Here is a 72089-nt window from a genome sequence, read left to right as displayed (position 1 = left end):
TAAATAAATTTCTTTATTTGGTATATTTATATTAAATATGGAATTTATTTCAAATGAAATGAATTTCGTGTTTAGAAAAAATAAAATAAAATAAAATAATCTATAATAAGAGGATAATTTTGTCACTTAAAGTATATATGATTTTAAATTTGAAATTCATTTACAAATTTGATTAATTTTGATGAAATTTGATTTAGTTATAATAAATTCTATGGAATTGATTATTAAGAATTCCAAATAAATTTTCATTTAAATCAAACAATTAAATTTTATATTTACAAATGAATTCTGTAAAATTTTATGAAATTCATATATTCAAACACTGCCTTAATTATCATTAATTTTTATGAATTTAATTACAAGACTAATTGATTAATTTGTAATTTTATGTCCATTTAATTTGTAGATTTTTTTGTTTGATTTACAAGCTCTAAATTTACTATATAAACTTTTTTTAATTATGATTTTAAGAATGGATATTATTAAATGATACATGCATTACTAATACTATTTATAAAACAATATAACTTGTGCATTGCTAATAATAGTATAAGGGGATGGTATATAAAAAAAAAAAAAGTTAATAAGAGATACTAAATAGTTCATAGACTAAATAATGAGTTTATTTTTTAAATAAAGACACTAAATTTAATATAAATATAGTAAAATAAAAAATTACTATTTAGTCTTTGCATTTAACAAACTTACTTATTGTAATTTAAAAAATGTATTATTTTAATCCTTGTATTTTGCTTATGTTAAACTCTTTAATCTTTTTATTAAATTTTCTGTTAGCCATTAATTTTAATGCTCATAAAACTATTATTTAGTCACTCTATTTTAGTGAAACTAATTAGTTAGTATTAATATTTTGAAAAAAAAAACTAATATTTAATTATTTTTATTTAATAAAATTAATTAATTAATTTATATATTCTTAAAAATACAATATTTTGAAAATATATTCCTGAATATAAACGAAAATTTTGCTGTATGTTAACTAAATCTGAATTTGAAATTTTTTTTAGCATTTTAAGTTTTTTTAGTCAATTCAATAAGTATCATTTTTTGTATTTTTTCTATTGAATAATAATTTTTTATATTATCATCTTAATTACTTGAAAATAGGAGAATTAACTACCCTTTCTGTATAAACAACTTGTACTCCATTTTTCTATCAAAAGAAGCAAATAAGGGAAAATGGTGTAGGTTGGAAAGAAAAGAAATATGAGTAAAGAGAAAAAAAAGTAAGAGGAACAGACAAATGAGATGAGAGGGTCAAGATATTTTAAGTATATAAATAATTAGATAGATTAAAAAGTTAATAAAATTAAATTATAAAAATTAATTAATTAATTTTTTATAATTTATATACCAATTAATTAATTAATTTCACTAAACAAAGAAAGTTAATATTAAAATTTGTTAATAAATTAAAAATAGAAATAATTAATAATTTATTTTTTAAAATAAAAAATTAAATAATTAATTTTATTAAAATATATAAATTAAATAATAATTTTTTTATAAATTTTTTAAAATAAAAAGTTAATTATTTACTTCTAAAAAAATATTTTAAATAATAATTAATTAACAATAATTTTTTATTACCATAGAGATAAACTACGCCTTCAAATCAGAAATTGTATGATCAACAATTTTAAAACTGGATAAGAATTTCTCTCCTTATCGCTTATCAGCCAAAGCCAAACTGCCATTTCACTGCACAGTGCCAAGAACAAGCCATGGCTGGGTTAACCAGCGCCCGCACCAGTGGGTACCCCTTCGACCCTATCCTTACCCCAACGACCACCAAAACGACGTCGTCTCTTCTTCCTCTCTCCTCCAACTTCTTCGGACTCCGCTTGAATATCTCCAAACCCGACTCTTTCATCTCTCTCTCATGCGCCTTCCCCACCTCTGTAGTCACCGCACGTTACGGTGGCTCACGTTCTTACAGCGGTTCTCGGCGGTCAAGGCAGAGTGATTCCGACGAAGAGCAGGCTCTTGATATATCTAGCATTCGGTAATTACTAGTTGGTATATTTTGTGCCATGTCGAGAAGTAATGAATTGAATATAATTTTTGTGAATTTGCTTTGTCTTTTAGGTCATCTACTGTGAGGCTCATTGATCAGCAGCAAAACATGGTTAGTGGTGACTCTTTTTTCGGTTTTTTCCTTTCTATTTGGTAGCTTAAAATGTGAAATTATGTGTAGAAAGAAGAATTGGAACTTATTGGAGTCCTAATTTATCAGTTCTATCAGCAATTAATCAGATGGGAAGAGTTTGATTGGCTTTTGTTGTGTATGTGATTAGTTGGTAATTTAGTGTATGGGTCTGTGTAGGTTGGAGTGGTGCCTAAAAGTGAGGCAATTCAAATGGCTGAAGATGCTGAACTTGATTTGGTATGTATTGTTCACTTCTCAGTTATGTAAAGGAGTGAGCTTTTCAAACTTGGTATGTTTATGTAAGATTGTGGTTGCTTTATGTGCTTATATCGCATTATATGGAGTGTCCACTTTATATCAACCAATCCACCCAAAACAGTTTGCTCTTTGCTTTCACTTTTGCATGAGGCATTAGTAACTCGAGACAATTACAAAAAGCATTTTTTTTTTCTAGTTTGGGAAAAGTTTAGAAAAGTAAAGGAATTTTTGAAGAAATGGTTTTCCTGAGTAAACAGTGCCCTTTGGTTCATAAATTGGGATCACTCATATTTGCAACTGCATTCAAGAGAGGACAGATGTTCTGTTCTTTTTTTTTTCTTTTTTTTTTTAAAAAAAGAAAACCTTTTGAGCCTCTGTTGTGTGAATATTTTGTTCTGTTACTTTTGCAGGTGATATTATCCCCAGATGCAGATCCTCCAGTTGTTAGAATAATGGATTACAAGTATGAAGTTCTTTACACCTCTTTTTATATAATACATGAAAGCAAATTGTTTGTTTGTCTATTTAGTCAATTATTTTATATCTTTTATGTTTTGCTGCTGCTGCTACCGTAGAAGACAGTCATGGTGGCAATTTGTATTAATCAGCCAAAAATATACTTTTTTCCATAATTGTGTAAAATCTATAGAATCGATGTATTATAGCAACTGTAAATGGCTGAGCTGGTATAGCATGTCACGTTTTACAGATCAAGGCAACATTTTACTTTTCCAACTAGAAAGTGCAATAATACTTGCTTTACTTCTTTATCAGCAAATATAGATATGAATTGCAAAAGAAGAAGAGAGTACAGCAGAAGAAAAGTGCTGGTAAATATGCAATATGTTGTAGAGCTTGATGTAATCGTGATGTATGTTAAGTCTGTATACTGACAAAAGTGTGCTCTTACATGTCAGCAAGTCGCATGGATCTGAAGGAACTTAAAATGGGGTAAGTAACAGTGTCTGTCATTTCTTGTACTATTTATCCACGATCTCATTGATGATTCCTCAATCTGTATGTTTCTTTAAATTCTGTTTTATGGTAGTGCATTAATTGAGGCTTTCCATTGATTGCTAAAAAACACGACATCCTTGTCATGCATAATCTTATCAAATGGATGTTTTCACGTTGATTAGCATGCTGTTAAATATCCATCTGAAAACTGATGTATCAAAGTGACTAAATGCCTGAAGCTTGATGATAGTAGAGAGAAAGCTGAAAAGTTTGTTCAATTTTCCAAGGCATGTAGAGTTTATGCCTGCTATTATCCAAGGCATGCAACTTACCCCTGTGGTAATCTGAAAGATAATGGGGCAGATATGGATGATTGTCAATCAATGGCATGTTTTACATATGCCTTATATCATTGGAGTGGTGAATAGCTCAATATTGGAAAACGTTTCATGAAGGTTATCTAGACTGGGTTCTTGGGTTTGCAAATACATCGTCCTTCATCTTCACCGGTTGTAATTCCTGTTTTTCTTTTTTCTCGTAACATTGATTTCTCATTCCTGATGATAGAGCTACAAGACATTGAGTATCTTGTGCAACTTTAGCCTTTGTATTGTGGATTGGCCCTTTATGCATGCGTTGTTGGTGTGCTTATGTTGGAAACATGATTGGTATGATAACCAAGGATTTTTGTATGAGTTTCAAATTGTTTGATCATGTGGTTTGAAAGCTATGGTATTAAAATATCTCAGACTAGCTTTTGTAGCCATTTTTCAATTGTTTCTTTAAAAATGTGTTTTTTTTTTTTATTAATTTTTGTTAACAGTTACAACATTGATCAACATGATTATGATGTACGTTTGAGAGCTGCTCGGAAGTTTTTAAAAGATGGCGATAAGGTTGTTAAATTTTTTCTTTTAATTGCTAGTATATGTTTGCTTGCTCAAATGCTGAATCTAGGATGAATTTTTCTTTTGTTTGATATACTGTACTCCTTTCAGGTTAAGGTCATAGTGAACTTGAAAGGTCGTGAAAATGATTTCAGAAATATTGCTATTGAGCTTATCAGACGTTTCCAGAATGATGTTGGGGAGGTACTCTTGACTTGTATTTATGCTTGTGTATGACTGAATGGCCTATAAAATTTAGGAAGAAAGAATGATATGCAGCATATTTTGAAAATCTGATATGATGATACTTGTTTTGAGAGCAAACGAAAGGAAAAATGATAAAAAAAAAAAGAACCATATAAAAATTATGGCATTTCTTAGAGGTTTCTGAAGTGGGCTGGGCTGGGTCTAGTGTTGCAAAGTGAGAGAATTCTCATTCCATCATATCAAGCTACAGCAGATACATGTCTGTTAGAGTCCAAGTTTAATTGAAATTAGGATTGAAAATTAAATAGGAAGTTTTAGATTAAAAATAAAAAAAAAATGGAGAAATTTGGTGATGGAAACTCAAATTGTGAAGGCATTAGACTTTTGTCCATAAAAGGAAGAATATGCCAAATCCAATTAAAATTGGACTTGTAGTGGCTGACTTAATTTCTCCTATAAAAGGTGAAGCTTGTGGCCATATGGAAGGTGGTACCGGTGCACCGAATTTGCAATGATATTTGAAAGAATTGGTAGAACGTGCAAAGTAAGGCCATCGAAAATCTGTGTTTTTGTGTGGCTGTGTGAGGCATTTGTGAGTGATTGTAGGTTAGAAAAATAATTAGTGATTGTAATTATTTTTCCTTTTACTAGTGGAATTGTTGGTGGAGTAGGCTTACATTGAATCATGTAAATTTTGTGTTTTTTAATTTTTGTGTGTGTGATTCATAACAATGTCTTATATACATCAAAGAAAAGGAAAAGTAGAATAGGTGGGAAATAACTGCTCCGTCAGCTGGAGTCGAAAAATATTGACTACTACAATAAACTCAAATGATTAAAATTCGCTAACTAAATCTTTTAGCTATAAATAAATAGCTCTACCAAAGTTGCTGCACTTCACCCTCTCTCCTGCTCTGTTTGATATCTACTCATATCAAGCTAACTTAATTCAAATAGAAACCATGGTAAATGTAAAGTCTGTTAGGCTAACAGGAAGGGCTTTTTTGTTTAGGCCATAGTTTCAAATAGACTGAACTGTTGTACAGCAAATAAGTTATATGCAAGGCAAGCTGAAAACCATTTGGTATAACATTGATTTTCATTTTCCCTCATTACTTGGTCTTTCTTTATTAAATTGGCTACGAATTTTATTTTAAGTATTCTAGTCTTCATTTCTGACTTTCGGTTGATGGTGCAATTTGTAGCTTGCAACCGAGGAGAGCAAGAACTTCAGGGATAGGAATATATTTATTGCTTTGGTGCCAAATAAGGCTGTTCTACAGAAAACGCAGGAGCTGCCAAAGAAAAGAGACAAGTCAGCCATAAATGAAGTGTCAGCTGGTGTGTGAGTACTTTGGGAGGTTTTATGAGGGGAATGGTTGGCAGGTACTCCATTTTTTTTTTTTCTGTCAAATAGGTTTGGTATCTGAGCTTATGTACAGCTTACTAGCCTGGAGTAATACAACATGCTTACCAGATTTTTACAACATAAGCAACTTTTCGTAGTTTTAATAATTCTGAGATTGGACTTGATTTGTTTATTTGTTTTCGTATGTTTCTAGTCTTCAGCCAGATTAGGGTGCTTTATAATGTTAGGACTGAGACCTTATAGTAAATTTATGAATGCTATGAGGCTGCAATTCCAAGAATAGTGCTCTTCATTCTCGACAGGTTGATGTTACTAAAGGTCGAGTGTATGAACTTGAGGAAAAAATGCACAAAAAGGTCAGTCATGCATTGAAGGAGTTCTGTAAACCAATATGAGAAAAGTATAAAGCTTCCTCCTGCGATTGGCATACATGGATTGGACCGACACAATCAATCAGCGTATGGGAACCAACAAAGCAGGAAAGTAAATCTGAAATGAGAATCTTCTTTGCTTTATGGTTATTTTTCTGTAACTCGGAAGTTGATGGATTTATATACATTTTCTTGATTTGTGTCCCATGGTCAACGAGAAATCCGGAGAGGAGAAGCTATTAGGAGGCTGTAAAAGGAATCAATCTGTGTCTTTGATTTTAAAATAAGTTACTACTACTCATTACCAAAAATGAAAGAGAGAGGGAGAGAGGGAGAGAGAGAGAGAGAGAGAGAGAGAGAGAGGCTCCTAATGAATGCAAAACTGGAAGGCTAGTATGGTTTGGTGTGGCATGGCTTTTTCTATATATCGGGCTATAAAATTGACAGAGGAGAGGAGGTGGTGTAATGAAGTAGGAGGGGTTACTCTGTCTGGATGTAGAGGCTTCAACTCACCCAACTAACGATTTGAAGTTGGCTTTGATGTTAAGTTCTTGCTGCTCAAGCATTGCACTTTCACATTTTTTTCAGCTTTCGTAACCTGCTAACGGACACCTCTATTTTTGAAAATAATGGATTTTTTTTTCAACTTATATGGCTGTAGAAATATTGGAAATTTGGTAAATACGTGTCAGGTGGGCCATTTATGGTAGATGGTTCTGAAATGGCAAAATGTTCAATTTCGCGTATATTTTATTTTTTTTTTATAAATTATTTTAAAATTTTTAATTTAAATTTAATTGAGTTTAAAAATTAAAATTTATAGTTTAACTTTTTTATTTTCTAATTTAAATAAAAATTAAAAAGTTTAATTTCTTAATTTTAAGTTATTTTTTTTATTTAAACTAAAAATTAAGAAATTAAATTTTTTAACTTTTGAATTAAATTAAAAAATTTAAATTAATTTAAATTAAAATTTAAAAATAAATTAAATTGAACGAGAAAGGTGAAATTGAGTTCTAAGCTATTTCACAATTGAGTTTTAAGCTTTTGTGAAATGGTATTTCACTTTTAAAGAAGTTGAAGAAAAACCAAGGAAAAGTATGAAAAGAAGAGTAAAAAGTCACCCACGGCCTGGCTACGATTTGGATTAGGCTTAGGACCTACCGGAACCGGTCGGAGCCCCTGAATTGGACTAAATCAGAATCGACGGGTTAGTTCATCAATTTGATTCAATATAATTTATTATCATTTAAAAAAAAAAAAGTAGATGACACTGTATGAGAGTGCTAAGTGGCGTGCCAAGTAATCACGGCCTTTTTTTTTTTTTATGTTGCTGGCAAAAAAATAAAAAAGAATTTTGCCTTTAAATACTTAACAAATTTCATTTCCAAACAATTCATAATTTTTATACATTTTTTTTTTTAATTCTTTCAACTCTCTTAACATCTTTCAATTCTCTTAAATAATTTTTTATTTAGTTGATTTTATTTTTTGTAATACAAAAAAAGTGAAGTGGAGGTCCAATAAAACGTTCAAAACATATAAGATAAAGAGTTTAGTGGAATTATTTAAGAGCCAGCTCTCGTTTCTTTATCTAACCAATGAAAAGTGAGTACATCGACTTGGTTGAGGGTGAAGGCGAAAGCTCCAATTCCAACTTAATCGGATCACAATGAAAAATCCCTAAAATCTGATATATTCCTTGCGCATTTTATTGAATTGCATGTAAAATTGAATAAATGTGGGTATATTTTCAAATTCAAGAAAGGAAACAGCTATGAGACTTTTTAGACGGCACCCAAATCAGTCAATTTGAGTTTTTACGATTAGAGATGGCAATATCCTCAAAACTCGAATCCATTTCAAATCTGATTGTTATTATTATTCGAAAAATACTCGAATTTATTTAATTATATATATTTTAATTAAAAATCTTCATAAAAAAATTATTTTTATTAATAATTTATATTTTAAAAATTTAATAATTTCATAAAACATTTTAATTTTATTTTATATAAAATAAAATATATAAAAATTTATAAATATTATTATAAAAATATATATTTTATATTTATTTAAATATTTATATACATGAATTCGAGTAACGGATATTCAACATGTAAAGTCCAAATCTAATCTGAACTCATCACGGATATCAAATTTCAAACTTGAATTCGTCTCAAATTTCGATTATATATTATTCAAATTTATTATATTAGGGTTTGATCAAATCAGATACCTGTAAAAATTTGGCCCATTGCCATTCCTATTTAGGACAACCACGAGTTATTGAACATTTTCAAAAGTGTTATATATATATAAAAAAAAAAAGAAAATTTGATAGGTTAATTAGCAGTTGAGCACTTATTTTTTTCATTCGGTGAAAAGTTATAATTTAAAATTTTTTCAAAATATCTTAAACTTTAACTTGAGAAGGTTCTAAGAAATACTTTAACAAAATAATAATTATTTCAATTTTTTTCTTTAAAAAAATGAGTTGGTAAAATTAAGTATTTAATAGGTTGGGCCATCGGATTTTGTTTGTTTCGATATTTGCAGTGATACTAACAAATTAATTTCTATATGAGAATTATTTAATTTGTCATTGAAAAATAATTAGTATATGTAAATATTTTTATGAAAATTATTTTCTAAAGAAAGGTTTATCATAAAAATATTTTTAATTATTTGATTATAACGTTACATTAATTATATATGTTTATGTTACTTATGTATAATTATTTTTATATTTTAATAAAATTATCAAATTTTAAAATATTTCTCTTTTGAAACAGAAAATTATTTTTCTTAAAAATGATTTAATTTTTCCTTTAACTATAAAAGTTTTCCATTGATTTATTTTCTTGAATACTAAAAATACTAAAAAATATAAAAAATATTTTACAATAAAATATTTTCTATAAAACAAATTGCATCATATTATTCAAGAAAAACTTAGCTTCTTAGAGTTTATAATGAAGATATATAGCTCAATATATTACAAGGTTAATAAAAAAACATTTTAGATAAATTTTTTTTATTAAAAAATTTTCCTACTGGTTTTGATAATCCTAGTGCAAATATCGCATCTATTACGTTAGATGGTAATTTTTTTTTATGTTAAATATACATATTTGCACATTCATATATATAACACTTAAAATTTCTCTATAGAACTGATGTGAAATATATTTTTCTCAACCTCTTTAGACTGAACTTTCTCGTAAAGCAACCAGGATTATGATTCATTCACCCCAACCTCTTTTGAAGAACATCAGAAAACTTTTGTACATGGTCCACTAATCTGTGCAAAGTGAGACTTTAATACAAAATGATATGAATCCGCGTAATCCTTAGCTCCCAAGGAAAAGTTTGAGCTTGCTTAGCTTTAGTCCAGTGGCAAGGGCATAATGAACCTGAGATAACATCCCCGGTTTGATCCCCTCTCCCCCAGACAAAAAAAGAAAAAGGAAAGGTTTGCAAATTCATATATATATAATACCTAATATCTCCCTGTAAAATTGATGTGATACGTATCAAATTTTATTAATCTATTAAAAATGTTATTAATTTATTTTAATGCATCGTAGCGTAAATGAAAGAGTGAAGACATTTTATGATTCAAATGAGGGATAAATTTCAACTACTGTCCCTGAACTTATATGGTTGTAACAATACAGCCCTTTAACTTCAAAATGTAATATAAAACCCCCCGAACTTTCAAATTTTACACAGTAAAATTTCTCTAATTTTCAATTATTGATTTTCCAGTTAGAAATTAACCTCAACAGTTCCCACATGGTGCTTAATCAATATTTCTCTCTCATCTCTTATGCAAAGTGTAAAATTATTTTCTCTACACGTAAAAAATTTTCTTGTCTATAAAGAAGAGAATGATTCAATTTACACATGACTTGAGAGAGAAAAGAGAAATACTGACAAACTCTATGTTAGAACTGTTCAAGTCAATATTTACCTGAAAAACTAGTAATTATAGTAATTATAGGTTAGATGAATTTTATTGTGCAAAATTTAAAAGTTCATAAGGTTTTATGTTACATTTTTAAGTTGAGAGACCGTAATGTTGCAATTAAATAAGTTTAGGGACGGTTGTCAAAACTTATCCTTCAAGTGAGATATGTTATATAAAATTTGCCAAAAATGTCCCCGCAAATTAAAATTTCATCTAGTAAATCAAACTCATCATTATAGAAATTAATATTGCTCACATTTTTTTTATTGAAATTGTAAATATTATAATTATTTTTAAAGAGCATGGGAATGATCCAAAATTGAAGGAATCAATTAGTTTCATAAAACAAAACGCCTCAATTATTATACAGAAATTCCTTCAATTTTTCTTATTCTATTGTTTTTATGTGAAATGTTAATAAAATATTATGCATGTTTAGAAGGAATTCCACATTGACAAGTCATCAGTCCGTGCAAGGCCGATGACAGTATGCAATGATATAAGAAGCTAACTAATCCAAGTTGTATAATTGAAATAGATTTATATCTCTCATCTTCTTTAAATTTGATGATAATTTTACTTATGTTATTTTTAACTTTTAATTAGAGGTGGCAAGTATAGATATATATTTTTTCTCATCGAAAAATTCATCTATTTTTTTACTCGTTATATTTAATATATCATTCTTGTGTAATAATTTCTATATTTAATAAAATACATTCTCCAATTTTTTGGTCCAAAACTATATATATATATATTTTTTTTTTCTTTATTTTTTTTTTAAATTCATCAGTTCCAAAAATCAAACTTGTAACCATTCAGAATTAGAATCGAAATGCCTTTAGTTCAGACTGGAATTAGAACCAGAATCACAGCCATTAGGAATTGGATTTTTGTTTCTTTAAATGATAAATTTTATAATATAAAATTATATTATAATCAAAATTATAATTATCGAATACTTATATTTATTATAAAAATTTTGTTAATAATTTTTTAAATTGATAAAAAAAATTCTTATAATTTGATATTTGGTATTATATATGTATGTTTTGTTGTTAGATTATGATTAGTCTCTCAATAATTTTTTTTTTTTTTTTGACTTTGTCATTACTCTTACCCAAAAAAATAAAAATAAAAACTCCATTCTCATTTTATCCATGAAAAAAAAAAATAATTATTTGACTATCTTCTTATTTCGTTTGTCTGAGTAACATTGACCTTTAGCACTAGAGGAGAGATGATATCTCCCAACCAAGAAAGAATTGAAGCTTCGATAACATTAACTTTTAGCACAGGCGTTTATTAGGGAATTTTATTTTATTTTTATTTTATTTTTTGTATAAAAATTTTAATGAATCTAATAATAATATGTAACTTATATTATAAAAGATAATCTTCTTATTTGAATAATTTTTATTATAAAAATGTTAATATCAAATGATTAAGGAGATTTCAACTTAAAAATATTGAAATCTCTATTCTCTTAGTTTTGAAGATGAAAAATGATTGATTAAACTGCCTAATTAACTTGTAGTTTTTTATCATTACATGTAAAGAAAAAAATTTACTTGTTTTGTCATAAATTTAAATTACAAATATATGAATTTCTCTTATTTTATATTGGTTTCATTATATATATCATGTTTCGGATCTACGATAATTTAGATTTAGACATGATTTCCTTACATATGAAATAAAAGAAAAGAAAAAAAATTAAAAGAAAATATTAATGATTTAGGACAAATCTTATGGAAAAAAACTTACCGAAATTTTATTTATCATGAATTTAAAATACAAATATGTGTGTCTTATCATTCTTGAGTTCACGATGAATCGTGATGTCGAAAAAAATTTTATGAGCCGTTTACAATTGATGGGCTATACATCATTTTCTCATATATTTGTGAATAATTTTAAAATTGATAGATGGGATACTCAAATTTGAGATCTCTCTACTCTCTACATCTTTAAGACGAGAGATTATTAGGTGCATCCGGTACACATATGTCATTTCTCTATAATTATGAATCTCACCTCTTTATAAATAAGGAAAATTTATTTTATTATATCTAAAGAAACACTATTTTTTAGTGTTTAGAGCGTATTCAATAATTAGCCCTTTAAGATAGTGCAGGAAGATCAATTATGCTGCGATTATTGGCCTCCCAATGTTATATTAGATCAAGGAAGCAAGCAAATATTATTGCAAAAAATTGTTGCACTAATTACACGCGCATGATTCAGTTGCTGAAAGTTCTCAGAAGTTTCCCAACATATATAATTTAAAATGTTGGTTTAAATGGTAATTTTATTTTACTTTTTTTTAATAAGTATTTATATAAACTTTGTGATCAGATTATGAAAAGTATGAAAAAAAAAATTTTTAGACTCGATTTATTATAAATTTAATATATAAATATGTTAATCTCATTTATTTAATAAATACGTTTTATTATATATAATTTATTTTGAATTTTGATCACAATAAATTAAATTTAAATAAAAAAATTACTCATAAAATCTTCGTTGATAATAAAAAATTATTACCTTTAAAAAAAATGATTAGAGAGGGATTGCAGGGATTTAAAATTCTAACTTCTTATTAAACATATATTTTATAAGTTAATTTTATTGACTTAATTTATAAACAACCTAATATGTTATATTTGGACCGAGGGATTTGATACTCTAAATTTGAACTAAATATATTATTTAAATATTTTAAATGAAAATAAATTTAAATTTCATGATAAGCTTAAAAATTAAAAATTTGAAATAATTACTTTTACTTTATATAATGTCACAACTTCTAAGTAATTTTAAGTAAGAAATTCTTTTTAATAGCTAAATAAAAAATTTTTAAATTTATGAATTCTAAATTTTAAATTAAATATTTAAAATTTAAATCTTAAAATTCAAATCCAATCTAAATTTATTTAAAAAACATTTAATTGTACCATGATTATAGCTAAGTGTGACAAGGTTACATGGCCAAGTGTCTAAATAATTAATTATACAGAAATCTTCTCAAAAATATTAAAAAAGAGTGTATAGCAAATTAATAACGCAACCTTGAAAAGAAAGGGACAAAAAAAAAAAAAAAGTCGTCACCATATTTTCTTTTTCAACACACTTTCTTAATTTGTAAAAATAAAACAAAAATTAAAGTACGTGAAAAATAAAGGCATGAGAGAAGTAGCAGACGAAGGGCACAAGGTAGTTGAAAAATATACGAAGCTTAGCTTTAGGGCAATGGCGACTCTGCAACCAACGCCCACCACCATCACCTCCCCCACCCCACCTCCCTTACCTGGACACACATTAGGTGAGAGAGACAGATCCCATATCCTACCCTTTTCATTCATTAAAAAGAAAGTCCCCCTTCTCTTCTCACCCTTAACCCATCGCTCTATTCCCTCCGTTCACCATGGAAGCCAGCGCTGGTCTTGTCGCTGGCTCTCACAACCGCAATGAGCTCGTCGTCATTCATGGCCATGAAGAGGTAACAAATAACCATGTGCATGCATGCATGTTTATGCTAAAATGTATGCGTTTTCTGTTTTTTCTTATTGATTCAACACCGAATGAGGTTGGAATTCATAACCTCACAGTCCTCTGGACATGATCATTGATTAATAGATAAATGGAGAGATTGTGTTTTGTGCTTTTGAAGGGAATAGACAAATCCAATGCCATTGAAGCGGAGCTCATTGGTTTTGTGTTTTCTTCTTTTTGTGCAGCCCAAGCCTTTGAAGAACTTGGATGGTCAAGTTTGTGAGATATGTGGGGATCAGATTGGCTTAACGGTGGATGGAGATCTGTTTGTGGCTTGCAATGAGTGTGGTTTTCCAGTTTGTAAGCCTTGCTATGAGTATGAAAGAAGAGAAGGAACTCAAGTTTGTCCTCAGTGCAAAACCAGATACAAGCGTCTCAAGGGTATGTGATTATACATACATATATTTGCTGCAAATTAACAGTATCATTCTTCTTGTTCTTGATCATTTTCCAATCTATTTTTCGTACGAAATTTGCACAGGCAGCGCCAGGGTTGCAGGAGACGATGATGAAGAGGACGTAGATGATATTGAACATGAGTTCAATATTGAAGATGGGCAAGAGAAGAACAAGCATCTCACAGAGGCTATGCTTCATGGGAAGATGGCCTATGGAAGAGGCCATGACGATGAGGAAAATAGCCAATTCCCACCAGTTATAGCCGCTGGAGTCAGATCCAGACCAGTAAGCAACTCTTCTTCGCTTTGGTTTTCCAATCTTTTCTCTACAATTTTCTTTAGCCAACTGAGTTCCACTAATCAAAATATTTCTACGGTTTTTAATAAAAATTAAGATTGGAAATTCATGCAGGTGAGTGGAGAGTTTCCTATGGGATCTTATGGAGATCAGATGTTGGCTTCTTCACTTCATAAACGAGTGCATCCGTATCCAGTTTCTGAGCCTGGTAGTATATACATCTATCATTGGTTGAAAGGATTGATTACTACCCTTTTTTTTTCTTCTCATAGTTTTGTAACAACGTTAGGAAGTGCAAGATGGGATGAGAAGAAGGAGGGAGGGTGGAAAGAGAGGATGGATGACTGGAAAATGCAGCAAGGCAATCTGGGACCTGAGCCTGATGATGATCCTGACGCAGTCATGTGAGTAACATCCACTTCTATTTTTATTTAGAAACATGATGTTTCTTATTTGCATGTGTACTACTTCAATTTAAAAAACAAAAAATGATTCAATGAGGTTGTGCATGCACAAGGATAATACTATTGAATTAAAAAAAAAAAAATCTCTTTCTAAGATGCAATTAAAATGTATTATTACTAAAAAAAACTTAATTAGCATTATTCATCGAAAACATAAATATGTGACTCCTACTTATTTTACAGATAGATCCCACCATAAATATTAGAAATTAGATTTAAATAATAATTTCTTTCTGGAATTAAGATGATTTAGCATACTTATACATGTATTAATTAGCTAATTTTTTTAAGAGTCATGTAATAAATGATGAGTAATTATCTATCCTTCACAATTCAAGAATAAGGGTATTTAAACTCAAAACCTTCCACTCTATGCTCTTTTAAAAATAAAACATGAATCCTAAATTAGAGTCGACTCTTTTATTTCAACGGATAAATTTTAATAACTGTCCCTGAATTTATATAGTTGTAACAATACAGTCCTTTAACTTTAAAATGTAACATAAAATCTCATAAACTTTCAAATTTTGCACAGTAAAATTCTTCTGACTTTCAATTATTGATTTTTCAGTTAGAAACTGATATAAATAGCTCCAACATGGCACTTAGTCAACATTTCTCTCTTCTCTCTTATGCAAAGTGTAAAATTATTCTTTTTACATATGAAAAATTATTATGTCTATAGAGAGAAAAATGATTCAATTTACACATGACTTGAGAGAAAAAAGAAAAATACTGACTAAGTCAATGCTGAAACTGTAGAGGTCAGCGTCTAACTGAAAAACTAGTAATTATAAGTTAGAGGGATTTTACTGTGCAAAATTTGAAAGTTAATGGGGTTTTATGTTACATTTTTAAGTTGAGGGACTGTAATGTTACAATTAGATAAGTTCAGGGATAGTTGTCAAAATTTATCCTATTTCAACATATTATGAGCAAACTAGAGAAGAATCTCTAGTTTTATCCCTTAGCCTGTATTCTTGGCACCTTGTTTATAATTATGAATTATTACCCTTGAAGCTAAGTCCTTAACATGGCTGTATATCATTTGATAGTGTAAACCAATAATGGGTGCAGGGTAGATGAGACAAGGCAGCCACTTTCGAGGAAAGTACCAATTGCATCTAGTAAGATCAACCCTTACAGAATGATTATTGTGGCCCGGCTTGTCATATTGGCCTTGTTTCTTCGGTATAGAATATTGAACCCAGTGCATGATGCAATTGGGCTCTGGCTAACATCTATCATCTGTGAAATCTGGTTTGCGTTTTCATGGATCCTTGATCAGTTCCCCAAGTGGCTTCCAATTGATCGCGAGACCTATCTTGATCGCCTCTCTATCAGGTATTACAGCTCTACAATTTTCATGGATAAAACTCTCTATATGAAAACTTTTAACATTTGTCTAGCTAATCCATTATTAGCCTGGTTGGCAAGTGAATATACTCATGAGGTGTTATTTTATTTTGAAACGGTAACTCCACCGTGGATGGCCTATGAGAATGGAGAGATTGAATTTAGTATTGCTTGGGAAAAAAAAAAAAATCTTACCTAAATTCAGTTTATTATTAATCCAACATATAAAAATGTGAGACTTATATATTTAATAGATGAGTTCTACTATACATTTTGTATTTTAAATTCACGATAGACTCAGTACATACAAAAAAAAAAAAAAAAAAAAAAAAACTTATCTATACTTAGTCTATGCACAAATATGTGGATCCTACTTAAAACTCATATATTTGTGTCTTTAATTCATGATAAACCAAGCCTAAACAAGAATTTTATGGAGCTTCAAAAATTGACTCATGAAATGGATAAATTTTTGCTTATACTTAATTTATTATAAACTCAAAATACAACATTAATTATAATAGAATCCATATGCAAAATAGCTTGATCCATAATAGATCCATATAAATTTTTCCCTTCAAAATGTTATTTTAGACATAATCTAATTAGTCTTCTTATGGAGTATAGAATCTTAAATTTGAGTTTCCATCCAGCAATATAATAAAGAATTATTACATGGGACATGTGAAGAACCACGCATATACTGTTTCATGTTATAATTTCACAAATATAATGAGCTTTTGATTTTAAGTGAGAGTTTGTAAAAAAGGTTATTTAGTATTGTGTAGCCTAGTATTACATAAGAGTCCATATGGCCTGCCGTAATTCATTTATTATGAAAAATCTTACGATGGTTAGTGATGAGTTTTGTGATGCAGGTATGAGAGGGAAGGTGAGCCTAATATGCTAGCTCCAGTGGATTTCTTTGTGAGTACTGTGGATCCTATGAAGGAACCTCCTCTTGTGACTGCAAATACTATATTGTCAATATTGGCCGTGGACTACCCAGTAGAAAAGATCTCATGTTACTTGTCAGATGATGGTGCTTCCATGTGCACCTTTGAAGCCTTATCTGAAACTGCTGAATTTGCTCGAAAATGGGTGCCATTTTGCAAGAAATTTAACATAGAGCCTCGAGCCCCTGAGATGTACTTTGCTTTAAAGGTGGATTATCTTAAGGACAAGGTTCAGCCTACCTTCGTTAAAGAACGAAGAGCTATGAAGGTTTGTGACTAATTTCTCTATACCATCTTTACTAATGGCAGGGCTTGGAGCTGTTTTGGCTAATGAATATTTGATATATTTTTGTGTTTTGAAAGAGAGAATATGAAGAATTCAAGGTTAGAATAAATGCAATTGTAGCAAAAGCACAAAAGGTTCCTCCAGAGGGATGGATCATGCAAGATGGGACTCCATGGCCTGGAAACAATACTAGAGATCACCCTGGAATGATTCAAGTGTTTCTGGGTCACAGTGGAGGTCATGATGTTGAAGGAAATGAGCTCCCTCGACTCGTTTATGTATCTCGTGAGAAGAGGCCTGGTTTTGCACATCACAAGAAAGCTGGTGCCATGAATGCCCTGGTAATTAATTACTAAACTTCCACAAGATCTTTCTTTTACATCCTGCAGCTTCAAGTTTGCAAGGCTTCGTTGCTTGATTTTTTCCTTGGCAATTCCCAGATTCGTGTCTCTGCAGTACTTACCAATGCTCCTTTCATGCTGAACTTGGATTGTGATCACTATGTCAATAACAGCAAGGCCGTTAGGGAAGCCATGTGTTTCTTGATGGATCCTCAGACAGGGAAGAAAATGTGCTATGTACAATTCCCTCAAAGATTCGATGGTATCGACAGACACGATCGATATGCAAACAGAAACACAGTCTTCTTTGATGTAAGTCATTTGTTTATAATATATAAATTTTGCATGGATGAAGTATCAAAATGATGTACCCGTCTAATCTCTATGTTTCTGCAGATTAACATGAAAGGTCTAGATGGAATTCAGGGTCCTGTGTATGTCGGGACAGGATGTGTTTTTAGAAGACAAGCCTTGTATGGTTATGAACCTCCGAAGGGTCCTAAGCGCCCAAAGATGGTTAGCTGTGACTGTTGCCCATGTTTCGGACGCCGTAAAAAGAAGCAATCTAAGAAAGGTGTCAATGGAGAAGCTATAAATCTTGAAGGTTGGTAAAAAAATTCATAGCTCACCGATCAATCTGTTATTGTTACTTGCTTCATAAAGCTTCTTTTTCCTTCATTCGTCATCCTAATATGTTCCATCATTTTTTTTTCTTTTCTTGTATTGGCAGGAATGGATGATGACAAGCAACTTTTGATGTCCCAAATGAATTTTGAGAAGAGATTTGGACAGTCAGCAATTTTTGTGACTTCAACTTTAATGGAAGAAGGTGGTGTCCCTCCTTCCTCAAGTCCTGCAGCTTTGCTTAAAGAAGCAATTCATGTGATTAGCTGTGGCTATGAGGACAAAACCGACTGGGGAACTGAGGTAACAACCAAAACTTCATAAATCCTCTAGGTACAAATTTTGCTCTCTTGATTAATGTTGCTTTTGCCTATGCAGCTTGGCTGGATTTATGGTTCAATTACAGAGGATATCCTTACTGGTTTCAAGATGCATTGTCGTGGCTGGAGATCCATCTACTGCATGCCAAAGAGACCTGCATTTAAAGGTTCAGCACCCATCAATCTATCTGATCGGCTCAACCAAGTGCTTCGGTGGGCTCTTGGTTCAGTTGAGATCTTCTTTAGTCGTCACAGCCCTGTCTGGTATGGCTACAAGGAAGGACAGCTCAAGTGGCTTGAGAGATTCGCATATGTCAACACAACCGTCTATCCCTTCACCTCTTTGCCACTCCTTGCATATTGTACCTTGCCTGCCATCTGCTTGTTGACAGATAAATTCATCATGCCAGAGGTAATGATATAATTGATTTGTCTCCAGTGAATCATGAAAGACTAACAAATAACACATGCATAGCTTTGAGAAGGCACAAAAGTTAAACATGGATTTTATCATCAGCCTAAATTACTTAACTTCAAGCCAACACGACACACGAGATTCATAAGAAACTCGATGAAGATTTAAGTAAATATGTTTCCAAATTCCTTGTTAGCATAAGCATAGCATGAACTGGTTTGTTTCTAAGACAATATTTAACATATTTATTACAATACAGATAAGCACCTTTGCAAGTCTTTTCTTCATTGCTTTGTTCATATCAATCTTTGCAACTGGTATTCTTGAGCTAAGATGGAGTGGGGTGAGCATTGAAGAATGGTGGAGAAATGAGCAATTTTGGGTCATTGGTGGTATATCAGCTCACCTCTTTGCTGTTGTGCAAGGTCTTCTGAAGGTTTTAGCTGGTATTGACACAAACTTCACAGTTACATCCAAGGCAACTGACGATGAAGAGTTTGGAGAACTATACACTTTTAAATGGACAACGCTCCTGATACCTCCAACTACCATCCTAATCATCAACCTTGTTGGCGTTGTTGCTGGAGTTTCAGATGCCATAAACAATGGATACCAATCATGGGGGCCATTATTTGGGAAGCTCTTCTTTGCCTTCTGGGTGATTGTCCATCTCTACCCATTCCTGAAAGGTCTGATGGGGCGGCAAAATAGGACACCAACCATTGTTGTTATCTGGTCTGTTCTCTTGGCTTCAATCTTCTCCTTGCTTTGGGTTCGAATAGACCCATTTGTCATGAAAACCAAGGGTCCTGACACCAAACAATGTGGAATCAACTGCTAAGAAGTTTGTTTTATATGTGCATCTCTGGAAGATATACGTACATTCTCGCTTTTACAAGTATATCAAATATGATGCATGAGTTAACAAAATGCAATCACAAGAAATAAAACTAGAGTGAAAATTTTTGTGCAACATTTTGCATTGTACCAAGTTTTGTAACTGAAGTGAGATTTGATTCTTATGTTGTTTTTTTACACCAACTTGCCCAAGGATTGCAGAATAATTTCAAGTTACCACCCTCTAATTGGGAAATAAAATATAATTTCTAAAGAATAAGAAATGGGACATGTAGAAAGAGATGATTCTCATTGATTTCAATTAATCTGTACATGGGTATATATATACAATTGATTCCTATAATTGTGTTCTACTAATTAGGAAAAAATCATAAATAAGAAATCCTAAATAGGAATACAGAATATACAGAGAAATAATATAGTGATTGACTTTCCATAACACTCCCCCTCAAGTTGGAGCATAAATGTTAATCATGCCCAACTTGTTACAAATGTAGTCAATCTTAGCTCCATTCAGAGCTTTTGTGAAAATATCTCCTAACTGCTCTCCAGTTTTGATGTGTCCTGTTGAGATGATCTGTTGTTGAATCTTTTCACGAATAAAGTGACAATCAATCTCAATATGTTTGGTCCGCTCATGAAACACCGGATTAGAAGCAATATGAAGAGCAGCTTGATTATCACACCACAATTTCGCAGGCAGGGAGGTCTTAAAACCTGTCTCATCTAGTAATTGAAGTATCCACATTACCTCACATACTGATTGTGTCATGGCTCTGTATTCGGATTCAGCACTAGATCGAGAAACTACACTCTGCTTCTTGCTTCTCCAAGACACCAAATTTCCTCCAATAAAAACGCAATATCCAGTAGTTGACCTCCTGTCAACCTTAGATCCAGCCCAGTCGGCATCTGAAAAACATTCAACATTCAAATGCCCATGATTGCCATATAGCAAACCTCTTCCTGGAGCGCCCTTCAGATAACACAAGATTTGTTCCAAGGCTTCCCAATGAGCAACAGTTGGGGAAGACATAAACTGACTTACCACACTAACGGCATAAGCAATGTCAGGACGAGTGACTGTAAGGTAGTTCAATTTTCCTACCAATCTCCTGTATCTCTCTGGATCTTCAAACAACTCACTATCCCCTGCTAACAGTTGTAAAGTTGGAGTCATTGGTGCGCTACAAGGCTTAGCACCTAATTTTCCTGTCTCTGTCAATAGATCGAGGACATATTTTCTTTGAGACAAGAAAATACCCTTCTTACTTCTTATAACTTCGATACCCAAGAAATACTTTAACAGTCCCAAGTCTTTGGTCTGAAACTGAGTTTGGAGGAAGGTTTTAAGAGATGAAATACCTGCAGAGTCACTCCCAGTGATGACAATGTCATCCACATAGACTACCAAGAGAATTAGGCCAGCCTCAGATTGCCTATAAAATACTGAGTGATCACACTTACTCTTTTGCATACCAAATTCCTGTACTGCTTCACTGAATCTCCCAAACCATGCCCTAGGACTTTGTTTCAAGTCATAAAGAGACTTCCGAAGCCTACAAACTTTACCCAACTCCCCCTGAGCAACAAACCCAGGTGGTTGCTCCATATACACCTCCTCCTGAAGATCACCATGAAGAAAAGCATTCTTGATATCCAATTGATGCAGGGGCCAATCATATGTAGCTGCTAAAGAGATAAACAAGCGAATAGAAGTAAGTTTAACTACAAGAGAAAAAGTATCAGAGTAATCAACCCCATATGTCTGAGCATATCCTTTTGCTACAAGGCGTGCTTTTAACCTAGCCACAGAACCATCAGGATTTACCTTTACTGTAAATACCCACAGAACCATCAGGATTTACCTTTACTGTAAATACCCATTTGCATCCAATAACTTTCTTACCAGTGGGCAAAGGCAATAGTTCCCATGTACCATTAGCATTTAAAGCCTCCATTTCCTCTTTCATAGCATCACACCAGCCAGGATGAGACAGTGCCTTATTAACAGTATTAGGGATAGGAACAGAGTCTAAAGAAGTAACAAAACACCGAGAACAAGAAGACAATTGATTATAAGAAACAAAAGAAGAGATAGGGTAAGTACATGAACGTTTACCTTTACGAAGAGCAATGGGTAAGTCTAGATCAGAATCATGATCAGTATGAGGTACAGGATCGCCCAACGAAGTAGTTGGTGGAGGATCTGAGTCAGGAATCTCCAATCTCCTGGAATAAACATGAACAACGGGAGGTCGAGTAGGTCTAGAGACAGAAAGAACAGGCTGTGGGAGAGGACTAGACATTGGTTGGACAGTATATATTAAGAGATCATCCTCCTCCCCCTGACTTTCATACACAAATGATGGAGGAAAAAATGGAGTGGACTCAAAAAATGTGACATCTGCAGAAACAAGATAACGATTAAGAGTAGGAGAGAAACAACGGTACCCTTTTTGGAGCCGGGAGTACCCAAGGAAGACACATTTGAGAGATTTTGGATCCAATTTAGTAACCTGTGGACGAACATCACGCACAAAACAGGTACAACAAAAAATACGGGGTTCAATAGGGAACAAAGATTTTGTAGGAAACAAAGTAGTATAAGGAATATCCCCATTAAGAACAGAAAACGGCATACGATTGATCAAAAAACATGTCAGAGAAGCGCATCCGCCCAAAAGTGTTTAGGTACTTTCATTTGAAAAAGAAGAGCACGAGTTACCTCAAGAAAATGACGATTTTTTTTTTCGGCCACGCCATTTTGGGATGGGGTATCCGCACAGGAAGACTGATGAAGAATGCCATTTTGTGTCATATAAGACTGAAATTGCGCTGAAAAGTATTCTTTGGCATTATCACTTCTTAATATGCGCACAGAAATATTAAATTGAGTTTTGATTTCATTACAAAAGGCACAAAAGATAGAAAACAACTCAGAACGATTCTTCATTAAATATAACCAGGTAACACGAGAGTAATCATCAACAAAAGTAACAAAATAACGAAATCCAGTTTTAGATGTAATAGAACAAGGACCCAAAACATCAGAATGAACTAACTCAAAAGGGGATGAAGCCCGTTTATTGACTCTAGACACAGAAGGCAAACAATGATGTTTTGCAAACTGACACGACTCACATTCTAAATCGATAAAGACGAAATTGAGGACACAGCTTCTTCATGGTAGACAAAGAAGGATGACCCAATCTACAATGAGCTTCAAGAGGTGTTAAGGTACTGGAGCAAACAAGCGACCGCGGTACATGATTTTCCAGAATGTAGAGACCACCTGACTCGCGTCCTCTACCAATAATCTGATTCGTCGTAAGATCCTGAAACAAACACTGATTAGGAAAAAAGGAAACAAAATAATTTAAGGTACGAGTAAGTTTACTAACAGAAAGTAGATTAAAAGAGAATTTTGGTAGACACAAAACAGAAGACAAAGAAATTGACGAAGTCGGGTTCGCAGTTCCAGAACCCATGACACAAGAAGTAGAACCATCAGCTAAAGTAACAGTAGAGGAAGTGAGATTAGACTAAAAAGCAAATAGAAGACTAGAATTACCTGTCATGTGATCTGTTGCACCAGAATCAATAACCCATTTGGATGAAGAAGACACAAGGCATGTAGTGGATTTACCTGACTCAGCGATCGCAGTGACAGGGAAACTGATAGGCTTTAGAGATGCCTGATACTGGGAAAATTGTGCAAAATCCTCTGCAGATACCAAAATAGTTTTCTCAGAGGAAGATACTGTAGAATTCTCTGCTGCCATATTTGCCATCTGTGATCGCTGATTTTTCCTCAGAAGTTGCGGACAATTATATTTTGTATAGCCAGGCTCATGGCAATAATAACAAATGACTCCTCTTGAGTCCTGATTAGAACTAGCCTCTCCATTACGATTATACATTTGCTGTAATTCCTCCTCTACTTCCTCTTCTATTACCTGTTGTCCATTTGGATTACGGCTAATAAGAGCACTCTTGGCGGTGTGAAGATTGAGTACTCTCTGCACAAGGACCCATGTGAACGTTTCATGCAAAGAGGAAATCTCGAATCGAGAGAATCGAGATTTAGCATCTCATACTCAAGGAAGGCCTACAAGAAAACTCATAATGCCGATTGCTCCCGTTGGGCCTGCTGAACTTTAACATCAGGACTAAAAGGCAACAATACATTAAGTTCCTCATATACCCGTTTAAAATCCATAAAATAAGCCGTGAGAGACTTATCATCTTTCTCAGCACGGTAAAATGCCTTACAAACATCATAAATACGGAGATATTCCCTTTACGAATCTGAAAATCTAAGTAATCCATCAATTCCTTAACAAATTCACGGTGATTAATTAAACTAATTACCTCACTATGAATCGAGTTCAAGTCAGAAACAACCGAGCATCCTCCCTTAGCCAAGTTTGTCGTGTATCATCGGTGGGTGAATCTTTAGTAAGGTGATCATCCTTATCAATGCTACGCAAATAGACCCTAATGATCTTACTCCACCTGTAATTCGAACCATTAAGTTTGTGTTCCGTGATCTTAGTCATCACCGGAATCACATCAGAAATAACATTCTTATTGTCTGCCATTTGTTGAGACAAAGAAAACTAACCGAAACGCTAATCCAAAGTGCTTATAGCAGCAAAATAACCCAAAATCACAAATCAAGCAACTACCGAAATAAGATCTGAGAGTCAAACCTCAGAAGTCCTTTAATGGTATCTTTGGATCGTGCAACAAAGACACGGTGGTGGAATGAGGGGGTTGAGGCGACGGCGGCGAGGTTGATCGGGATTGAAACGGCCGGTCGGCGGCCAAGGTCTCTCCTGAGCTGGGTAGTGAGAACAAATAGTCACCCTAGATTGATGACCTGCTCTGATACCATGTAGAAAGAGATGATTCTCATTGATTTCAATTAATCTGTACATGGGTATATATATACAATTGATTCCTATAATTGTGTTCTACTAATTAGGAAAAAATCATAAATAAGAAATCCTAAATAGGAATACAGAATACAGAATATACAGAGAAATAATATAGTGATTGACTTTCCATAACAGGACAGAAGGTCCCATATAAAAGTCTTTCAATAGTTCAATCGATGTGAAAGGCAATCTTCCGAAGTATACTAGATGATGCTTCAAGGAGAACGTTTTATTTTGTTTTTACCTTGAGTTTGTTTTCTAAAGGACAGGCATTCTACAGTATTGTCCTCAGTTGCAAAGTAGAGCTCCTATGCTTATCTACAAAAAAAAATCCATTAAAGGAAATCCTAACGTCCACAAAGACTGCCAAGAACATGTTCAAATTCATAAACAAGAAATGACTACACAAGGAAAAGCAATACAAATAAGATTTCAGGTATGTGTTGAAACCATTTTTTTTTTTTTTGTAACCATCCAAATGTTTACGTTAAAAAGGGTAAATCACAAAACCTCCCTTGACTTGCTCAAAATATACATTTGGATCCTCACCTTTTTTTTTTCCCCGCTTTCAAAGTGAATTAAATGGCCCTTAACTTTTTTGTTCATTTACATTTAATAATTTTTTCAAAACCATACACACTTTAGTCTCTCACTTTTTAAATGAAACAAATTTTGGACCTTGAAATTTTAAACAAGACAACCTTTAGTATCTAAATAAATGGATGGAAATGCATAACATCAGGAACTAAATAGTTGTTCCATTTAAAAACTCAAGGATAAATTGTACATTGCTTTAAGGAGAGGACAAAAGTTATATTTCAGCTCACTTTCAGAAAAGCAAGACTCAGCTGTGTATTTTACCAAAAGTCAATTATTGTACACAATACAACAAGAGAAGAAAACCATTGTTTTCTAATAGGATATTGCATGCACATCCAGGAAAAGTTTGCATATTGAGGCATGCTTGACCTTTTACCATGAGAAAAAGAAAAGTGACTCTACATATGGAAAGAGAAAAAAAATTAACATTAAAAATCAATTAATCATATCTAGTTTTCAAGGATTTGAATCCAATGTGATAAATTTCAACAATTATCTCTGAACTTATACGATTATAACTCCCCAGTCCCTCAATTTAAAAATGTAACATAAAACTCTCTCAGCTTTTAAATTTTGTACAGTAAAATCCCTCTCACCTCCAATCACCAGTTTCCCGATTAAACACTGACATGGACAAATCCAATATGGCACTTAGTCAACATTTCTCTTTCATGCCACGTATAACAAGACCATCCTTCAATTTTAGTAGTTAATACCGTTGTCCTTCAACTTTGTCATTTGTAATATCATTATCCCACAACTTTACATCAATGTAATACCATTGTGGTTTAAAACTACATTTTCATAATCCCATCCAATATAAATATACCATAACTAGAGTTTTTAATCTTAGATTTAACTTTTTTACATTAATGTAATGGTATATTTATATTGGATGTGATCATGAGAATGTAGTTTTAAACCACAATAGTGTTACATTGATATAAAGTTGTGGGATAATAATGTTACAAATGGCAAAGTTAAAGGATAAGTAAAATTGAATGATGATCTTGTTATACGTGAAATGAAAGAAGAAAGACAAATGTTGTCTAAATTCCACAACCCACGTTGAATTTATCAACGTTAGCTTTTAATTGGGAAACCGGTGATTGGAGGTCAGAGGGATTTTACAGTGCAAAATTTAAAAGTTGATAAAGTTTTATATTATATTTTTAAGTTGAGAGACTGTGATGTTACAATCTCTTAAATTCAAGAACAGTTACTGAAATTTATCTATTTTTTAGCACAAAAGGTGAGAGAGACTTGAAAGGTATGAGGCCTTTGTGTTTTCAAACCATATTTGTTTTCTCAACCTTAATAGAAGAAAAAAGAGATGACAAAGCAGGGACTAAGACCCTAGTCTCTAATGAAGGAGAAGAGAAGAGTAAGGGCTTCAACCTGTGACTCTCAAATCATGAAGGAGGAGGAGAAGGAGAATAATATGAATAGTTTTGTTAAGTTTTTAGAAAGAAAGAGAATAAGAAGATAAATAACTTAGGGCTCAAACTCTGAAGAAGGAAAATAGTTTTTAGGATTCAAATCCATAACTTTGTGAAGGAGGACAATAAGAAAGAAGAAATCCCATAATTTTATGCAGGCTCTGATACCATGTTAAGTTTTGGAAAGAGACAACAAGAAGAAAAAGACAAAGAAAGGAAGAAAAAAACACAAAGGCTATAAAGACTACATTTTTCATTTCACTTCACACACTTTACATAAAAACTTTTAAAACGGAAGATAGAAGATATAAATCCATATATTACTCCTAAAATCCCTTGAATTATGGAGATAAATCATTTTGTAAATTATCCTAAAATCACTTGAATTATGGAGATAAATCATTCTCCAAATTAAGGAGTGATCTTCTCCTTAAATTAAGGAAAATCTCATCAACTCTCACATATATGAAATTGGTTTACTGAATGTTTCAAAAGAATACCATCCCATTGGCTTATATCCAAACCAGGCTTTTAGCTTATTATATATGCCTCAATCTTTTGCCTTTTCCAAATAGGTACCTTCTTGTGTAAGATTCACCTTTATTTAGTTACAAGTGATATGAAATTGGAGTAATGTTTATCTACTGCATGGCCTACAAACTAGATGAAAAAGCATGTTGAGGTTTGGTATCAAGGTATTGTTGCTAAAATTTATGCTTCAAAGGAGCAAAGTTTCTAGATGATAGTTCTGTAGTAACTCTCACACAAACTAAATAAAATAGTTTTAAAAGTTAAAAGCAAGGATCTGTCTAAAACTAAGTAGGAGTTGTACATGTGTGAATAACATTCTAATGAGTTTCATTAGGCCTTGATAACCACCTGAATGGCTATATAGACTATATTATCTTCTTTTGTCAATATTAACTATTAAAGGGAGACTATGTGATGCAGTACAAGAAAATAAGATTTAGGGATTGTTTTGATTTAATTTTTATTGTAAAACTAGAAAGATTATATTTCTATTATTTAGGAAATATTGGTAGTATTTTTATTATCAAGGAATTCTATCATCACCATCATCATCATCATCATCATCATCATCATCATCATCATCATCATCATTATTATTATTATTATTATTTAGGAAGTAGTATTTTAATTATTTAGGAAGTTTGTTTTGTCTAGTATCCCTAGTTAGAATTGGAATTAGGGTTCCTAATCCTAATGTGATTAGGTTTGCAAAACACTATAAATAGGGCTAGGATCTCTACATATTTAGAGACTATTTTTGATAATTGACTATTGATAATAATAATAATAAAATTGAGAATTTTTCCCCCCTTTAAGAATTCGTTTCTCACCCCTTTGTTTCCCAATACTCTATTGATTCTACATCACAATGTCTTTTAATAGATGATTTATTCTCAAATAAACTATTCCAAAGCACAAAGAAAATCAAATATTCTATTTTATCATAGCATGAAACCCTAGCATCATCACAACTTTAAATCAGCAGAACAGTTTTCTAGCTAAGATATTATGAAAAAGCAGTAGTGACATGAGACATCAAACCACGAACAAAATATATCACTTACACCTATAATATAGAGTTATTAACAATCCTTCAAATTACGTACCACTGAATACAATGAGACTTGGCTCCATAAACAAGCAAATGGTTCACTCATCAAAATCTTAAAGAAAGAGTTACCCTTTTAACCTATCAATTGCGACATAGTAATTAGTTCCAGAACCACCTAAGAAACAATTGCATTATGGCATGACCAATGTGCAGTCCTAATAATCATAGAACAAACAAATAGCTCAATAACAACAACAATCACAACTAAACCTTAATTCCAAACTAGTTGGGTTTAGCTATATGGATAAACAAATAGGTCAGAGCAAAGCTAAATTTACCATTATGCTTTACATGTGAATTGCAACACAAGTGCGTGAGTGTGCGTGTGTAAAGAGAGAGAGAGAGAGAGAGAGAGAAGGCATCTATCTAATCCTTGAGAGTAAAAAACATATGGAGGATCCCATTGCCTGCTTCATACCAATAGCAGAGCAAATAGCAGCCTTCAAGGAGTCTATATCTGCTTGAATAAAAGTAGAAATCAAATAAAGATGCTAGATATTTGTCTCTTCAAAAACCAATTCCAATGATCTTTTACAGCCAAAAATACCTTTGCCCCTCCAGTCAGTGGAAGACGAAGAGTGGTTGCCTCCATATCTTCCAAAGCCCCAGATAATGAAATTAAATGATCTCTTTCAAGTAAAGCCCAATCATCTAGGTAGGCCATCTGAGTCGACCATTGAAGCAATTAGATTATGGCATAACTACTTAATTGACAAAAGAAATAGAAAATATTAGTTTTCAAAATAAAGGACTGAAAATAAAACAGAAGTTATAAATTAACTCTTAAATACTAATATAAAATAATAGTTTTTCCTAGAATATTTTCTTGTACAGAAATGTGTTCTCTCTCTGGTTACACAGAAATAAGGATACATCAGAATTTTCATCATTAGAAACTTCATCCTATAATTTTGGATAGCTAAGATATTGTGATAATAGATACATTTTCGAAAACAATTTAATTATACAAGCAAAATTCAGAAAGTGAAGGACAGTGCAGCGTTCCATAGATGACTAATTATCACAAAATGTCTCCATAACTGAGAAAACATATTTCACTTATTCCAGTCAATAATAATAATAATAATAACCTATTCAACGTAGATATTTACCATAGATTGAATGACCAGCTAAAAGAAATTCAATTTGGGGTTAAGTTGAAGAGGGTTAATTTTTCCACATTGAAACATATAAAAAGTATAAAGAGCATAGCGTATAGCATGCATGAAAACAGGTAAGCATGCTTCTTCAACGACATTTTTCAATAACATCACGAGTCAAAAAAAATTAAGATTACCTGATAAGTGTCTGACATCCTGAGAATGCTTGAAATTTGTAGGAACAATTAAAAGAGCTTGGAACTTCCTCACTTCAATTCAACTGAATCTGAATATAAAAGTAAAGGAACATAACAGAAATGATCTGGCCTTTACATGCTATGAAGAGCATTGGCTTGATATAACTGGTTTTCATATTGACATCAAGAATTAGGTAAACATAGAATTTAAACAACCAAAAAAAAAAAAAAAAAAAAAACCTGCTAGTTAATAATTTTTAACAAAGTCTTTCGAATATTCAGTGACTTGGTAAGTTTCAATGAAATGTCATGCATCTCAAAATGACAGTTTCATTGTCCTGCTTTATCACTGCTATATAATCAACAAAAGTGTGAGAGATTAGATGATTGTTCAATACTCACATACCATAATCATTGTAGACAACAAATTTGTCACCAATAGTCTCCACAAGAACACACACCATCCTTGAAATGATGGAACCTTTTCGCATCCCTTACCACAATAACCCTCTCTGTAATCTTAGATATAAATTTAGTTGCTGTATGACAATCTAAACAAACCCGGAGATTCTTAATGATCCTAATTTCAGTTCCAGGTTCAGTAGAGATAAGGCCAAAAACAATAGCTAACTTCTCACTATGAACCTTCATCATCAGTTCCTTCTCTTCCTCCTCCACATCATGTAAAGCAGTATCTGTCTCTGTCTGAAATCCAGCCTCCTTCATCTTTGCAGTCAAATTATCAAGCTCTGAATAGATTGCTTTTGATTGAGGATGGGACCGATCACCAGACGTGAAGACATGTGGAACCTGGCCAACCTCAATTAAGGTGCAGCCTGGAGTCTTTATCAGGTTTCTACTCTTAGCTGTTTGTCTCACTAAAGCAGCTTGTGGATAGTTCCTCTCAGTGGAGTAAATATTTGACATCAAGACATAGTAACCCATGTTTTGTGGGTCCAATTCAAATAGCATTTGGGATGCCACACGGCCTAGGCTAGTGTCCTTGTGAATCATGCAAGCACCGAGCAACGCACCCCACACAGGGGGACCTGGTTCAACAGGCATTCTCTTGATAAATTGCAAAGCATCCTGCAATTTTCCTGCTCGCCCAAGGATGTCAACCATGCACGCATAATGCTCAGGTAAGGGTTCAAGCCCATAGTCATGGACCATGCAATGGAAAATTTCATCTCCTTCTCTTACTAAGCCAGCATGACTGCAAGCATACAATGCAGAAAGAAAAGTGACTCTAGATGGTCGAATGCCAGAATTCAACATCTCATAGAAGAGTTCTAGAGCTTCCTGCCCATGCCCATGGACACCATATCCAGAAATCATGGCATTCCAAGTTACCTCATTCTTCTGAGGCATTGACTCAAATAATTGCCGAGCCTCTAAAATGCTCCCACACTTTGCATACATGTCGATTAAAGCAGTTGAAACATATATATTAGACTCAAAGCTCTTATTCTCAACTAAACCATGTACCCATTTTCCTAGACTCAAGGCTCCAAGTTGAGCACAAGCTGAAAGAATACTTGTAACTGTGACAGGATTTGGACTGACATTAGACATCTGCATTTCTTGAAAAAGAGAAATTGCTGTTTCTGTTAAACCATTTTGGGTATAACCTGCTATCATGGCATTCCAAGAAGCTAAAGTTTTCTCTGAAGATTCATCAAAAAGTTGTCGTGCTGATTCCATTTCATTTAATCTACAATATACTGTAGTCAAGGCAGTTGAAACAGAAGAATGTGAAACAGTACCAGATTTCACACAAAAGCCATGAATGCAGTTAGTAAGAAGTAAATGACCAAAAGGGGAATATACAGGAATCAATCCCACAATTGAGCTTGAATTAACCTTCTCTCCAGAACCAAGCCACTCTCTGAACAATCTCACTGAAGACTCTATCTCACCATTGCAAGTAAACCCGGAAATCATAGCATTATAAGATATCAAATCTTTTCTGCCAATATCCCTAAACAATAGGTTTGCTGTCTCAACGTTGCCACATTTGGAATACAATGAAATCAAACCCGTAAGCAAAGAAATATGAGAATGAAAGCCCAACTTTATTGCCAAGCATTGAATCTCCATCCCTAATCTCAACTTCTGTAATTCTGCCACAGCTGGCAACACTGCTATTACTGTAGTGGCATCAAACCGTGGCCCATTACCAGAAACCATATCCTTAAAACGTCTGATGGAGTCCTCATAACAACATACCCTCACCAAACCAGAAATTATCGTGTTACACAAAACAGTATCTCTATGAGGCAACCTATCAAACACCTTCTGCGCCCAATCTTCCCTAAAGAGTTTAAAGTGCATATCGACGAGAGCAGAACCAACATATAAGTCTGAACCAAACCCATCAACAATAGCATTCCCATGAAGCAACAATCCAACCTTGGCATCCCCAAAACTCGCAGCAGCTGATATAACAAAAGCATAAGTAAAGTTATCAGGATGAAGACCACGCCTTCTTCTCAAATGGGTAAAGAGTGAAATGGACTGCAGAGGCGAGCCATTGTCAGAGAAGCCCTTGATGAGGACGTTGAAGAGGAAAATATCGGGTTTTGGGATGGAGAAGAAGAGGGAATGTACGCGGGAAGTGGAGCTGAAATCGAAGAGCTTGTGGGTGAGTTTGGTGGCAACTGCAATGTCCGTGTGGAGACCGTGGAGGAGAAGCTGGGCGTGGATTTGGGTTAGGTGAGACAGAGAGGTGGCTTTGTTGAGGAGATTGAGGAAGAAGTAGTGGGACATCTGAATCCATTTGGTTTTAAGGGAAGGTTGATGACCGGTTTTAATAGGATTTTACCATTTAACAGCATCTCAAACTGGCGGGAAACAGAGTGAGTCTCTCGCAATCTCTCTTGTCTTTTCAATTTTAAATTAAGGTATAGGATTTGAATTAGTAATCTCCCATATTAAGATGATTTAATAGTTTTTTATATTATTAAACTATATTTTCATATCAATAGGCCGTTGAATAAGCGAAAGTGAATATAAACATTATATTTGGTGTTCAAATTTTATAATTTCTACTAATAGGAAATTTTTACTTGAATATTACTTAGTCTGAATGTGAATTAATCTCATCTATAGATAAGTGGAATGAAACGGTACAAATAAAAAAATAATATATAGTTTGGTCTAGGAGTAAGCATTATTTAATTCAAATCGAATAAATCAAATTGAACCTCCTTAATTCGATAATTCGATTGGTTTTTAATATAATTCGGTTCGATTTGATTTTATATTATAAAAATTTCAGTTATTTCAGTTCGGTTCAATTTTAAAGATAAAAAAATCAATTAAATCGAACCGAACTAAATAGGTTTATTGATTTTTGAATTTATTTATTTTTATTGAAAATTTATGAATTATATGTAATTATATATATATAAATTGTTCAATTTCATTGATTAATGGTTATTAGATTCAAACCAAGGTTAAAATCAAATAACTTGAAAATCAAGTCTAAATTAAAAAATCAATCAAAAATAAAATCGATCAGTTTGAACCTAACCGAAATAGAGCAGTTTGATTTGATTCGATTTTTCATCTATTTCGATTCAATTTGATTTTTAAAATATATAATTTAATTTTCATAATTTGATTCGATTCGGTTCGATTTAACCTGAATGCTCACAATTGGTCGAAAAAAAAAATCATTACAATTAATGGTTTTACTTAACTTTCCTATGAAATCTAACTAGATTAGAAATAGTTAAATTATAAATAAAGATATAAAATATCAAATGATTTCATTCTTAGAATAATGAAAGGGTCAAATTTTTAATTTTTAAACTCTATTTGTTTTATAAAAAATATTTTCTTGTAAATTATTTTTTATATTTTTTGATATTTGAGATATTTAAGAAAATAAGTCACATAAAAAATATTTTCTAATCAAAGAGAATTAAATTATTTTAAAAAAAAATAATTTTTTTTAAGAAAAAATTATTTTTCATTTTTTAAATTTTAATAATTTTATTAAAATGTAAATGTAAAATATATATATATATATATATATATATATATATATATATATATATACGCATGGTATTAATATAATAAATCATTAATTTAACATTATAACTAAATAACAAAAAATATTTTTTAAAAAAATATTTTTCATACACAAGTCCTAAACAACGAATATCACTAAACCCTTCATCTTATCATTTTATACCTTCAGCCAAATAAAGTGTAAGATGTTAGAACCTAGAAGGGAGGCAAACCCCAAAGCTAACTTTTCTACAAAGTGAGTGAAAAACTGAATACGTTTAATTTTAATATGGCAATAAGAATTTGATTTTTGTTTGAGCAATAACCAATAGAACCCATTTTCAGTGATGAAATTTGATGAACAAATCCTTTGAACTATTTGTTTGAATCCAATTAGAAGATTTGTTTTTCTTTCAAGTACATATCCTCCTGGCTGACATGTCATATTTCTGATAATTTTTTTCACAGGAATAGTGATTTTATTGAGGTTATTATACAAAATCAAACTGAAACTTTGATGAAATTAACAGAGAAAATATGCAGCCATGGGCATGCACAATCAAAATTGAATTGAACTACTACCTTTCTTTTTTTTCTTTTTCATTTTTTTCCCTTTTTCCCTCAAAAACTGCTCTCACATTGAATTTCCAATCCCTTTGTTACCCTTTCATTTTTCTTTCTTTTGAGAGATACCAAAAAAAAAATTACAAGTGGAGACACTGGAGCCAACAGCTCACTATTGAAAAAAGGAAGAGAAGAATTAACCCAAATGAAATTTCCCACTAAAGCATAAAAGAAAAAAAAATAAATTTAAAACATTAAAAAAAATAATAATAATTTACATTTACTGAGATCATAGGCTATTGATTTATCTCTCAAGTGGTAACTGGTAAAGATTAGCATAGCAGTTGATCAGGCCATAGAGGGGTTCTCATCACCAAGATTTTTTTGATTCTCAAGAGCACGTTTTCACCTGTATGAGATGTGTTCTAATGCTGTACTCCTCTAACTGCTTCATGGCAAGAAAAGAAATCAGATATCATCCAGGACATGCTTGATAAAGGAGAAATTTAAAACAATAAAGCCTACTTTATAAAGCCTCATTAATATTCTGCACATATACTGATCAAGAATATATATTTATTTTCATGAATATGCATATCAGAATGTACAAGCGTGTTTGCAGACCAAAACAATAGTTAAAAGGTAAAAGAAAATAACTTTTCTTGCCAGATGAACCTCTTTTCAGGCAATGTAAGTAATTATGAGAATAATCTAGGTGAGCAATTCTGATAGAGGACATTACAGATTGAGCCACATGAATGATGAAAGGATTGCAACAAGACAAAGGATTATAGGACAGAAGCAATTGACAGCTTGTATTAATTGACCCCATCAATTTAAATGCCCAACCAAGTTAGAAATGTCATTCCTGAACCATATCAAATAAATGAAATAGTCGAGCATAACAATTAGTTGAGATGTTACTGTACTGGTAGATGAGAGAATTTCCCAAATACATGCAAATGCATAGTGAAATACTTTCCATTAAGTCTAAATTAGGGATAATTTATGGTTTGTTTATTCTTTATTTATGGAAAAATAGTTTGTTGGAATCTCAATCCCGACATTGAAGGGATTATTATTTCTTTCTCCTTATGTATATCTTGTTTTCTATGTGTATTAGTTTCCATTAAATTAGATTTCCTTGTAAAACTAGGAATCTTGGTATATAAATAGGCATATGTACGAAGTTATTAATACACAAGAATATACAGATTTTTCTCTCCAAACTGTTGTTTCAAATCAACATGGTATCAAAGCCTTGCCATCATCAACTGGCATAAGGTTATGTGATACAGAGAAAAACGAAGACCTAGGATTTTTTTTTTTTCTAAGTCAAGCTTCTAGGTGGTTTTAGGGAGGAGGTGACAGACACCACCCTTTCCAGAAGGAAGACCAGTGTGTTTCTGCCCATTTCCAGGAGTCACGTCACCGTTTGAGCATGCATGTGGCATCACACGCGACGCCATTAGACCTTCCACAGCATTTCCCCACGCACCAGCACGTGAACACCTTTCCTGCAGCCTTTTCCGACAGCGCTTCTTTCTAGCAGTCTTCTCTCCACATCGCACCTCTGACCAGCCCAAACCCGTGACTTGGTTATCACTTTTCCACCTTTGAGATCTTATACAACAATTTCTCTCTTTGATCCTTTGGTTTTTTTTCACTTTGGTTCTTTGGGTCTTGTACTTTGAGATGGCTGAAGGTATTGGGGGTAATGCACCTATTTTTAATGATAATCCCTCTCTAAAAATCAATCTCATAAAGCTTGATGGAACCAATTATCTTGCTTGGTCAAGATCCTGTCTTTTGTTCATTCAAGCTAGAGGATTGCAAGGATATATCACTAGATATAAGTCAAAGCCAGAGACCACCAATTCCCCCTACAATAATGTCTTAGCTCAATAATTCTATTCAACTTCAAATAGCTCATGGATATTCGTTATTGGACATTGCAGCTGCCATTTGGAATGTTATTTCTTGGACTTATTCTCAAGTAGGTAATAATGCATAGGTTTATGCGCTAACAAATGAAGTTTATGGTACAAAACAAGATGAGATGACTATTGCTCAATATTTTCCTAAGTTGAGTGGCTTATGGTAAGAGCTAGATTATGATCAAAACTTTCAGGCTACATATACTAGAGTTGCCGCAAATTTTCAAAAATTGATTGAGAAAGAACAAATTTAATGATTTTTTTGTTAGGCTAAACATAGAATATGACCAGATTTCGGTCCAGGTACTTGGTAAGGACCCTCTGCCCCCTCATTAAGGCAAACTTATTCTTATGTTCAACAGAAAGAAAGAAGAAGTGTCGTGGTGTATGCTACATCCATTGACAAGTCAGAGCTTTTAGCTACTGCCTCTAAAGAACAATCACATAGCTTTGGTCCATCAGACAAGGATCATTTGCATTGTGACTACTGTGGAAAATCTTGCCATATCAAGGAATATTGCTACAAACTTCATGGTTGCCCAACCAAGGGCTGTGGAAGAAAAAGAATGGGCTTAGCAAAACCACAGGCAAATGTATCTGATACAGTGGAGTTTTCTGAGGATACAGCCATAACTAAAATTCTTTCCAATAAGGAAGTGTAATCCTTAAGACATTTGTTCTCACAGCTAGATTCTCAGTCTACCACAGTTGCCTCTTCTAATTTTATCAAATCAGGTAATACTTTTCTTGTCAATCTTGAAAAGAATTTTTGGATTATAGATTCGGAAGCAAACAAACACATGACAGGCTCTTCCAATAAATTCAGAACCTATTCATCTTGTTCAGAAAAAGAAAAAGTCCGCATAGCGAATGGATCCCTAGCCAGTATTTCAGGAACAGGTTCTATTAAATGTAATCCTACTTTGAATCTCACCTCAGTTTTACATGTACCTACTTTCCTATGAATCTCTTATCTACTAACTCTTTTACAAAAACATTTAACTTTAAAATCTCATTCTTCTCTACTCTTTGTATGTTTTGGGAATTGAACACAGGGAGAACGATTGGCAGTGGTAGAAGATGACCTATATATACTGAATAACTATGGTAGTTTCTCAATTCCTAATACAAACCAAGCTTTGTTAGGACAATCTGTGAGTACTGACCAAGAGATTCTCCAGCGCCATAAGAGATAGGGCATCCTTCTTTTCAAACTTTAGGGAGGGGATATCCCATTTTGTTTAAGAAATGCAAGTTAAAAAGTTTAGTTGTGGTACTTGTGAATTAGCCAAACACAAAAGACAATCTTATCTTGCAATAAATAATAAAGCCTCAATTCTTTCATGACTATTCATTTTGATGTGTGGGGACCTACCCAAACTATGTCTTTATCTGAATATAGATGGGTTGTTACCTTCATTGATTGTTGCACTAGATTAACTTGGGTTTACTTGATCAAAACAAAGAGTGAGGTTTTTTATTGTTTTTAACAATTCCATAAAATAATTTGTACTCAATTTGGTGCTCAAGTAAAAATTCTAAGAATTGATAATGGTACAAAATATATGAATAGACTGTTTCAGAATTACTTGGAGTCATATGGTATTTTACACCAAACTAGTTGTATTAATGATAGTGCATAAAATGGGGCGTCTGAAAGGAAAAATAAACATTTACTTGAGGTAGTTCGAGCTCTCATGTTTACCATGAACCTTCCTATACCTTATTGGGGAGATATTGTTTTGTTTACAGCCTTTCTATTTAATATAATGTCTCTTAAAACCCTAGATTTTAAAAGGAGTTAAAAAATAAGCTTTTCGAGTCCGAAGCATGGAAGATGGATGTGGAGGCCAATGATATGTGAATACAGATGGCATCAAAGATTAGAGAAGTAGCTAGAAAAGTACTTGGAGAGTTTAAAGGATATGGACCACCCTCAAAAGAGAGATGGTGGTGGAATGAGAAAGTACAAAAGGCAGTGAAGAGAAAAAGGGAATGGTATAAGAAATTACCTAAATGTGATAATAAAGAAGCATATGAACAGTACAAGATAGCAAAGAAAGAGACAAAAAAGGTAGTTAGTCAAGCAAGTGCACAAGCCTTTGAAAAGTTATATGAGAAACTTGAAACTAAAGAATGGGAGAAAGATATTTATAGATTAGCAAGGAGAAGAGAAAGGAAATGTCAAGATCTCAATCAAGTTAGGTGCATTAAGGATAAAGAAGAAAAAGTGTTGGTGAAAGATGAGGACATTAAAGAAAGATGGAAAAATTATTTTAATGATCTCTTTAATAATAGACAAAATGGTAATAGCGTGAATATAGACTATAGAACAATAGAAAAGAATGTGAATTATACTAGAAGGATTAGATCTTTAGAAGCAAATGAAGCACTTAAGAGAATGAAAGTGGGTAAAGCTTGTGGACCCGATGGAATACCAATTGAAGTGTGGAAGTGTTTGAGAGATATGAGAGTGGCATGATTAACTAAATTATTTAATAAGATTCTAAACTCAAAGAAAATGCCTGATGAATGGAAGAGGAGTATTTTAGTACCTATTTTTAAAAATAAGGGAGATATACAGAGTTGCTCAAACTATAGGGGAATTAAACTCATGAGCCATACTATGAAGTTGTGGGAGAGAGTTGTGGAGCATCGACTATGTCATGATACTTCTATCTCTCTCAATCAATTTGGCTTCATGCCCAGTCGTTCAATTATGGAAGCGATCTTTCTCATTAGAAGCTTAATGGAGAAATATAGAGATGTGAAGAAAGATCTACATATGGTTTTTATTGATTTAGAGAAGGCTTATGATAGTGTTCCAAGAGATGTCTTATGGAATGTGTTAGAACAAAAAAGGGTATCTATTAAGTACATACAAGTGTTGAAAGATACGCATGAAGGAGCAAGTACTATTGTGCACACAGTGGGAGGGGACACAAGAGATTTTCCGATCTCAATTGGATTACACCAAGGATCAGCTATAAGCCCTTATCTTTTTTACATTAATTTTAGATGAATTAACGAAACATATACAAGAGAGTATTCCTTAGTGCATGATGTTTGCGGATGATATTGTTCTAATAGATGAGACACGAGAAGGAGTAAATAGAAAGTTAAAGCTTTGGAGAAGTACTCTAGAGTCAAAAGGTTTTAAGTTAAGTAAAACGAAGACAGAATACATGCATTGCAAGTTCAGTGAAGGCCAAACTGATGATAGGGAAGGAGTTAGTTTGGATGGAGTGGTACTGTCCCAAAGTAATCGCTTTAAATATCTCGGCTCAGTCCTTCAAGTAGATGGGGAATGTGAGGAGGATGTTAATCATAGGATTAAAGCCGGATGGTTGAAGTGGAGATGTGCCACGGGAGTTTTATGTGATCGCAAGATTCCCAATAAGTTGAAAGAAAAATTTTATTGTACAGCCATATAACCGGCTATGTTATATGGTAGTAAGTGTTGGGCACTGAAGGAGTTGTATGCGTCTAAGATAAGAGTTGCAGAGATGAGAATATTAAGGTAAATGAGTGGCCATACTAGACTTGATAAAGTCCATAATGAGAATATTAGAGAAAAAGTAGGAGTGGTGCCAATTGAGGATAAGTTGAGAGAAGGGAAATTGAGGTGGTTTGGTCATGTGAAGCGTAGACATACAGAGGCTCCAGTTAGACAAGTAGAGCACATTAGGTTAGAGGATAGAAAGAAAAAAAGGGGTAGACCTAAATTGACTTGGAGGAGAGTAGTACAACATGACTTAGAAGCATTACACATTTATGAGGATTTAACCCAAAATCATTTAGAGTGGAGAAAACGAATCCATATAGCCGACCTCAAATTTTTGGGATAAAGGCTTAGTTGAGTTGAGTTGTACTATTCCACCTAAAGTGTTTGGTTGTGTATCCTTTGTTCATAAGACTAATGTTGAAAAATTAGAATCTCGAGCTCTTAAATATGTTTTTGTTGGATATTCTGGTACTCAAAAAGAGTATAAATATTATCATCCACCTTCGAGAAAGTATCATGTAAGCATGGATGTTACTTTTAGGGAATTTAAATCCTTTTTTCAGATACCTCTTTAAGGAGAGAATAAGAGGGACGAAGTGTTTGTTCCTCCATCTTCTTTCCTTCCAATTCTTCAAGGTGAGAGTAATGATTTTTAGGATGAATCACCTCAATAGGTTCAAAATAGATCACCTCAGCCTAGAGAGAGATTGAATAGGTTGCATGTGAGAACCTACACAGGTCAGACTAGAATGGATGAGACAATTGAGCATAATACTCCCGATCAATCAAAATTCCTGGATTCAAACCCTAGACATCCTGAAGTATGTAATGAATCTCCTTATATTGCTAGTTCTAATCCTAATTCTAATGTTGAAGTTCCTATTGCCTTAAGAAAGGAGTCAAAGCTTATACCAAGCACTCCATTTCTAATGTTGTCTGTTTTTTCTGTTTCTATTCCACAGGATTAGAAGGAAGCATATCTTGATTCAAGATGGAAGACTACTATGGTTGAGGAGATGAATCCTTAAGCAAAAAATGGGACATGGGATCTTGTTACTCTCCTTTATGGAAAAAACCAACTGGATGCAAGTGGGTGTTCACTATGAAACACAAAGCAGATGGCTCAATTGAGAGATATAAAGCCAGACTGGTAGCAAAGGGATTCACACAGACATATGGAGTAGATTATCTGGAGACTGTTGCTCATGTTGTAAAAATGAACAACATCAGGATTTTATTATCCTGTGTAGCAAATCTTTATTGGAATTTACAGCAATTCAATTTCAAAAATGTTTTTTTGCATGGAGACTTATAGGAAGAAGTGTATATGGAAATACCTCGAGAATTTAATGATGAAAAACTAAAGGAAAGGTTTACATATTGAAAAAGGCTTTGTATAGCCTAAAGTAGTCTCTTAGGGCATGGTTTAACAGATTCAGCAAGGCTATGATCTCCTTTGGCTTCTATCAGAGTAATGCTGATCACACTTCATTTATAAAACATTGTAGAGGTAAGATCATATTACTTATTATTTATGTGGATGATATAGCAGTGATAGAAGATGATGAGGAAGAAATTACAAATCTCAAGCAATGCCCAGCACAAGAGTTTGAGATTAAAGAATTGGGAAAACTGAGATACTTTCTTGGAATAGAGGTTGTCAAATCAGATAAAGGGGTCTTTATTTCTCATAGGAAGTATATATTAAATCTTTTGGAAGAAACAAGTATGTTGAGTTGTAAATCAGCAGAATCTCCCATTGAAGCAAATCATAGATTGCACGCTGAAGTTAGGGAGGCAGTGGATTTAGGGAGATATCAGAGATTATTGATCTATCATTCACATACTAGACTAGATATAGCCTTTGCAGTCAGCCTAGTGAGTCAATATATACATAATCCTCGTGAATCTCATTTAAAAACTATTTTTCACATTCTGAGATATTTGTAATCTATCCCTGGGAGATGACTTCTTTTCTCAAAGCATGGACACTTCAAATAAAGGCCTTTATAGATGTAGATTGGATTAGATCTCTTGATGATAGAAGGTTAACAATGGGTTATTGTAATTTTATCTTGGTCATTTTGAAAAGTAAGAAACAAAGTATGATTACTAGATCTAGTATAGAGGCTGAATACAGAGCCATGACTCAAAGTGTGTGTGAATTGTTATGGTTACGAAAATTAATAGAAGAACTGATACTATCATAAACAAATAGTTTATAATTATTTTGTGATAACAAAGTTGTTATCAGTATTGTCCACAATCCAGTACAGCATGATTGAACCAAATATATAGAAATTGACCGACACTTCATAAAGGAGAAAATTGTTGATAGATCGTTGAGTGTCTCTCATGTGACTTCTAAAGATCAGTTAGCCAATGGTTCACCAAGGGACTCGGCAGCAAAATGTTTCATCCTTTAGTTTGCAAGTTGGGCATGTGTAACATACATGAATCAATTTGAGAGGGAGTGTAGGAATCTCAATTCCCACATTAAAGGGATTATTATTCCTTTTTCCTTATGCATTTTCCTTGTAAAGCTAGGAATCTTGTATATAAACAGGCATATGTACAAAATCAATGATACATAAGCATATACAGATTTTTCTCTCTAATCTATTGTTTCAAATCAACACAGTTTTCTTTTTTCCATTTTCTAAGAAAACTCTAGTTTTCATTTTCTGTAGAAAATAAAAAATAAAAAAAATAAAAAATAAAAAAAAAACGCATTCACCTGTCAATAATAGAAAACAATTTTATAATTCAAAAAATTTTTAAAATTATTCATATCTTTTATAATTAAAAGAATATTATAAAATATATTTAAAAGCTTATTTTACTTAATTTTTTTAATATATGTTATTTATTTTATAATAATATGATTAACTTTCTATTATTGTACATAAATATTTTTTAAATAATTATTCAATTTTAATTATGAAAAGTTATATTATAGTTTTATTTGTAGAAAAATCATTGTTTTCCATTTGGACAAAAGTTGGAGAACAAAACTTTGGTTATAAAAGAAATAAGTGAAAAACAACTTAAAGTTGTTTTTGAAATCTAGTTAAATTTTGGAAAAATAGCTAGTTTTCTAATTCTTTATTTGGAAAATTGTCACATTTGAATACAAAATTCTATGTTTGAATTTTCTTATAAAACTTTTTCAGAAAATCACTTCAATTTTTCACAAGTAAATAAGCCCTTAGATTTCCCACCAAGTCCAAAGGTCATTTGGGTAGGGGTGGCCACGGTCCCGTTTTGAACCGGAACCGGTTCGGACCAAACCGGACCAAAACCAGTCAAAACCGGAATCGGCTTCGAACCGGACCAAAACCGTTCTTCTGCGGTTTGGTTCAGGTTCATATTTTTTAAGAACCGTGAACCGGCGGTTCCGAACCGGATTGAACCAACGATTTTGAACCGGATTAAACAGGCGATTTAAATATAAAAAAATTCAATAAATATGTTACCTCACTCCTAATTCATATATATATATATAATTAATTCTCTACACAATTATTCTCTGCATTTTCTTCAATTCTTAATATTTTTTCAATTCTTAATATTTTTTCAATTTTTCTCAAATTCTCTAAATAATTATTTTCTACACTCATTTTAATTTCCAATACTCTCTCAATTTTCCTACTTTATTATTTTATATACTTACTGAAATTTTCAATACTATCTCAATTACTTTGTTATTACTTTAAATCCTCAATAAAATTTCCAATACCCTCTATTTTAATTTTTTTTCTCTTTTATATTTTTTAATTATCAATTATTATATAATTTTTAAAAAAAGGCAATAGAACTAAAAATTTTTATTCCTCTAAATCCTAAAGGGATATTTAGGCAAAATTAAGTTCATACACTTTTTGTTAATTTCTTTAAAAAAAATTAATTTCATCTCTAGTTTTTTAATCAGGTTCAAATCTTTATTTATTAAATTTTTCTTAAAGATAAATTCTTTTCTTTCTTTTTTTTTCTTATTTTATTTTGATTAAAAGATTTCTAAGAAAAATTAAAATATTTTTACAAATATAACTTAAATTTTGAATCAATAAAATTTTTCTCTAATTTTTTTTGTCTAAGTTACCCTTAAATCATCCCTAAACCGCTTCCAAACCGTCCTCCAAACTGTCTTGAACCGTTCTTTTTCAAACCGCCTTTTAAACCATTTTAAACCGGAACTCAAACCGAAACTGACGGTTCAGGAACCGTCTTCCAAACCGTCCCCTGACGGTTTGATTCAGGTTCATGATTTCATTGAACCTAAACCGGTGGTTCAGGAACCGTAACCGACGGTTCCTGAACCGTGGCCACCCCTACATTTGGGTACATTAAAAAATTATATGCCTTTGAACTTAATTGTTATGAATGAATCAAAAGATTGGGATCAGGTGTAATTTTAATAAAAGATTTACCGAATACGTAATTATGACCAAACCTCAAGCACTTAGGTACATTATAAAATTATACGCCTTTGAACTTAGTTGTTATGAATGAATCAAAAGATTATTTACCCACTATGTAATTATGACCAAACCTAAGGACTTAGATGTAAATGCCTAATTTTAAGATGCCTGATGATTGTAACTACAACAATTCTTCTTAGTTTTGTTCCTTTTATTTCCCATCAAAATGTGACTTTCAGGGTTGATTATCTCACAATCTTACAAGTAATCACAATTTTAACAATGCTGATGCATTCTTCAAAAAAAAAAATGTTGATGCACATTCATGGAAGATATTTAATCAAGACAATTACTTCTTAGTTACTTCATCAAAATGCTTTCCCCACCCCCCCACCCCAGCAAACGTCAAGTTCTGAAACCATGTATCACTATCCTCACCTGTAAAGCTGCTGTTGAAGCCAATAAAGCTTCACATTCATCAAGCAGAGCTTTCTCTTCTGCTGCTATGACAGCAAGCTCAGAAACCAATTCATTCATCCCCTCCACCTATACTACAAAAATAGAACAAGAGTTAAGCATCCAGAAACAAGCATAATATATGCAAATAATTATTGGCAACAATAATCTGCAGCTTGTATAAGCACTTGAAAGGCAGGTATGAGGCTAAAACTCAAAACTGCTAGCAAGAATCTTAAATTATGAAGACACATATGCCCTTGCCCTTGTAGAAAAGGAAGAAGGGAGAGGAGGGGGGGGGGGCGGGGGGGCGGCGGCGGTGGTGGGGTTGTTTGGAGAGAAAAGAGGAAGGTCAATGCACAAGCTGTGCTAAATGAGAGCAATTAAAACAAGCAAAGCCTAAGAAAAATCAAGAAGCAACTAAAGTTTATTTGAATGCATACACAAAGAACACAATAAAGTACAGATTTTGTGTTTCAAAACTATAAGTTCACCCAAGAAACCTTTTAAGATTCTGAATTTGTGCCTCCTTGCAAAGGTCCACAGTATCCAAAAAGACACATTTTGCAAACGAACAATATAATGGAAATAGTAGTCCATCATTAAAGCATTGTCAATTAAATTAAATATATATTGTTAAGTTTTAGAAAGAGACATTATGAAGAAAAAGATGAAGGAAGAAAATAACAAAAGTCTATAAAGACTATATTTTTCATTTCACTTCACACACTTTACATAATGCATAAGCTTTTATAAAGGAAGATAGAAGATATAAATCCATATATTACTCCTAAAATCCCTTGAATTATGGAGATAAATCATTCCCTAAATTATCCTAAAATTCCTTGAATTATAGAGATAAATTATTCCCTAAATTAAGGAGTAACCTTCTCCTTAAATTAAAGAAAATCTCATCAACTCTCACATTCCCCCCTTAATGAGATTTTTCTAAGGTTATGGAATAAAGTTTTTTTTTTTTGAAATAATTAAATTAGCTACGGCAAGAAAGAAGAAGTTCTCCTTGAAGAGTTCTAATGCAAATTATCGGATAAGGAGGGTCGCCGGACTCAAGCAATGTGACTAGAAGAACGGCCGGTGTGGGAGATGGTCTAGGAGGTGTGTGTAAGTCACAAGCGCAGCGCTTCTTGTAGGCAATCACAGGTACCTGGGTTTCCTCCTAGACTGTGGTATATTATGTTATTTATAATATAAAATGTAAAAATGTTAAATCTGTTAACAATAGTTTTTAAAAAAAATTAAAAAATTGTATTACTCAATAAACAAATTAAGATTAAAAATTCTAGTCATGGTATATTTATATTAGATGGGATCATGAGAATATAGTTTTAAACAACAATGGTATTATATTGATGTAAAATTATGGGATAATGATGTTACAAAAGACAAAATTAAAGGACAATAATGTTAACTAGTAAAGTTAAATGATGGTCTTATTACACGTAGCATGATAGAAGAGAGAGAGATACTAATGAAGCACCATGTTGGATTTGTCCACGTCAGCGTTTAATCAGGAAATCGGTAATTAGAGGTCAGAGGGATTTTAATGTGCAAAATTTAAAAATTGAGAGAGTTTTATATTATATTTTTAAGTTAAGGGACTATGGTGTTACAATCTCATAAGTTTAGGGATAGTAGTTCAAATTTATCCATTTTTTAGCACAAAAAGGTGACAGAGGCTTAAAGGGTATAGGGCCCTTGTGTTTTCATACCATATTTGTTTTCTCAACCTTAATAGAAGAAGGAGATGGCAGAGCGGGGACTAAGAACCTTAGGCAGTAATGAAGGAGAAGAAGAGAGTAGGAGCTTCAACCCATGACTCTCAAATCATGAAGAAGGAGAAGGAGAAGGAGAGTAAGATAAATAACTTTGCTAAGCTTTTAGAAAGAAAGAGAAGAAGAAGATAAATAGCTTGGAACTAAAACTCACAGCTTTGGGACTCAAACCCTGAAGAAGGAAAATAGCTTTTGGAACCTAAACCCATAGCTTTGTGGAGGAGGACAATCAAAAAGAAGAAACCTCAGAATTTTCTACAGGCTTTGATACCATGTTAAGTTTTAGAAAGAGACAATAAGAAGAAAAAGATGAAGAAAGGAAGAAAAGAACATAAAGGCTATTATGACTACATTTTTTCATTTACTTCACACATTTTACATAATACATAAGCTTTTATAATTGAATATAGAAGATATAAATCCATATATTATTCCTAAAATCCCTTGAATTACGGAGATAAATCATTCCCTAACTTATCTTAAAATCCCTTAAATTATAGAGATAAATCATTCTCTAAATTAAGGATTAATCTTCTCCTTAAATCAAGGAAAATCTCACCAATTCTCACATATATGAAATTGGTTTATTAAATATTTCAGAAGAATACCATCCCACTGGCTTATACTCAAACCGGGCTTTTAGCTTATTATATATGCCTCAATCTTTTGCTTTTTCCAAACGAGTACCTTCTTGGGTAAGATTCACCTTTATTTAGTTTCAAGTGATATGAAATTGGAGTAAAGTTTATCTACTGATGGCCTACAAACTAGATGAAATAGCATGTTGAGGTTTGGTATCAAGGTACTGTTGCTGAAATTTATGCTTCATAGGAGCCAGTTTTCTAGATGACAGCTCTGTAGTAACTATATCTGATGTTTCACACAAACTAAACAAAATAGTTTTAAAAGTTAAAAGCAAGGATCTGTCTAAAACTAATTAGGAGCTGTACATATGTGAATAACATTCTAATGAGTTTCGTTAGGCCTTGATAACCACCTAAATAGTAGTATAGACTATATTTTCTTCTTTTGTCAATATTAACTATTAAAGGGAGACTATGTCATGCAGTACAAGAAAACAATATTTTGGGATTGTTTTGATTTAATCTTTTATTGTAAAACTAGGAGGATTATACTTCTATTATTTAGGAAATATTAGTAGTATTTTTATTATCTAAGAATTTTATCATTATTATTATTATTATTATTTAGGAAGTAGTATTTTAATTATTTAGAAAGTTTGTTTTGTTCATTATCCCTAATTAGTATTGGAATTAGGTTCCTAAATGTGATTAGGTTTGAAAAGCACTATAAATAGGGCTAGGATCTCTATATATTCAGAGACTATTTTTGATGATTGACTTTTGATAATAATAATAAAATTGAGAATTTGTTTCTCCACTTTATGAATTAGTTTCTCACCCCTTTATTTCCCAATACCCTATTGGTTGTACATCACAATGTCTTTTAATAAATGATTTATTCTCAAATAAACTATTCCAAAGCACAAAGAAAATCAAGTATTCTATTTTATCATAGCATCATGAAACCCTAGTATCTTCACAACTTTAAATCAGAAGAACAGTTTTCCAGCTAAGATATTCTAAAAAAAAGTAGTAGTGACATGGAACATCAAACCACAAACAAAATAGCACTTACAACTATAATATTGAGTTATTAACAACCCTTCAAATCATGTACTACTGAATTCAATGAGACTTGGCTCCACAAACAAGCAAATGGTTCACTCATCAAAATCTTAAAGAAACAGTTACCCTTTTAAAACATCAATTGTAACATAGTAATTAGCTCCACAACCACCTAAGAAATAATTGCATTATGGCATGGCCCATGTGCAGCCTAAAAATGATAGAACAAAAAAATAGCTCAACAACAACAACAACAACAATTAAACTTTAATCCCAAACTAGTTGGGGTCAGCTATATGGATAAACAAATAACTCAAAGCAAAGCTAAATTCACCATTATGCTTTACATGTGAATTGCAACACAAGTGCGTGTGTGTGTGTGTGTAGAGAGAGAGAGAAGGCATCTATCTCACCCTTGAAAGTAAAGAACATATGGAGGATCCCACTGCCTGCATCATATCGACAGCTGAGCAAATAGCAACCTTCAAGGAATCTATATCTGCCTGAATAAAAGTAGAAATCGAATAAAGATGCTAGATATTTGTCTCTTCAAAAATCAATTCCAATGATCTTTTACAACCAAAAATACCTTTGCCCCTCCAGTCACCGGAAGACGAAGAGTGGTTGCCTCCAAATCTTCCAAAGCCCCGGATAATGAATTCAAATGATCTCTTTCAAGTGAAGCCCAATCGTCTAGGTAGGCCATCTAAGTCAACCATTGAAGCAATTGGATTATGGCATAACTACTTAGTTTGACAAAACAAATAGAAAATATTAGTTTTCAAAATAAAGGACTGAAAATAAAACAGACGTTATAAATTAACTCTAAAATACTAATATAGAATAATACTTTTTCCAAGAATATTTTCTTGTACAGAAATGTGTTCTCTCTCTGGTTACACAGAAATAAGAATACATCAGAAACTTCATCCTATAATTTTGGATGGCTAAGATGTTGTGATAATATATTCATTTTCAAAAACAATTTGATTATAAAAGCAAGATTCAGAAAGTGAAGGACAGTGCAGCGTTCCATAGATGACTAACTATCACAAAATGTCTCCATAACTGAGAAAACAAATTTCACTAATTCCAATAATAATAATAATAACTTATTCAATGTAGATATTTGCTTCTACACAACTCACAAATGCAAATAATTCTCATCTTCTCATCTCCAATAGATAAAAATGCTAATATCCCAACAATATTGGATAATTAAAATAAAATCTGGAATGTAATTGCCTTCTAGCTGCCTCAATCCATGTCATTTTTCCTTTTGGTCATTTGCTTGTTCTCCTACCACCTATCACCAAATCTAGTCTCCCTTCTCCATAAGTCCTGTTATTAGTCTCCAGGGACTCCAATTCACACAAACAAGGCATCTTAAGCAACTTCACCACATAATTATCAATCAATCAACAATTAATACTGTCAGCTAATGTTAATTGAATTAAAAATGACAATATTTAAGAACCGAGTAGACCATTGTTTTCCCTTCTGTATATTACTATTATTTTCCTCCTTCCTATTTCATCAATCTAGCTCAAATAGGACTTTATACATCAAACATTAATTTTTGTTTGCATTAACTGCTTCCCCTACTATTTCTAATGCATTCTCAGCTCCACTATATTCTTTTGTACTTCATTATATGCTGTTTAGGCAAAGAATAGAAGAAAATGAGTTTTGCTTGATAGAAACCATGTCAAGGGTGTATTTAGTGTTGTTATGTGATAGAATAAATCCTATTGTTATCCTTCATATGACTAAATCAGGCGAATATAGCAAAAGCTACATGTGATAGGACATAAACCGAATTGACTAGATGGTCCAAAAAAGTTTGCTGTAAAAAGTTTCCCAAGATATAATTATTTATGCATATATCAAATTAAACTCTACTAGTCTGCTGGTATCTCTGGGAGGATGACAGCTCTGATCCCTGACTCCCATGGCTTCTAAGGTATATGACGATTTCTTTGTATCTTGTAAAATAACTAAACCATTTTGCAATGATAATTGGAGAACTGCTGAACAATGCTAGTTTTGCTAGATATGATTACATAAAACTCTAATTTGCTGTGCACATCTGTAATGATGCATGTCAAATCTAAATACAACCAAGCAGGCACTAAAACATCCAAATCCGTATATAATGGATCATGTATTCTAACTTCAAGATTATGTTCTACTACTCTGACTCCGCATGGCCCCCCTCCTCTCAACTTTCCTTCCCCTCTTACCCTACTGCCCATCCAAAAAGAAAAGAGGGTGAAAAAGCATATTGGCACCTCCTCAAGAATAAGATGTTCACATAAAACAACTCAGGGCACTAAAGTACGGGAAAAAAAATCAGATCTGGTTGCAAAATTATAGTGCCATGACAAGGAGCTATTACTTGATCATTCAAAACAGCATTCAGTTTAAGCTCTAGCTTCAGCTGTTGGAGATTGATTCTTTTGCTGCTTACTGACTCCCACAGAGCTAATGTACTCTTCCAAACATTGTACAGAGTTTTCTGCACCATCAAAAAACTTTCAATGAAATTTAAAATGACATGAAAAGAAAATTCTATTCAGCAACGTTTATTAACTAAAGACATTATGCATTACACATGAAATCGAAGTAGAATAAGTGAAGAATAATTTAATCAAATCATAAATAGAGCTGCACTTTAACAACTTATGCTATATTTAATGTAATAAAAATTTCTCTGCACTTTTTCCTTTCATTTCTTTATAAAATAAAATTATATATATAAATATATTATACTTTGCAAAGTAAAAGGAAAGCTAATAGTCTAAGCATACATGAAAAATGTCATCAAATGCATCATGCTAGTGACGAAATTAAGAAAGATGAATGACAAATTCGGGAGGCCTATATTTAGAAAAGTTTAGCTAGCTAGGCATGCATGATATCCTACCGCTGAATTTACTTTCTGAAAATAAAGAACAGCCTCTGCCCTGGCATTAGCAAATCGCCACTGCAAATATCTATTGTATAACAACCGTATCTGATGAGCTTCTTCAATGCTTGCACCTTTTTTGCCTTTCTTAAAATCCACTATAAAACTAAGCACTGAAGTAGAACTATTGGATTGACTAGAGACACCTGATGGCCTTGTCCGAGAAGGGCTGACACCTCTAGAAGGAGGAGTGGATGGTCTTGCGCAAGCTGGACTGACACCTCTACTAACGGAGGTCCTACTTGGTGATGGAGGGCATGATCCATGAGTAGGCAAGGACTGTGATCTAACTGCAGGAATTACTAAAGACATTCTATTTGATAAATTTGCTGAAACAAGCTTATGAACTCCGGATACCTGTAGGGAATCATCATCTGCAGAATTTGCCCCAGACCTTATCCTGCCACTATCTTCTAGACATGATAATTTTGCAGCATCACTAGCTGATTTTTGTAGAGGTTTAATATTACTACCATGCACAGACATTTTCCTGAGTGAAGATAAACCAATTCCAATTGGTTTAAATAAAGCTTTCACAGTCTTATCAGTGAGATCTACACTTTTATTCAATGAATTGGAAGATACCTTCCCACCTAACCTGCTAGCCCATCGATGCTGATCAATCAATTTAGTATGCAAACCATTTATCGGTTTAGCATTCTCTGACTGATCCCGTACATTCTTCCCTTTAAGAGGACTCCTCTTTCTTTGTGGTGTAGGCTTCCGTGATCCGGCAGGTGCTTCGGCCTGTTTATGAGCCACATTTGAAGATGACCGCAAGGTACGATCAGAAGAAATGTTACTGACTGGTTTTTCCTTCTTGCTGATAGGAATGGAAATAGAATCCGATTGAAAGGAAACACTAAGACTTCTCATTGTAGAAGGCCATAAACTTTCTGGTAACCGGTTCCCAGTACTTAGCCTTCTAGATGGCAACTGCATATCAACAGATGAATCATGAACAGGTGTAGAGGGGCTTGAGGTTGATGGTGGAGTTGAAGGGCGCCTCCTCTCGGCTGATTTGGCTCTTTTGGACACCACTTGGGAAGTTGTAGGCAGTGTTCTCGATAGGCTTGGTGATACACAACGCCTAGAAACAGAAGGAGTTGGCGATTTGCACCTAGAACTAACTTCCCTCGTTCGAGGGCGGCGGGCTGTAGCTGCTGCATTGCTGTTCCCTTCAGCTGGAACCAAGGGAGCTCTTGGTTTATCCACGGCTGTGCGCTTCTGTGATTCATATACATCCATCAAACAATATCCAAATTAGACCACATTGATGAATTTTTTCACATAATTGAACCACATCTGACAGCTTCGGCTTTCATGTATTCAACACTGGAGGTGGAATCAATCCAACTGCTCAAAAAGAAGATACTTTTTCCCCGCAATAAATCTGCCATAAACCAGAAAAAAGTGAAGATACTACAGAATGGCAAGAAAAAGCAAAGAATAAACGAATAAAAAAGAAAAAGGAAACTGAAAATTAGAAAAAGAGTACATCTTTTAAAAGACCCAGATCTGATTGAGAATGAATTTGAGAATTAGACCAGCAAAATGCTAATGGGTACTTAATTTTCATCAAGAAAAAACCAAATCCAAGCGGATCCGACCATGACAAAGAGTCTAGGCAGTGGTGGTGATGATGAAGATAATAAAACAACATCAGGAGTAGATGGAGTTAAGGAGAAATCAGAAGCATGCCCCAACGGGCATTAACGGTCATCACTGGAGGTTGTCTTTTTTGGTTGTAATGAAATGCTGGGTTAAGCGGTCCCAAAAAGAAAATGGGGAGAACAGAGAGTAGACTACTGCAATGAGAGGGAGGGAGAGAGACAGACAGAAAAATAGAAGGGGTGCGGAGGATAAGAGGGTTCTCTTATTTCACTTTTATTCCCTCAAATTTCCCTTTTGTCCCTCTCACGGGACCTGCCGTAGTCCGCTGGGCTGGCAATTGAGGTTCACTTAACAACAGAACATAGACCCACCCTTGCCTGTTTCATTCTTCCTCTCCCTGCCATTTTTCATGATAGAGAAATCAATTGAAGTGATTTCGAAGCTTACACAACAGATCTTTCTCTACAACTGTCACTAAAAATAATAAATAATCTAATATAATAGATAATTATCTTAAGCTAAATGAATGCTATCAATGAAAAAACAAATTAATAAATAAATCATAAAGTTATTCAAGAATAAAATGGAATTGCCATTAATGAAACAAAGAGCAATCTGGAGATCACACAATAAATTTCAACTGTCTTTTACCTTCTTACTTTGTCATGTACTTGAATTTAAATATGATAAAAGAAATGGATTTAAAAATAACGTCATTTGTTTGTTTGTAGGTTAATAATTAAAAGATTGAAGTTGCAGGTGCTAATGTTCTTGAGGATATGGGTAGAGACATGGAAGACCACGTGCAAGCAAGATCATTGTTCATCACTATGAATTAAAAGTAAATTTTCATATCATTAATTTACAGTGGAGAGAAAAATTATAGAATCTCATACTACAAATAAAAAAATTCCATTTCAACCAAATGGACATTTTTAATTTCCCCAATTAGGAATGAAAATGGATAACATGTTAAAAACTCACTGTGGTTTAATTAAAAAAAATGATTTCAAGTTTAAAAAAAAAAAAGGAAAGTGGGGTTTTTAATGAAGAATCCACTAGCATAATAATGGCTTTGTTTGACAGATTCATGTCTCTGGTTTTGAAGACACATAAAGTGATCAACACGGTTCATGTAAATCTATGTAAATTTCAGAAATGGCAGAGAAGGAGAGAAAGAGAGTTCATTGAATCAAACACACTTTTCATGATTTCTCACACAAAAAAAAAATCCAATTGTGGATTATTTGGGAAGGATTTTTCCATAATCCTCTGTACTTTACAAACAAAAAAACGAATCAATAACATATAAATATATATATATATAAATATATATATATATATATATATATATATATATATATATATATATATATATATAAAAGAACAAATTAAAAACTGAAATTTAAGGAAATCTCTCACCTTGAATCTCGCTTACAGATCAAACTGTTCTAGGATCATTAAAACCTTAAAATTCACTACTGATCACTTGGTTTAGTTCTGTCAAAATCTCTCTAATCACTCGGAGAATATTTCAAAACTTTAATTGAATGTGAAGTGTCGCTGGTTGCGGAGGGAGACAGAGGGAGCCGGCGGCCGTCAGAGATAGAATATCCCTACGGGGGAGGAGGCGCAAGGGATTAGCGATTAGATTTTTCTAGGGAGAGAGAAACATAGAGATTCGCTGATGAATAAAATATTTATTTCAAAAAAAATGAAGAAAAATTTTGAATAAAAATTGAGGGAAACGGTTTATCGGTTGAGAGGGACGTTGCTTTGGCGCCACCTTTACTTGTAAATAAGAGATTGGCACACAGTAATTTGTTTTGACTGTTAAATCTGTTTCTATAGGACCACTTTATCCCCCAAATCACGAAAAATTATATTATGCAATCGTGATTCCATATTGCAAGCATGGAATGATAATAAAAATTGTTCACACACACACACACACACACACACACACACACACACACACACATATATATATATATATATATATATATATATGGGGGATCCTATAAAATTATACCTGCTCCTAAATTAGCCTATTTTCTTTTTTTATAATAATTACAATAATAAATAAATTTAATTTTAAACATATTTTTTTCATTATTTAAGTCTATTGTATTAATATCCAAAAATTCTCTTGATACAATTTCTCTTCACATTATCTTATATCACATCATCTTAAATCTCTCCATTTTCCTTTTTATTCACTTTTCTTTTAATTTATCACACTTTTGTATTAAGCATTTAATGCTTTTTTAATAAGTAGGATGTGAAAACTTTTTTTAATTTATAATAATTACAGACGAAAGCATATATTTTGTAGATAAATTTTTATTAAGTCGAATATATGAATAATGCCATTAGATGAAATTTGACATTGTAGGAATGTAATTGTCATGACCCAACCTATGGGCCGGACCGGCACTAGGACCTGAGCCAGCCTAAAGCCCCCGAGGCCCGTAGTAAGCCTTAACTATTCATTTACCCAACTCTAAGGCCCATTTGGGCCCAATTTCAAGAAACCAACCGGACAGAGTCCGGCCATAAAATGGACCTACCAACGGGGAGTTTTTGACTCACCCGACCTGTAAACACAATAAACAATCCATTGGGGAGCTCAGCTCACCCTCCACATACTCATATCATCATAATGATAAATGGGAGCTCAGCTCCCTCATCCAGTCCATCAAACATGCATATAATAATTTTACAGGTCCACAATAATAATTTAGTTTACAGACCCAAATCAAATAAACATTTCTAACACATGCGGAAATTCTAGGAGTAAATAAAATTACACAAATATTGATAAACAACCTGCGAGGAAAGGAAGCAGGTTAACCTCAAAAATATCCTCCTGTGGCCTGGAAAAATATTGAACAGGAGTGAGCGTTCGACTCAGAGAGTAAAATATCAATTTTAACCATAATCTCTATAACTATCTAAAACTAATGCAACCTGTGGAATGAAGTGCAACATTAGCAATAAATTCACATCATAGCATCAAAAAGGTAATTTGGAGCACTCACACACCCTGTAGTATCAATCATAACATATGGGAGCTGATCCCCTATACAGCTCTCTTAAATCCAACCTGGTGCCAGCGAATTACTCAAGCTCGGACTTCCACTTAATAACCAAATCGAGGGTCCCAGCGAATTACTCAAGCCGTGACTACCCCGTCCTATCCATAGTCCACACCACATCACACGCACGCCAACGCACGCACACTGCTCCAAATTACCACAACAACATCCATGGCACATCAACAGTTATGAATGCAACATAAATCGTGCCTAGAGTTTAACTACATAAATATATGCATATAAGTGATGCATGGGCATGCTTGAACATATAATAATATCGAAATTACAATTAAAATTAATATTCTACTCACAGACTTGTGATGGTCAATGGTAGCGGAGGAAGAAGAAGGTCATCGGCTCACCTGACAATTTTATTACAATCATTTAATAAATTTGACTCAATACAAACAAAGAAAAAGACCAAATACGTCCTAAGTCGTGCCGAAAATCCGGCAGAGTCTCCCCTATACCTAAAACCTACCCAACCTGCAAAAGGGCTCAAAATATACTTCTATACTCACAATCCATATATCCACAACTCAATCACATCACACAGCCCCTCCTGGGCCCATCAAATCAATCATCCATCATAATATGTAAAATTTCAATTTAGTCCCTATAATTGACCATTTTTGCAAAAACTACCCAAATAAGCTCTAAAAATTATAAAAATCTGCCCCGCGGTCCTTAGAAATATTACTAAGCTATTGCAAAAAGAATCGTAATTTTCTAAGCTACCACGAATATTTTATGGATTTTTAATCCTATTTAAGCACTAGAAAATTACGAAAAAGCAAGGTTCGGGTTTACCTTTGCCGATTCCGACTTCGGGAACGTGCTCAGGATGCCTAACAATGGTGGGGTAGCCAAAATCTCGATCCAATTCGGAGACTTTTCCGGTAGGCTAGTGCTGCGGGAAATTCACAGATCCGGACAACTATCAAATTTCCGTGAATTGAGGATACCTACACGAAGCCCAATAATAATATATAAAAAATCAGGGGTGTTACATTCTTCCCCCCTTACAGAAAATTTGTTCTCGAATTTTACACAAGGCAGAATAAAGTACATGATTACACTTTGAACAGATAAGGGTACTTGCTACGCATGTCCCGTTCTGACTCTCAGGTGCACTCTTCCACTGACTGACTCCTCTACAAAACCTTAACCATAGGGATCTGTTTTGATCTTAGCTGTCTCACTTGGTAGTCCACTATGGCTACAGGTTGCTCCTCAAATGTCAAGTTCTCTTTTAGCTCTATTACATCTGGTTGTAGTACATGAGAAGGATCTGGAATGTATTTCCTCTAGCTCATAGTTTAAAACAGTTGCAAGCTTTAGTAGCTAACTCAATTTAACTCCTGTCATTACTCTGTTTGTCCTTTCATACTTAATACTAGGTATGCACTTACTGTCATTCTCATATCAGGAAATTATGTATGAATTTGTGCCTACCAAACTCTCAATAACTAGGTCTCCTTGACTCAGTTTCTGTTCCTTATATAACCTTCTAGAACCAAAAGCACAAGCTAAATTTGAAAAGAAAGAAAATATCCTCTTATATTCAACTACACCCGATTGTCATATTATAACGTTTCACCTAAGTTTCTTGGTCTTTCTCTCCAAATTTCATCATCTCCTAGCACAATTATGCTCTACCTATAAGGTATCATCTGCATGAACCCTTTACCGTACCATTTTCCTTCTTGACATAATATTTTATAATTTATTAACTTTACTTATACTCGACCTATGATTCATATCTATCATCCTTTTTATTGTGCCCTTAACTTTTATTGATTCCTGAAAGATTTCTCTCACTAATAAATTCTTCCAACGCTAATTCCACCCTTATCTAGGGTCATTAATTTGATCCTTGAACTTTCTAGTGATTTATAACCATCCAGACTTGTCACTTTTCGTTCTACCCCTACTATTGTCACATCGTTATTGCTTCACTACAAAGTGATTCTGTTGATCACACTAAAAATGTTTGCCTGACATTCATAACGAACCTCTAACTACCTTCTCACTATCTCAAAAGTCTAACCTAAAACCTATGTGTCATTATCTATCATTCTTTTCCTCTCATCATACCTATTTGATCCCTTAGACTGACTTTTATTCAACTTACTGCTTACTAACTTCTCTCTCTCTACTTATTTAGGTAGTCCGCAATACCATCGCACACCTTCTAACATTTACTCATTATTTTTGTATTCCATACCTCCATCACTTTTCTCACTAATGTGGTCCCATTTTGGGTTTTCCATCCTTGTCATTCTCCTTGCCAAGAATAACACTTAGCCTATCCTATATCTTAACTTTGTTCCTTTTATTATGCGCTCTTTAGGTTGTCCTTTCATTTATTTCCTTTGTCTTACCCAAAATAGAACTTGACTATTCTATCCCTGGTTCCATTCTTTTTCCTAACATAATAAATTGCATTTGCTAACTATATCTTTGAGTCTCTATCGCGTTATCATATGTCCGTGCTACTCAGTTGGTCCTTTGACTACTCTAGCTAGTACTTCCACTAGCATTTAGATTATATTGCATGCAATCAATTGTCCAAACTTTCATTCCGCACTTTCTTTATCCATTGGCCTTCCGTGATTTATCTTCGCTAATTTATTACTCTTAACACTATTATAATTAGATTATACTATTGTTTTGAATAATTTGAAATTAGAAAGGAACTCAGCAAATTACAGTCATACTTTTATTGTATGATCTCTATTCTTATCCTTTAGCTTACATAACACTCTTACTACCTCGAGAACTAATTTTGTAGTAATTTTATTATTATTATTATTATTATTATTATTATTATTATTATTATTATTATTATTATTATTATTATTATTATTATTATTTTCCATGTTTACTCAACTAGCCAAAACTTAAGATTCCGGGCACCCAAACCTGTCAACCAATTCAAAGGATTTACATCCATCATGATCTGATTATATATGATTCCTATAATGGAACTTGTATCCTCTCCAGGATACCCGAGCCAACTACTCTCTACCACACTCTACAGTCCCATCTGGGACACTATTCCATAAGTCATCATTATCAGTAATAACCTTTGATCCATTCTGAAAAGATAGGACTATATCCTAACTTGCTGCAACAAAGGTACTACATCTACCACCTTGCCAGAACCATGTCAAGTTAATGACTCTTTTATCATATCATAGCTCTATAAATCATCAATTCATAGTTTCGACCTTCTCTAGGTAGTAGAGTTGTACTTTATTCCATGTTGATACACACAAGGTATACTATTCTCACTCTATAAGTGTCACCTTTACTTTGCAACTAGTCCGAAACCTGCAGTCCGATGGCAACTCTTGATGTAACTCTAGCTCATGTCAGTAATCGAGTCACCGACTCTAGTTATCACCCAACCGTGACCTTTTAATATTCTAACTCTAGACTCTTAACCAAGAGTTCCCAACTCCCTGCAAATACAGAACTCGTTTGCGCATAAGCTGTACCAAAGCGAAGCCATCTCAAACACCCTCATTATGGAGCACCATGGGGATGCACGCGGCTCTACACAATAATCTCATGTCGATGCTTGTGTCTGCGACTTACAGAGCAGACATCGAGAACATTGTATAGTTACTACGATACGTCCTGACAGACTAGGTCTCCTAATTTCTTATCTCTCCTGAATCTTCTATTATCACAAACTTATTCTGACTGGGTCATCTACTGATGACTGCCAGTAGTGATATCCTCATCCTTATCTAGGGCAACTGTACTTTTAAGACTCACTTTTATGTACTCGTGCCTTACACGAAATGGGCACACCATTTAAACCCATACTGACAAAAATATAACATTTCTTAGAGTACGTATCCTCATGATAGACCTCACATGTATACTAACTATATTTCACATTTCTATGTACTCTACGAAAATCAAGACACTAACTGAGATAATCTTATATTTCTCGAGGTATAACGTAGAATCTAGAAACAAAGAATTACAGGAAAAGACGAAACATAATCCTATACTCCGCATGTGACTCCTAGTAGACTCTTCCCAACACTTAGATGATTTTTCCCTATGAATCTGGAGCCTAAGCTCTGATACCACATCTGTCACGACCCAACCTATGGGCCGGACCGGCACTAGGACCTGGGCCAGCCTAAAGCCCCCGAGGCCCGTAGTAAGCCTTAACTATTCATTTACCCAACTCTAAGGCCCATTTGGGCCCAATTTCAAGAAACCAACCGGACAGAGTCCGGCCATAAAATGGACCTACCAACGGGAAGTTTTTAACTCACCCGACCTGTAAACACAATAAACAATCCATTGGGGAGCTCAGCTCACCCTCCACATACTCATATCATCATAATGATAAATGGGAGCTCAGCTCCCTCATCCAGTCCATCAAACATGCATATAATAATTTTACAGGTCCACAATAATAATTTAGTTTACAGACCCAAATCAAATAAACATTTCTAACACATGCGGAAATTCTATGAGTAAATAAAATTACACAAATATTGATAAACAACCTGCGAGGAAAGGAAGCAGTTTAACCTCAAAAATATCCTCCTGTGGCCTGGAAAAATATTGAACAGGAGTGAGCGTTCGACTCAGAGAGTAAAATATCAATTTTAACCATAATCTCTATAACTATCTAAAAGGTAATTTTATGCAACCTGTGGAATGAAGTACAACATTAGCAATAAATTCACATCATAGCATCAAAAAGGTAATTTGGAGCACTCACACACCCTGTAGTATCAATCATAACATATGGGAGCTGATCCCTATCTGACTCTCTTAAATCCAACTTTGGTGCCCGAATTACTCAAGCTCGGACTTCCACTTAATAACCAAATCGAGGTCCCTGAATTACTCAAGCCGTGACTACCCCTCGAAGGATCGGGTCCCAGCGAATTACTCAAGCCGTGACTACCCCATCCTATCCATAGTCCACACCACATCACACGCACGCCAACGCACGCACACTGCTCCAAATTACCACAACAACATCCATGGCACATCAACAGTTATGAATGCAACATAAATCGTGCCTAGAGTTTAACTACATAAATATATGCATATAAGTGATGCATGGGCATGCTTGAATATATAATAATATCGAAATTACAATTAAAATTAATATTCTACTCACAGACTTGACGATGGTCACTGAGGTGGCTGGGCGGAGGAAGAAGGCTGTCCCGGCTCACCTGATAATTTTATTACAATCATTTAATAAATTTGACTCAATACAAACAAAGAAAAAGACCAAATACGTCCTAAGTCGTAGAAAATCGCGAGTCTCCCATACCTAGAACCTACCCAACTGCAAAGGGCTCAAAATACACTTCTATACTCACAATCCATATATCCACAACTCAATCACATCACACAGCCCCTCCTGGGCCCATCAAATCAATCATCCATCACAATATGTAAAATTTCAATTTAGTCCCTATAATTGACCATTTTTGCAAAAACTGCCCAAATAAGCTCTAAAAATTATAAAACTACTTGTGGTCCTTAGAAATATTACTAAGCTATTGCAAAAAGAATCATAATTTTCTAAGCTACCACGAATATTTTATGGATTTTTAATCCTATTTAAGCACTAGAAAATTACGAAAAAGCAAGGTTCGGGTTTACCTTTGCCGATTCCGACTTCGGGAACGTGCTCAGGATGCCTAACAATGGTGGGGTAGCCAAAATCTCGATCCAATTCGGAGACTTTTCCGTGTGAGTGCATGCTGTAGGAAATTCACAGATCCGGACAACTGTCGAATTTCCGCGAATTAAGGATACCTACACGAAGCCCAATAATAATATATAAAAAATCAGGGGTGTTACAGTAATTTTTTTTTTTACTCTCTAATTTTTCTAGAGAGAGAATTTACTCTCAAATCAGTTCGCTGCATATAGCTCCTCTCTCGGGCCAATCAAGCTCGTCATCGGTGAGCTTCGTCTACCCTTTGGAGGAAGCGATGTTTTCTCCTTGGTTTTGGTCTAGCTTCGTTGTGGGTATCCCTCACCACCAAGGTTGACTTTAGATACACTTTGTTTTGTTTTCCTAGTTGTTTCAAACCTTGACGCTTCAAAGGGATGGATTCATGTTAAAGATCTGTCTAAAGGAGTTGGGTTGAAGATTTTCTTCTTGGCTTGGTTAGTCTCATGGGTCAAGTAAATGCCTTGGATCTGTTTAGAAGGGTCCTCATTGCTGCGACGTTTGGTTTCTCCAGAGTCTTTAATGCCTTTCCTCTTCACATGAAAGGCAGATTCTCAGGCTGTATGAAATTGAGAAGCTAGCGAGATGTACAGCGTCACCTTCCCGGATATATAAGCATGGTGCTACTGTGGAGACTGGAGGCTCAGAATCATTTGATTGAGACCTTGCTTTTATGTAGTTGCTTTGTTTGCTCAATTCTAGCTTCTGTGGGAATAGGGTATCTCGTCTTTTCATCAACAATTCTATATGGCTATTGGAGAAAACCGACGGCAACATGGTGGTTGCTTGGTTTCATCTCCTACTATGCTAGGGTTCTTGGTTAGGGTTTGGATCGAGTTGTTCTTTGGGATGTGCTCTCTCTATATGTAGCTTTTGGGCTTCTAGTTTCCTTTATATGGTTTGGACCCATATATTTGTACATCTTGCCCCTTTAGGCCTTGCAATGCAATTTATGCAATTCAAAAAAAAAAAAGTTTGGGTGAGAAATTGCATGTTAGAAAAAGCTTATAATTTTACTTTTTGGTCCACCAGCGCATGGAAAAAGATATAAAGTGAAATTACTATTCAATCCATTTATTTTAACAAAGTTAATTATTTGGGCTCCGTTTGTTTTATAGAAAATATTTTCATATAAATTATTTTCCACATTTCTAGCATTTGGGTCACTCAGAAAAATAGATCAATGAAAAATATTTGTCACTCAGAAAAATAGATCAATGAAAAATATTTTTCTTTATCAACGGAAAAATTAAGTTATTTTTAAGAAAAATTACCTTCTCTTTTTAAAAGAGAAAGTCATTTTTCATTTTTTAAAACTTTGATAATTTTATTAAAATATGAAAATACTTATACATACATGATATAAACATATACGATTAATTTAACATTACAACCAAATAACGAAAAATAATTTTTTTTAAAATATTTTCCATATATATAAGTTATTTTTCACGAAATAAAAGAGCATTAGTCTCTTTCTTTTAAAAAAATATGCTATTCTCTCTATTTTTTTTGTTTGTGAATTATTTAGTCTCTACTATTATTTTAAATCAACTTTTCTATCAGTCAAGTTAGATAAAGGAGGAAGAATAATTATATTATTCAAATTACAGATACTAAATATTTGATGGATTTAAAATTACAAAAACTAAATATTTGTATTATTCAACTTATAGGGATTAAATAGTTGAGTTTAGGAAAATTTTGCTTTAAAATAATGGCAGAAACTAAACAGTTGATGACTAAAAAATAGAGAGAATAAATAATATATTTTTCAAATTAAAGGGACTAAATAATTAATTCCATTAAAATATAAGATTAAATAATAATTTTCTAAATATAAATATAAAAGCATATTAAAAAAAGAGTTGACCTCAATGTTAAATAGGACCTAAATTTTTTATTGTTTTAAAGCTTAATTTATTAGTCTCATATTTATTAATAATTAGAATTATGCAAATAATCATTTTTATTTCAAATTAAATTATAAGAAAATTTTATAAATTAAATCGAATTAAATAGAAAAGTGCATCAAATAATTTGAATTTTTTTTATTTAATTCAATTTATCAAATGATTTTAAGGCTTTTTATATAGAATTATGGAATGAACAATTTCCTTTCACATCTTTAATTATCAACAACCTATCAAAACAATCTAAAAAAAAAATGGAAATCACATGAAATTCTCAATTACAAATTGCAAACAACTCCACAAAATCATAACCAACAGCACATAAAATTCTATGTGATTATTTTGTGTATTTTTCTTCAAAATTAAATCAAATTGAGCAAACTAATATTTTTAAAAATCAATAACAAATAATTGAATTGAACAATAAAATTATGTTGTGTTTGGATTCAAGGATTTGAGTCCATGGATTTAGATTTGTATCAAATACCTTGTTTAGGAAGTTTAAAAAATATGAATTTGAATTTCTATTAAATCCAAGATAAATATAAAAAAGGATTTGAAATAACAACATTAACATTAACAATGTTATTTGAAATTCCAATTCAATCTAATAAATTTTTTTTTAAATAAATACTTACTTTCATTTTAAATTTAAAATTAAATTCTTTTTACTAATCAAATAAAATATTTTTAAATTTATGAATTTCAAATTTCATATTTGAAATCCTAATTTCAAATCCAAACACAACCTAATTAATTTGGTTTTTGGTTGATTCAATCCAATTTATATGATAAAGGTAAGATGAGCATTGTCAAAAAGTTGCTTGGTCAATTGAAATAAGGGAATTCATCATCATTTAGGAACATTGACAATTACATAGCTCATTAAAAAAGGGGATTATAAGATGAGACAATCATCAAACAAGTATTACATCAAAAAGGTTGTAAGACTATAGCATCAAACAAGTTTGTTGGCATTTCAAGTGTTGAGAGGGAAAGGCCTAGTATTTCTTGGTAACTATACCTTTCAATACTATTAAGTTTTCTCCTACCACCAAATTCTAATATATCATTTCACTACCTACAATATTCAAAACATTGCTAATTTTCATTATGACTAATAAATCTTTAACTCTAATTGCATTTAAATATCTCTATTTGCAATCTTAGTAACATTAATAGCCACTAAATCTGATCGATGGGCTTGCTTAATCATATTGGAGTCATATTAAGAACTATGAGGTTTCGAATTCGAACTCAAATTTAGATTTCTTTTTTTTAATCTCTCAAATTTTGATATATTGTTCCCTAAAATATTGTAAATATAATGTCTGAAACTATGAGGTTTCGAATTCGAGCTCAAATTTAGATTTCTTTTTTTTAATCTCTCAAATTTTGATATATTGTTCCCTAAAATATTATAAATATAATGTCTGAAGAAAGTTCAACAAATTTGATATCAGAGTTAAGATTTGATCTGGTATAAAATCCTTACGCAAAATGTTAAAATAAATTTTATTTTATTTACAATTAAAATTTAGGGCTAATTTTGTCAAATAAAAAATTGTTAAGAAATTACTAAATTTAAAAATTCAAGTTTATATGTGAAGGTTTCAAAAATTATTTTATATCTTTAAGTACTTTTGCATGTGAATGCTCATTGAATTTGAAGTGAATAAACACAAACTCATTTCACCTTGGATTGAAATGCTTAAATTTTTAAAATTGCGAAATCTTAAGTTTAAGTTAGAACTAAATTAAAAAAAAAAAAAAACAATTATATAAGACTTTTTTTAGTAAATCATAGGTATCTCTTAATCCACTGAGCTAGGCTTAATCTTATTCACGCCGGGAAGGCCTATCACGAAGGTAAAGCTCTCCAGTGAGGGAATTCGCCAATTATATAAGATTTAAACTTTGAATTAAATAAAATAAAGAGCTTGTTTGCTATAAATAAATTTTGTACAATTCATTTATAATATCACATGTAATATGTTTGATATATGTAAAAATTTATATTTTAATTTTGCTAAGTTAATTCAATTTAAGCCATATTTTATAAAAATTAATAAAATTGACAAGTCACTTCTAAACTAATAACGCTATAATATTAAAATGAATTCTATAATTAATATAAAAAATATCAATTAAAAGTTTATCTACAAATAATTTTATTTTATAAAATTTATTTTAAAGCCAAATGGATTCATTAAATTAAAAAATTAATGTACATCTAAAAATCAAGAGCACAAGACTAGTCAAATATCCAAAAAGTTGTTTCAAGAAGAGAACTGAGATTCCATTCTTAAAGAGAATAAGGTGCGGTCAAGAATCCCTAAATAATTGATCTTTTAGGTTGGTGTATTAAAAACAAAAAATATCCAAAAAGTTGGAAATATAAGGAAGCTTGGCGCCTAGATCTACATGTAAGTGTTCTCCACTTTTAGGACCATTGCCCTTGCTATGGTCCAGCCTCTCAAATTCAATTTACAGCCACAAAGCTTAGGAATATGACAAAAGGCCGAGGCTCTTATAATTATAAATCTTATAGGAATACTGTAGCATTATAATTATGATATTTTCTTCACTAATATATCAAATAATAACCTATAAATCGTATAAATGGGATATAAACAATAATAAGAGATTTCGAACTCGAGACTCTTACTTTTTCTTTCCATACATTTTTAAAAGTGAAAAAAGATCTAAGACTAAACAATTCATTGATTTGATTTCAAATCAAAGTAAATCAAAATAATCAATTAATCATAATAATAAAAAAAAAAAAGAAAGAAACTCAATTGAATCGAAATTGCAGGTAAAACCAAACTAAAATTTTAGTTTATTCAATCCTTTTTAGTTTTTAATTAATTTTGAATATGATCTATTAGGCCTTTTCTTATGTAAAAATAAAAGTAAAAAAGATTAAATTTAAGATTTGGTTATTTCATAGAAAATAAATTGTATATGGAAAATATTTTTCATAAAAATTATTTTTTAAGAAAATATTTACATGAAAATATTTATTATTTGTTTGCAATGTTAAACTAATGAGTTATAGTATTGAACTAATAGTATGTATTTCTGTTATACATAAGTATTTTTGCATTTTAGTAAAATTGTCAAGGCTTGGAATTTGACTAGAAAAATATTCTTTGCAAAACAAATGGAATTTCATAACTTGCATTTCAGAGTTTCAAAAATACAGTCAAGAAGTGGAAAACAAACTATGTTTTGGTTACCGTTATTTTGGAAATGAAATCAAGAAGTAAAAAAAATAGGACTCAAGAATGTCAAACGATATCATTTTCTAAAACTTGTATGATTAAAGAGACAATACCAACAATTTTAGACAACACACTTTGTTTATAGGCTAATTATTGCATACATTGGGAGCACGAAGAAATAGTACTCTCTTAGATATAATAAAATAGTTTTTGCTTAATTATAGAAAAGTGAGACCCATACTTTCAGAGAGAATTAGATACGTATGTACCTGGTGCATTAAATAATTTCTCCTGTTTATAAACCAAAAGATGGGGGAGTTTAGGCAAATTGAAAGCTTTTAAGTGTTAAAATTTATGTAATGTCCTAAAATTTGAATGTTTATCTATTTTAAATTGGGGAAATTTAAGTTAAATATGTGGGAATTCAATTTTTATTTCAAGCATTTTAACTGATTTATTTATTTTAAATTATTTTCAAGTCTGACTGGTGCTATTCATAATATTTATAATGTTTTAAATATTTGGAGTGTAAATTAAACTATTTTAAAGAATATTTAATTCATTTTCAATGGGAATGGGAGGAGAGAGAGAAGAAATAAATTGAGATGAAATTGAGTGAAAATCAAGTCTATAGACCAAACTGAAAATCTTTTGATCCTTCATAAAAGAAAGTTTTTCACTAAGGGACTAAAATATACATTTATGTTAAATAGGATGTAAAATTATGCAAAAGCCCCTACAACCCTTTTCCCACACCTACACCTCTTCCCCCTCTTCTCTCCTACACGTGATTCCCCTCCTTTACTTTTCAGTTTCCTTTCTTTACCTCCCTCATCACCGCTCATCATCCCAATTCGTGTCCCTACCTACGACGATCTCACCCTATAATCTACTGGACATCAGCGCCGGTTAGAACCCCTAGAAGTCAGAAAAACCCAAAATGGAGATTTTTACATATGAAAATTGACTGGGCTAAAAACTGACCTTCTCGACGTTTGTTGAACCTCTTGCCACCACTAGCTACTTTACAGTCTTGTGGGAAATCGATCCCAACCCATAGCCACCCAGATAAATTTCAACAACTATCTCTAAACTTATATAGTTATAACACTACAGTCCTTTAATTTTAAAATGTAATGTAAAACCCTCTAAACTTTTAAATTTTGCACAGTAAAATCCCTTTAACTTTCAATTATTAATTTTTTAATTAGAAACTGATGTGAATAGCTCCCGCATGACGCTTAGTCAATATTTCTCTCTCATCTCTTATGCAAAGTATAAAATTATTCTCTTTACACATGAAAAATTATTCTGTCCATAGAGAGAAAAAGGATTCAATTTACATATGATTTGAGAGAGAAAAGAGAAATACTGACTAAACTCCATGCTGGAACTGTCTAGGTCAGCGTCTAACTGAAAAACTGATAATTAGAGGTTAGAGAGATTTTACTGTGTAAAATTTGAAAGTTGATGGGGTTTTATATTACATTTTTAAGCTGAGGGACTGTAATGTTACAACTAGATAAGTTCAGGGACAGTTGTCAAAATTTGTCCCATAGCCACCCTGATCAAAGCTAAAAGCCACCAAAATTGAGGAAAGAGAAAATTAGCCTTCATACTTGTTAGCATAATTGCAGCAATTAACATTATTATAGGAGATTTGTGTAGCATAATTACAGCAATTATTATTCTTGTCTAAATTAACTTATATTCTCATGTATAATAGATGTAATCTCTGTAAATAAGACACAGACAAATATACAATCATTTCCTTCATTACTTGTATTCTTTCTTCTAACATGGTATCAGAGCCGTAAAGCTTTTATTTCTAGTTTCTGGAGTCTCTCTTCTCTCTCTACAACCTATTCTGGTTCATTCTTTCATTCCTGTTATTATACCATTTTTTTTTCTCCTCATGTTGTTATCAATGGAGAAATCTAATATTTCAAAACCTATTGCAACAGTTCTGACTGGTTCCAACTATAATCCTTCAGTTTAAGGAATGAAAAATTTTTTGATAGGTCGCAAGCTTTGGCGTATTATAACCGGAGATATCACTACGCCGACAAGAGAGAACGATGAAACTGATGCAAAATTTGCTGACCGTCTTGAGGATTGGGATAGTAAAAATCATCAGATCATCACCTGGTTTCATAATACCTCTGTCTCGTCCATCCACATCCAATTTGCTAATTATGACTCTGCAAAAGAAATCTGGGATTTTTTGGCTAATTGATATCAGACCACTGGACTTGCCCACTATTATCAGTTGTGGACTACTCTTCATAATCTAAAACAAGAAGTAAGTCAATCTGTGAATGATTTTCTTGCCCAGGTCCAACCCATTTGGAATCAAATATCTCAGGCCAAAATCAGTGAAGATCATCTTCATCTCATTCAAGTTCTAATGGCTCTTCGATCAGAATATGAGGCCGTTCAAGCGTCCCTGCTACATCGAAATCATCATTAGATACTGCTATTCAAGAGATTATTTTTTAAGAGACTCGTCTCAGTTTGGATAAAACTCCTCAATTTGAAATTACTCTTGCAACTACTAGATCCTCACATCAGAAATCTGACAATCAACTCTGTAAGAATTGTAATCAAATTGGTTATGCTTTTGCATATTATCCTACTATAGAATGCAGATATTATCATGGTTGCGGTCATATTCTTGAACATTATCCCACACGCCCTCCAAGACCAAAAGGAGGGCATTCTAAATTCAAGAATATCTCAAAACCTGGATCTTCCTCTGTCACTGTTGTTGCTGCTACTGAGGGTTCTACTGCCATCACCATGAGTGATCTTGAGGCACTATTCAAACAGGTTATCTATTCTAATTCTTCTGCTGCCATGTCTGCCACTCTGGGTAATTCTTATTGGCTTTTTTACTCTGCATGTTGTAATCATATGACCACTAATATTAAATTCTTGTCTTCTGCAAAACCTGTATCTTCCTTACCATCAATCCATACTGCAAATGGTACTAAAATGAACATTATACATACTGGTCATGTGTCTACCTCAAATCTTCATCTCCCTGACACCTATTATATCCCTAATTTGGCACTCAATCTTATTTTTGTTGGTCAGTTGTGTGAAAAAGGACTAAATGTTATTTTTTTTCTCTCCATGGTGTCCAGGTACAGGATCCACAAACGGGACAGATTCTTAGGGAGGGTCGCAGAGTGGGTCGATTATTTGAGCTTGCATCATTACATCTTCTTCAGAGAGTCTGCAGCTATAATCCCTAATTCCTCCATTCACCAATGGCATCTTCGTCTTGGTCATGCTTCTGCCAGTAAAATTCAACCTTTAATTTCTAATGGATTATTAGGATCTACTAAGTTTGAGTCATTTAATTGTTTAAATTGTCAGCCTGCAAAACAACCTGCATTATCTTTTTCGCATAATAATACTACTTCAGACACTCTTTTTGGTTTAATTCATTCTAACATTTAGGGTCCTTCTCCTATTTCTTCAATAAATGGTTTTCGTTATTTTGTGACATTTATTGATGATTATTCTCGGTTTACTTGGATATATTTTTTGAAACATCGATCTGAGTTATCACAAATTTACATCACATTTACAAAAATGATTAAAACTCAGTTCTCTTGTGACATTAAAATTCTCCGAATAGATAATGCTATGGAATATCATGATTCTTCTTTACTTCAGTTTCTTAGTCAACGAGGCACCATTGTTCAACGTTCTTTTCCTCACACCTCTCAACAGAATGGGCGAGCCGAATGCAAGCATTGCCATATTCTTGATTCTGTACGTACTCTTCTTCTGTCTACCTCATGTCTAGAAAAATTTTGGGGAGAAGCAGCTCTTCATGCTATTTATATTATTAACCGTCTTCCTACCTTGGTTCTTCATAATTTATCTCCTTTTGAAAAGTTGTTTGGACAACCTCCTGACTATTCCATCCTTAAACCTTTTGGATGTGTTTCTTTTGTTCTTTTACAACCTTATGAACATACCAAATTAGAAACCCGTGCTTGTCAATGTTGTTTTCTTGGTTATGGCATTGAACACAAAGGGTATCGTTATTGGGATCCTGTTTCTAATAAGTTACGCATCTCTCGTCATGTTACCTTTTGGAACAATACTATGTTCTCTTCTCTTTCCAAATTTCATCACTCTGTCAATACTGACTCTCTATTTTTCACTAACTCCTCCAAAGAGCTGTTTCCAAGTCCTGATCCAGGTGATTGTGATGTGCTCAATATTAGCCCAACTACACCTTCCCCTGTCAAATCTGCACCAGTTGTTGATCCAGTACCTGCACCTGCATCTCCTCCTAGCACTACTCTTCATCGTTCTACCCGTGTAAGAGAAACTCCTCATTATCTTTCTGATTTTCAATGTTACTCTACTATTGCAACCCTTCATAAGCCTCGTTCTTATCGTGAGGCAAGTACTGACCCTCTTTGGCAGCAAGCTATGAATGACGAACTTCAGGCTTTAGAGAAAACTCATACTTGGGATTTAATTGATCTTCCACCAAACAAGACCCCTATTGGTTGCAAATGGATTTACAAAATCAAGACCCGTTCTGATGGAACTATTGAACGCTACAAAGCTCGCTTAGCAGCCAAAGGTTACACTCAAGAGTATGGTATCGACTATGAAGAAACTTTTGCTCTAGTGGCCCGATTAATATCTATTCGCAGTCTCTTAGCTATTGCTGCAGTTCGTAAATGGAAACTTTTCCATATGGATGTCAAAAATGCTTTTCTTCATGGTGATTTAACAGAAGAGGTTTATATGCATCCTCCTCCTGGTTATCATTCTCCTCATAAGGTTTGCAAACTTCGGCGAGCCTTATATGGATTAAAACAAGCTCCCAGGGCCTGGTTTGCCAAATTTAGTTCCACTCTTGCTCAACTTGGTTTTCTCTCTAGTCCACATAATTCTGTATTATTCACTCGCTGAACTGACATTGGTATTGTTCTTCTGTTGCTTTATGTTGATGATATGATAATAACTGGAGATGATTCATTTGGTATTTCAGAGTTACAACATTATCTCAATCAGCATTTTGAAATGAAAGACCTGAGTTCTCTCAGCTATTTTTTAGGTCTTGAAGTTTCTCAAAATTCTGATGGCTATTATCTATCTCAAGCCAAGTATGCATCCGACTTACTCTCTCGAGCAGGCATCACTGATAGCAAAATAGTATCAACCCCAATGG

The 72089-nt window shown here is 32.9% G+C and overlaps 4 protein-coding genes across 17 annotated transcripts; 2 read left to right on the top strand and 2 right to left on the bottom strand.

Moving 5' to 3' along the window:
* The first annotated feature begins 1650 nt into the window (after positions 1 to 1650).
* LOC110671212 (translation initiation factor IF3-4, chloroplastic) lies at positions 1651 to 6806 on the top strand. Of its 2 annotated transcripts, XM_021833618.2 has the most exons (11): positions 1651 to 2026; positions 2110 to 2149; positions 2348 to 2407; positions 2839 to 2891; positions 3203 to 3258; positions 3346 to 3379; positions 4209 to 4281; positions 4384 to 4476; positions 5492 to 5563; positions 5685 to 5865; positions 6151 to 6806. In XM_021833618.2, the coding sequence occupies exons 1-10, from the start codon at positions 1746 to 1748 to the stop codon at positions 5826 to 5828; spliced, it is 906 nt and encodes a 301-aa protein (XP_021689310.2). In that variant the 5' UTR covers positions 1651 to 1745; the 3' UTR covers positions 5829 to 5865; positions 6151 to 6806. The 2 variants fall into 2 exon arrangements, with proteins under 2 accessions (XP_021689310.2, XP_021689311.2); XM_021833619.2 differs by lacking the exon at positions 5492 to 5563 and having other exon boundaries at positions 1654 to 2026.
* A 6730-nt stretch (positions 6807 to 13536) lies between these two features.
* On the top strand, positions 13537 to 20243 carry LOC110671201 (cellulose synthase A catalytic subunit 7 [UDP-forming]). 2 transcript variants are annotated; one of them, XM_058139283.1, is made up of 13 exons: positions 13537 to 13697; positions 13936 to 14131; positions 14232 to 14434; positions 14561 to 14654; positions 14736 to 14850; positions 15988 to 16254; positions 17145 to 17490; positions 17586 to 17849; positions 17949 to 18161; positions 18246 to 18453; positions 18580 to 18776; positions 18852 to 19205; positions 19468 to 20243. In XM_058139283.1, the coding sequence occupies exons 1-13, from the start codon at positions 13623 to 13625 to the stop codon at positions 20047 to 20049; spliced, it is 3114 nt and encodes a 1037-aa protein (XP_057995266.1). In that variant the 5' UTR covers positions 13537 to 13622; the 3' UTR covers positions 20050 to 20243. The 2 variants fall into 2 exon arrangements, with proteins under 2 accessions (XP_057995266.1, XP_057995265.1); XM_058139282.1 differs by having other exon boundaries at positions 13540 to 13697; positions 14561 to 14850.
* Positions 18202 to 32894, bottom strand: LOC110671202 (pentatricopeptide repeat-containing protein At4g30700). 11 transcript variants are annotated; one of them, XM_058139288.1, is made up of 8 exons: positions 30394 to 32894; positions 29988 to 30152; positions 29238 to 29354; positions 29109 to 29147; positions 28686 to 28768; positions 25254 to 25327; positions 19476 to 20017; positions 18202 to 19171 (listed from the first exon to the last, which is right to left on the bottom strand). In XM_058139288.1, exon 1 carries the CDS (start codon positions 32754 to 32756, stop codon positions 30420 to 30422), a length of 2337 nt encoding a protein of 778 aa, XP_057995271.1. In that variant the 5' UTR covers positions 32757 to 32894; the 3' UTR covers positions 18202 to 19171; positions 19476 to 20017; positions 25254 to 25327; positions 28686 to 28768; positions 29109 to 29147; positions 29238 to 29354; positions 29988 to 30152; positions 30394 to 30419. The 11 variants fall into 11 exon arrangements, with proteins under 11 accessions (XP_057995271.1, XP_021689294.2, XP_057995267.1 ...); XM_021833602.2 differs by having other exon boundaries at positions 29988 to 30076; positions 30394 to 32893; XM_058139284.1 differs by having other exon boundaries at positions 29988 to 32893.
* Positions 32895 to 34569: 1675 nt separating this feature from the next.
* On the bottom strand, positions 34570 to 53374 carry LOC110671203 (AUGMIN subunit 8). Of its 2 annotated transcripts, none has more exons than XR_002498057.2 (7): positions 52796 to 53374; positions 51256 to 52690; positions 50728 to 50847; positions 48919 to 49035; positions 48743 to 48832; positions 44870 to 44982; positions 34570 to 35013 (listed from the first exon to the last, which is right to left on the bottom strand). XR_002498057.2 is itself a non-coding variant. In XM_021833603.2 (7 exons), exons 2-7 carry the CDS (start codon positions 52543 to 52545, stop codon positions 34960 to 34962), a joined length of 1779 nt encoding a protein of 592 aa, XP_021689295.2. In that variant the 5' UTR covers positions 52546 to 52690; positions 52796 to 53370; the 3' UTR covers positions 34570 to 34959. The 2 variants fall into 2 exon arrangements, 1 of the variants encoding a protein (XP_021689295.2); XM_021833603.2 differs by having other exon boundaries at positions 44870 to 44977; positions 52796 to 53370.
* Between the last annotated feature and the right edge of the window lie 18715 nt (positions 53375 to 72089).

This window comes from Hevea brasiliensis, chromosome 17 (assembly GCF_030052815.1).
Source record: "Hevea brasiliensis isolate MT/VB/25A 57/8 chromosome 17, ASM3005281v1, whole genome shotgun sequence".
NCBI classification, from domain to species: domain Eukaryota; kingdom Viridiplantae; phylum Streptophyta; class Magnoliopsida; order Malpighiales; family Euphorbiaceae; genus Hevea; species Hevea brasiliensis.
This window is presented reverse-complemented; position numbering and strand designations above follow the sequence as displayed.

What these genes read in the sequence shown, in the direction of transcription:
- LOC110671212 (XM_021833618.2), top strand. Translation starts at nt 1,746, where the DNA reads ATGGCTGGGTTAACCAGCGCCCGCACCAGTGGGTACCCCTTCGACCCT. An exon ending in AAGATGCTGAACTTGATTTG is followed by an intron (nt 2,408 to 2,838) that starts GTATGTATTGTT and finishes TTACTTTTGCAG; the next exon opens with GTGATATTATCCCCAGATGC. An exon ending in TTTTAAAAGATGGCGATAAG is followed by an intron (nt 4,282 to 4,383) that starts GTTGTTAAATTT and finishes TACTCCTTTCAG; the next exon opens with GTTAAGGTCATAGTGAACTT.
- LOC110671201 (XM_058139282.1), top strand. Translation starts at nt 13,623, where the DNA reads ATGGAAGCCAGCGCTGGTCTTGTCGCTGGCTCTCACAACCGCAATGAG. An exon ending in CAGATACAAGCGTCTCAAGG is followed by an intron (nt 14,132 to 14,231) that starts GTATGTGATTAT and finishes AAATTTGCACAG; the next exon opens with GCAGCGCCAGGGTTGCAGGA. An exon ending in ATAAATTCATCATGCCAGAG is followed by an intron (nt 19,206 to 19,467) that starts GTAATGATATAA and finishes ATTACAATACAG; the next exon opens with ATAAGCACCTTTGCAAGTCT.
- LOC110671202 (XM_058139288.1), bottom strand. Translation starts at nt 32,756, where the DNA reads ATGTCCCACTACTTCTTCCTCAATCTCCTCAACAAAGCCACCTCTCTG.
- LOC110671203 (XM_021833603.2), bottom strand. Translation starts at nt 52,545, where the DNA reads ATGGATGTATATGAATCACAGAAGCGCACAGCCGTGGATAAACCAAGA. An exon ending in TATGTTCTTTACTTTCAAGG is followed by an intron (nt 44,978 to 48,742) that starts GTGAGATAGATG and finishes TTTGTAGTATAG; the next exon opens with GTGGAGGGGATGAATGAATT. An exon ending in CTTCAACAGCAGCTTTACAG is followed by an intron (nt 35,014 to 44,869) that starts GTGAGGATAGTG and finishes GCCATGAAGCAG; the next exon opens with TTAGAGGAGTACAGCATTAG.